Genomic DNA, 64,512 nt, shown 5'->3' with positions numbered 1-64,512 from the left:
CTCCTTGTGATTTAGGTTGACATATAGTATCCCAAGCAATCATGGGTAAGCCTTTCTTTGTTGGAGATTGTTTCCAAAAAAAATCCCTATTTATTTTATCAATAGACGAAGTGACAGAAGCAGGTAAACGAGCAGTAGTCATAGCATAAGAGGGTATAGCCTCAAGGTGACTCTTAATAAGAACAACCTTACCAGCCTTGGAGACTAAGTTGGAAGACCAACAATTCATTTTATGATCGGCCTTAGAAAGGAGATGCTGGAAATTTTCCTTATTGAAAGTTGCAGAGTTAAAAAACACACCTAAATAACGTCCAAGGAAAGATTTAGGGGTCATATTAAAATAGCTTGCCAAATTAGATTTGTTTCGATTAGTAACATATTTAGAGAAAACTATGGAGGACTTATGAAAATTAATCAGTTGACCTGAGAGGGTAGCAAATTCTGCTAACGTACTTCGCAAGGCATTACAAGATGTAGGAGTAGCTTTACAAAATAAAAGACTATCGTCTGCAAAAAGTAAGCAAGGAATAATCGGAGCTGAAGGAGCAATCTTTATACCAATGCCAAGTGATTTTTTATGGCTAAGTAAAAGTAGTTTTTTCGAAAGAACTTCCACACATATAACAAATAGAGCAGGAGAAAGGGGGTCTCCTTGCCTCAATCCACGAGAAGGCTTAATGAGGTTTGTAGTAGTATAATTGATCGCAAGAGAGTAAGAGACAATGGTAACGCATGACTTGATCCAATTAATCCAAATTGGACTAAAACCGAAGGAAGCTAGAGTGGTCCATAAGAAGTCCCACTCGATACGATCATAAGCTTTTTCCATGTCCAATTTAAGAGCTAGCCACCCTTGCTTATTTTTAGACTTAGTAAAGAGATTCAAAATCTCATGAACTAGCAATATATTATCTTGAATAGCATGTTCAGGCGCAAAAGCGTTTTGGTGAGGACCAATAATTTTCTTCAGAAAATGCTTTAGACGAGCAACCAAAATTTTCGAGATTGCTTTATACATAGTTGTACAAAGACTAATTGGTCTGTATTGACTAGCTTTGGAAGGATTGACAATTTTAGGAATTAACGTAATAATCGTATGGTTGAGCTCTTTTAACAAAATACCATTATAGAAGAAACTTTTAATGGCTTTACATATATCTTGTCCTATAATATTCCAATAATGCTGAAAAAACTTAGGGCCATAGCCATCAGAGCCAGGGGCCTTATAGGGAGACATGTCAAAAAATGCCTCTTTAATTTCTTCATCCGTAAAGGAACGAGTTAAATCAAGGTTATCATTATGTGTAATAACTGGCGCTATCCACGGGAGGGAGATGGCTCTTCCATGCGGATGTGCAGACTTAAAACGTAAGGAAATTTCTTTAAAGAAAAGATTGGTAATTTCGGATGGAGTATCAACCCATTGGTTATCATCATTTTGTAGTCGAAAAATTTGTTTTTTACTTAAACGGAATTTCATAGAATCATGAAAAAATCTAGAGCTACGATCACCTTTAGTTAGCCATAATTTTCGAGCATACTTGCCCCAAAATTTTTGGCCAAAGAGAAGGATTTAACTCATGAGGAATAGACCTTATCCCTTTGGCACTTGTTAATGTTAAGGATTTTTTTTTTTTTTTTTCCTTTTCCCCTTCCACAAGGGCAAAACAATAAAAACATTTTGATACCGTGTAATTAGACTAGTCATTGCCAATTGGTTTATTTGCGGGAAAAAAAATTATGGAGTATGTATCTTTTTATATGTGAATGTGTGACTACTGAATATATTTTTCAAATTGCATTATTTGATTGTTAATATTAAATCGTGTATATTAATAATTTTATTGAATACTTGTTTGATTGACATGTAAATACATGTCAAGATGATTTCCACTAGATATAAACAAACGTAAACATATTCGCAAATTACTTCATCCAATAAATTAAAGTCACTTATCATGAATGCCAATCAAATTTATTTATTAAAGTCACTTATTATGAATGCCAATCAATTATATATACTACTTGTATATTTTTTCACATCTAATAAAACAAACACCAAGCATGGAAAAAAACAACACACATTAGCTAGACATGACAATTATCTTAGTTATCTTGAGAATAAAAATAGTAGTAGTACCAATTTTTACAAATTTAAGACACAAAACTTCTTATATTAGGTTATTTAGATCAATTTGTCAATTTGTCATCTGAATATGTCGCGATTTAGATAGTGGTCCATCTCAAGTTACAAAATTAAACGGTAGATAATCCACCATTGTAAATTTGTAATCCCTTGAAAAGGATATGTCTCCATGAATTATTTAATTATAATATTCTACTATGTAGTATGTACCTTACTGTAATTTCTTTGATTGATTTTACAATTTGAACATAAATTCAAAAACCAAAGCACATAGAGTCATGGACTCATCTATATATATATACTAGGTCATTTTTGCTAGCATACAAATTATTTGCATTAATATTGCTTCCTAAATAAGCATTATGTCCATTATCACTAAGTCACAACTAATCTATTTTCTCTATAATAATTATATACCTTCCGCCCCATGTTAGTGGTGGGATTTTGTTGGGTACATTTGAATAAGAAAGAATTCAAAGGTACTGTGCAATTTAATTTATTTTTTTTTTATCGTTTTTCATTGGAGGTAGAAAGAAATGATACGGCATAAGTTTTATGAAGGGATGACGGGAATAAAATTTTGTCAAGACGTACACTCCTTATACATACTACATAGTAGTACAGTACACGAGTAATGAACAGACGATTTAATCTTGACAAATTACTTGTTAATTATCCTTAAAACAAACAATTTAGTCCACTCAATACGATGGGTGCATTATCATTCAAAGAAGAATACAAAACGTCCCAATAACGTGAAATAAAACGTCTCAAAAATAATTTTATTAAATTTTTAAGATTGATTTAGAATTATGTAGAATAATACAAAGTTTTAATTTGGAATGGCCTAGTTACAACTTACAAATATCGACTTGATGAACATCCAAATAGAAGTCGTTTTCTCTTGTGTTGAGGCATCATTTGGATTAGCTAAAGACCGAAGCAACTGGCCTGGTTGCATAAATTGTTGCCCCTAGCTTTTAAACGATGACAAAGCGTGCAATCTGAGTATCAATCTGACTATTGACATCGAGTTTATGTAGTTGCAAATTTAAACACAATCTATCTTTCTGACCAAAATTCATACATGACACACTTACACATTTGTCATTTCAACGTAGATTTACACTAAGATAGATGGGGAAAAAAAATGGTACTAATTTAAGTTTCATTTTGGAAGAAGAAATATGATTTCTCACATATGCAATTACCTTAAAAGTTCAAACTAAGGGTCAGTTCTCTTCAGATTATTTTCAGTTCAGTTCAATTCCGCTCCGTTCTAATAAGCTCAGTTCAGTTCTTTTCTTAATTTCCTTCTCTCATAAAATATTCAGTTTAATTCATCTCAGCTCCAATAAGTTCAGTTCAGTTAAGCTCAGTCAATCAGGATAGGCCCTAAATCAACTTTTCCTATAGCAATCTTAAACTAAATAAACTTGAGTTTGAGTGTTCTAACCTTCATTTATATGTTAAGTTTCTTGTAGGATATTTGCTAATCTATAATACGAAGTATTTTTCTTAGTATTATTCATAGTATGTCATAATTATTTTATTTGATCATATATTTCAAATTGCTCACAATATCTTCAAGCCAAGTTTTGTTACATCCAGATCTTACCTTATCAATCAAATTTTAGGTGTGATATTTTTTTACTCTGTAATTTTAAACAGTATAATACTATTCTAAGACTCAATTAATTTGACAATTGCCCATTCTTTCATCAAAATTGAAGGAACAAATGGGAAGTTGTGGTGGAACTAGAAGGTTTTAATGCTTCCTAATCGGTCAGTATGACTTCAACATACAACCTAATCAATTAAATACAATTCATTCAAGCCTCAAATTTCCTAGAATTCGATAATTCTGTTTATGAGCAGTCGTTTAGATACAATTATTACATCTCCATCTATATATGGGGCATTTAACTTGCAATGGGATACCTCACATAGCAGCTTAAGCTACTCACTCCGCGGTCTAGGTGTTATAGGAAGTTAGGAACGTTAGTAATTGCTACTGATATACTTCTTGCGTTTTAAAATAAACTACCTCTATTAATTTTAAATCGTGATAAAGGGATATTATTTGTGAAATTGTGAAACATAACAAAATTTCTTTGTTGCAACTAAAAATTAATGGAGGTAGTTGTTTAACTAAGATTAAAAAAAGTAAAAGTATGAAATCGAAATTAAAGTTTCAAAACGAGCATTATGTTGCCCTAGAGCTATATTACACAATTTAAGTGACAAATCATAGACTTATATACCTTGCATTAGATTAAAAAATGCAATTAAAAGCATATGATACTGACAGCAAAGGAAATAACTTTTTATCCAATTGAGAAGATAACATCATGCATGCGCACAACTTCATTGATATGACCTATCTGCTTATGCAACTTAATCAGCAATTCAATCACTCTATACACTAATTAGAATGCTTAATTGCTGTATAATTAGAGTGCTATGCACCTATTAGGCTATTTATACTACAAGTCAAACCTTCTCGTATATTAAGCACTAATGAATAACCATCTTCAGTATATTAAGCACTAATGAATAACCATCTTCAGCACTAATTAAACTAGTGGGGCGGTTAAAGCTTATGATTTCGTTGATATAATATGTTGTAAATATGAAAGATGATTAACCTGCTTAGATATGATCCGTCGAATAGTTCGACCAGTTAGATGAGTTTTGGATCAAGCATAACGATTAAACCATCAGACTAAGTTCAAGTTCCGTAAAAAAAATTTGCATTCCCTCCGATCCTTTTGTTCTTCCTTTTTGAAATCCTGTTGCGAGACCCAAAAAAAAGTTATACAGTAGTAGAAAGAACAAAAAGAATCAGAGAGAGTATCCGAGATCATACACACTTTTCGGTTTATATCGGGTACATTAATATTTTTAGCAGAATACTTGGAATTAAGTACAAGTTTTAGACATTTATGGGAATGAGTATATATACGTCCGCTAAATTCGGACCACACATCCGATAGCAGTATGAATGGGTGTACTTTAGGCGTTAGTAGTGCTGCAATTGGTGACAAAATGACAATACAAATTCCAATAGAAATCATCACATATATAATAAAACTGCCATTTGTATAATTTCTGTCATTGATTTAAAGACAACCATGCTCCATATATAGGACCATAGTTCATATGATAATAATAAAAAATAAATAATATGTCGTGGTGATATACTAACAATATTATTTGTATAAAATACTGTGATGATAAATTAATCTGAAAAAATGTGTTTATTATAGAGTGTGCACAATCAAAAAACTTGTGTATTGATTGGACTTATATTATCATTATTGTGGCAAATGTTGTTCAAGTAATTTATACAAGACAAAAAATGAAGAGGAAAAAATATACTACTATACAGCCCTACACCTCAAGTTTTAGGGCCCTCAGTATCCTCTTCAAGGGTCTAGAACATCACCAACAAAAAGACACCTAAAAGGTAAACAATAACGGCTTGTTTGGTAAAAGATAAAGGTTTCAACGTTAATTAATTTGGGTGTAATTGTATACGGGTTTTCATGGTCATGAAACTTCCAACCCTAAGTACAGATTAATATGTACTCCAAATTCTTTAATCTTCTTTACACAGCTCCATTACTACTTATTGTCTCTCTAGAATCAAAGACAATATTGAGTAATGTTATTACGGTAGTACAAAATACTTCGTATGTAGTTAACAGTGACTACAAAAAAATTGTAGCCATTTCGATAGATCAAATTTCAACCATTTATATTTAAATAATCTGGATTGTAGCTTGGGATGACTTTTTACTTGATAAAAATTAACTTTGACAATAAAAAAAATTAAAAACCTCTCAAGTTGGTTTCAAGTTAATAGCTGAAACCAACAAGGAAATTTATAATCTTTTGTAACTTTATTAATCAAAGTTAATTTCTGAATGAAGACATCCTAAACAACAGCCTAAATTATCATTATAAATGGCTGAGATTTAATCTATTACAATGACTACAACTATTTTGTAGCCACTAATAATCTTCCATAATAAACATTAATTAGTACCGCCTACAGCCTTTTAATGGATTGTATCTTATTAGTGTGTTTATTAGTATCTATAAAAATATATATACCACAAGTATATGTTTTTCCTATCTAACTTATACTGAAGTAGAAAGGGCAAAATGATATTAGACTTGTACTATTGAACATGGCATGGTCATAAATCTTCAACAAGTTAGCTTACCAAAGTATCAATATTATACTTCAGTAATCTAGCATGATGAAAATTAAATAGATGACCTAACCTTCCCTGGTACACGTATAATTAAAATAATCACAATGTTTTCTTCTCGACTTCACAAGAGGCCTCCAAAAACTATTAGCCACAGAATTTTAAGTGAGTTTGTGTTAATAGCACTGGGTCCATCATCAGGCTCAGCTAGTTGATAAATCAGTCCAAGCCAAGGTTCCAACCGGCAACCCCCTCACTCCCCTAGCCTGACCCAGTAATAAACCTTACCAAGCCCACTGGCCAGAGGCCAATTTCACATGAAAGCAGTATTTGTACTAAGAAAGAAGCCTAGGAAAAAATAGGCTAAACACTCATATTTGCATATATAGAGCCATGTTCAACTTCTCACAATCCGCACATCAATACATGAACACCTTTTGTATAACATCTTGCAAATACCTAAGGCCTCTATTCATGCAATTCAATGATATTCAAACATCAAACACTAAAAAAACTCGAGAACTTACTCTAAGGCCTCTGCTGTGATGCATTCAATAGCCATAGGAGCAATTTACAGTGTCTTCAAACTCAATATAGTAGAAGAGTGCTGTTCCAGGCAATAAATGATTAGAATGAAACACAAAGCAAAAAAAAAAAAAAAAAAAAGGCAATAGCACCTTCTAATAGGTCAAGGAAACCAGTAACACAGTCTCAAAAAAACCAATGGATCAAATTTCAGTACTAGTGCATCAGAAATTCATCACGAAGCCAGAAGTAACACAAAGGCTTGGCTTCAATGGGTTACAACACTACAACACTATCCTGAAACCCTCCAAAACGCAGTAACAATATAACATAGCCTATGACTTCTAATTATTCATTGACCTGTCTAGGGAAGGCTTAGCTAAAAAGGTCTGCAATCATTAATCAATGCCCGAAAGAATGGGAATATCAAGCCAAATCGACCAATGTAACCTTGGTGTGTGTAAGTGTGTATGCAGCGAGAGGGAGGGGGAGGGGGGGGGGGGGTAAAAGTGCATGATTTCAGCTATATTTTTTTAAAAAAGGGAAATATAATCCTATTCCTTCCGTCCCTTAATACAAAGCCTCTTTCTCTTTATCGTGTGAGTGATAAATGCTAGAAAGAGGCTTTGTATTAAGGGACGGAGGGAGTACTTAAAAAAAAACTTGTGGCCATTACCTCGAAACATGAGCATAGCAGGGAAGGATCAGATCGAAGTTTTGTGATCAAGTGCAGGACATAGAGCAGGGTATAATGTAGTGAGAAGTCTAGACTATCATTCAATTATAGAATGCAGCCCACGCCTTTAAATTCATCTCAAAATTCCAATTGATGTAGAAGAGGTTGCGAATGTCACAATGCAACTCATACAAGGACAGGGGCCCTCTTCAAATTAAGTAACACCCTAGACAATATATCCTGCTCAGACCTTTTACATATTACCATCATATCCATTCCCCTTTCTTCAACTTTTAGATGACCAACAATACACCAAGCAAAATTAAGAATGTGAGAAAGATGAAAAGAATCTAGAAAACTAACTGCCTATTTTGAGGAAGAATAATTTGACAAATGACCGAACATAATTTCTTGACATTCTTGTAACACAAGCCTTGGATGCTGAAACTCGACCGCAAGAAACTGATGCGGCTGATGCCAGATGAATATTATAAGCATATGAAACAACTAGGAATCAAAAATGTAAGACACATGATATTAAGCTATATACTTTGACAAAGAATTAGTTAAAACTTAAAATCACAATGCTAGACTAGAGCTAGATTTATCACTCAATACTAATCTACACTAACAACAGAAGATAAGATTGCATTACTAATTAAAATTAAAATTCATACGAAAATAAGGGGCAGCTCTGTGTTAATTTCCAACAAAAACAAATTAAAAAACAAACCAGCACAAAAATAACATTAAAAAATACAGTATATTTAACAAAAAAAACCGGAATAAATTAACTCAAAACCAAAATTAATGACCAGCAAACTATTCCCTCTGTCCCTAAATTATTTAGGGACGAAACGAGTATATAATTACGAAGCGTAGATTATCTTTCTCACCGTGCAGGTGTGTCGAAGAAGTGAGAATTGAAGTGTCGATAAATTAACCAAATTTCGGAAAACTGACAGATTATACGACTAATCCACAGTTTTAGACCTAGTTGAAGACGGCGGCGTCGCGTGGTAAAATTCCGGTATGTCTAATTGAAAAGGCCCATAATCTTTAGTTGTAGTTTACTTATACAGTAATTGGTAAGCGTAAAGCCTTACGGTTTTGTGGCCCAACAAACATACTTCCCTCGTTTATATTTAGGGTGTAATCTATTCGCCCAATTTTTACTTATTTGAACTTAACTTAGGGCCTGTTCATACTTCCTCCGTTCTTTTTTACTTGACCCGCTTTGACTTTTACACTATTCATCACCCCTTCCTTTGACCGTCGTTTGTGAATAATATGTAAGGAAAAACATATTCATGTAAGATCTTTTTGAATTCGTCTCAATAAGTACTATCATAATATGTAAATTTTATAATTTTTACTTATGGAGAATTAAATTTAATGTTCGTTAAAGTTTTGCATTGGCAAGCGTGATAAAAGAAACAGGTCAAGTAAAAAAGAACAGAGGAAGTATTTACTTAATTTCAGTTCAGTTCAGCTCCAATCAGTTCAGTTCCAATCAGTTCAGTTCAGCTCTTAATTTTCCTCTCACATAAAATATTCATTTCAGCTCAATTATGTTCAGTTCAGTTCCAATCAGTTCAGCTCCAATTAGTTCAGTTCAGTAAATATGAACAGGCCCTTAATTTACCTGAACTTATATTAACTAATTTAAATTTATTAAATTTTTTTAGTTGTAATTTGAACTTTGGGAAACTCTTATCATAATTTTTTTTTCCTTTTTTTTCTGAACTGAACTTAATTGAATTTATTTATCTAAATTGAACTAATCTGAATTTAATTTATCTGAACTTTTTAAACCTGAAATAAGTGAAAATAAGGTGAACTGAACAAACCCTTAATTGACACGTTCATTTTAGGTACATATATTAAGGAGCGGAAGGAGAATAAGAGATAATAATAAAGCAAGTAGGGTACACTAAAAAAACAATGTATTAAACTTACCCGAAAAGAAAACGTGTCAACTAAAAATAAATTTGCTAAAAAAGAATACGTGTTGACATAAAAAAAAAAAAAAAAAAAGAGGTTAGCATATCTTAAATTTCTCATCAGATAATATTCACTTGATTTTCAATTATCTTAATTTATTTTATTATATCATACAAGTGATGCAACCTATACAATTATACGGTGCTTTTGCATAGTGTAAAAGTATTTAAAACACATTATTTAAAGTGAAAAGAAGATAACTTACCTAAGTAGCAAGCTGATAGAAGTGTTTAGTAAATATCTTATTAATGCAATATTAGCTATTTTGACCAATATCAGTTGATTGACTATTACAATAAATTAATTTGAAACCGAGAGGGGAGCTCTAACCACTTGAGATCTCCCTCACTCTCTAAATATGTCAATATTGATATTGTTCGTTTTGCATACTCAAATAGTTTTAAGCATTAAGCTATTTATACAATAAGTTGAACAAATCAATTATAGCATAAGATATCTCACCCAATATATATATATATATATATATATATATATATATATATATATATATATATATATATATATATATATGTATAGAAATCAACTTATAAGATCAAATTTAGTTTTTCACCAAATAATACAGATTTTTTTTTTTTTTTTTTTTTTTTTGTTGAAACAAAATAAGACGGTATTTAAAACAGATAAGTTTTACAAAAAAAAAAAAAAAAAAAAAAAAAGGGACACAATAAGCCCAAGCCTTGAATTGAATTGAAGCCCCCAAAGATCCCAAAACTTGGTCGATCAAGCCAACCCATGTGAAAAAGCAGGCAACCCCACTACCCAGTACCCACCCACCAACCCACCCGAATACCAATTTTCAGATCCGATCCACAAAATTTTCGAGTTTCGAAATTCATATTTCCTCCCACTCTATATATTTTGGAGCCAAACAGCCCCTAAAACCCTCGCGCCCCAATTATCCTAATTACTCGTATTAAAAACCTTATTAATTCCTAAATTAACCAATTCGTATAAAACCTCCTAAATAAAATACAACTCTCGTTTGTTTCTCCTGCTTCCCATTTTATCCGCCTCAACCACTCAGATCTTTCTCCTCTCTCTCTCTTTCTTTCTTTCCCTGTTTTTCTTTCACACTTTTCTTTCTCTCTCCTCCAATTCACTTTTCCGGTATCCCAATTCATCCCCAATTTCTACAATTTCATACTTTGAATTTGATTTACTTCGTTTCGTAATCATTAATTTAATAATTTTATCTAATTTTCCCCCTAATTTCTTCATTATCCGATTTTATTGGAAAGTTTCAGAATTTAATTGCATGTTTTTGGTTAGTTATTGTGGTTTGATTTGGAGATTTTAATTAGGGTTTCTTTTTGGAATTAAACGTTTTTCCTGCAGTATTTGAGCAATTGGAAAAGTGTGGATTGTTGTTGAAGAAATTGTTGATAATATTAACGAATTTGGGATTCTCCGAGGTTTTTGGTGGGAGAAATTAGGGTTTTGGAGTTGAATCATTGTTTAATTTGAGTTAGATGAGTTTTGAGGAGAGATGATTGTTAAACAGCTCTCAAATTCGGAAATGCCAGATCTGAAACGATGTGATTATGATCATTCTGCAGTTGTAGAAGATGATTATAGCGTTTCTGTGCCTCCTAAGAAGCGAAAAATTGCTGCACATTGTTATTCTTCGAATAATGGGGTAGCTCAGTTTGAGAATGATGCACCAATGAGCTCATCTTTTACCGAGGGTTCATCACTTGGTGAAGAAACTGAGTCTGATTCAAGGTATAGCAAAGTGTACACTCGAAAAACGTCGAGGGGGCGAGTTCCGGTATTGCCTTCGAGGTTTAATGACTCTGTTGTTGGATCAAAGAAGGATAGTAAGTCTAAATTTGCTGATATTGAGTCAGGTTTGCACGAAATTTATTTGAAAAGACGAGATAATAAGAAGAATAAACTCGAAAGCTCGAATTTCGGTACATATATGGTTAAAAAAGAGTTCAAAGAGGAGAAATTAAACTTGCCAAGTTATAAGTATCATCCCTATTGCCAGGATACTGAAGAAGATGGGATGATGGATGATTTTGTGTATAGTAAACCTTCAATAAATATGTGGAATTCGTCTTCATTTGTATCGAATAATGAGTATATGCCCGTGGCTCGACCTCTTTCGAGTGAGAAGGGTGCAGGGAGAGGGTCGAGGGTGAAGTCGAAACAGAAGAAAGTGGCCTATGGACCTGAGGACTTTGCTTTGGGTGATATAGTGTGGGCAAAATCAGGGAAGAGGTATCCTGCCTGGCCTGCTATTGTAATTGATCCAATGTTGCAAGCACCGGAGGCGGTTTTGAGTTCGTGTATTCCTGGTGCTACTTGTGTCATGTACTTTGGTTATTCCAAGAATGGGAAACAAAGGGTGAGCTTCTTCTCTACCTTATAAGAGAACTGAAATATGCATTTCTGTAGTTTTTTGTATTTTGAATTATTGCATAGCTGAATGATTGCATATCTTTCTAAACTCTTGTTTGATGTTGATTGTTGGTGATGAGCAGGATTATTCATGGGTTAAAGGAGGAATGATCTTCCCATTTATCGATTATCTAGACAAGTAAGCTTTTATCGTTGACCTTGTTCATCGTTGATACTTAATGTGCCATGTTTATTGGACTGTTTGGGTTCAACTGATTGCTATCCTGAGAAGATGGCTGTTTTTTCATAAATTCATGATACAAGTTGTATGTTGTGTTATATGTTCAGTGGTAGGGCACATTGGCTTAGTGTGTAGTCACAAACCCAACTTTGTGTGCATCAATTTGCATTTGATCTGTTTAGAGGTTATTATAAATTTTAAATGACTTTGGAAGGTGGTAAATGTTTAAGTTACACAATGATTATAATGGCATTAATTTAAGGATATTGAAGACTTTTATTTGACTTGAACAGTCAATTTCCATTGCCGTATGACTCAACAAGATTCACTGTGATTTTTATGGTATCTATCCAGATTTCAGGGGCAAACTGATTTGCATAAGTGCAAGCCAAGTGATTTCAGAATGGCCATTGAGGAGGCCCTTTTAGCCGAGCAAGGGTTTACAGACGAGCAGTTAGGAATGGTAAAACCATCTCTTTATGATGTCAATCTTCAGGGCTTTCATGAGACTACTGGTTCTAACCAGTTGCAAGAATGCCTTTCTGAATACCAGGCATGTTCTTCTCAACACCCTCTTTTGCTCAATTTTGAAATAAGGTTTAGTTTTGAGGAAGAGTGAATGTTGATGTGGTTGTTTATGTAGCACTTGGTTATATTTTGCATTCCGACAAGTCTTTGCTTCCAAGTTATTCGTGAAATACTAAAACGCTCATCCTAAAGTATAAGTTCCATGAAATTTGTGCAGAGTACTTGTTAATATGTCTGTTGACAGCTAGTGTAAAATTTGTACAGGCTGCATGCATGCAAAGCTGTCAAGGATCATGCCCATTTTTATTTGTTGAATCCTATTTTGCTTATATTTTCCATATTAATACATGAAAATTTGTAAGTTGGATGTGTTCTCGTGTCTTCTAATCACCTTTTTCCTAATGAAAGAGAAGCGTTTGATGCTCATGATTTTTTTTTTGCACCCTTGCTTAACATAGCGGTTATGCTTTCCCTTTTATTTTTGTTTTTAAAAATTTTTTTACAAAATTTTTGTTCAGGATATTCATGACAAGAAGAGAGATACGCGCCCTTGCAGTGGATGTGGGTTGGTTCTTTCGTACAAATCCTTTGCCTCTCATGAAGGGCGGCCGTTGTGTAAACATTGTATCAAGGTTTAATTTTGGAACTGGGCCTTTTTGCTTCATTGAAAATGTTATATTTATTAAAGATTGTTATTTTTATGCTGTTAAATATCAAAGCCTGTAATTGATTTCATAATGAGCGAGCTAAAATACCCTTATGGTGCAGTTACTAAAGTCAAAGCAGTATTGTGGTGTGTGCAAGAAAATCTGGCACCACTCTGATGGTGGAAGCTGGGTGAGGCTCTGCAATTCTGATTAGATACATGATTCTTGCCTCACCCCCCCCCCCCCCCCCCCCCCCCCCCCCCCGATTAGATGCAATTGATATGGCACTAAGCTTTGTTTCTCGCATAGGTTTGCTGTGATGGCTGTGATGTTTGGGTGCATGCTGAGTGTGCTGAAATCTGTGGCAAAAATCTCAAGGTTGGTTCCCTCTTTGTTTTTGATGTATTGACAAGACCTGGTGCTTGTAAAGACTGTTCTTAGAGGATATATTTGTACATTTTGTTTCTATCGAAGGATTTGGAAGATGCTGAATACTACTGCCCTGATTGCAAGCCAAAGTTTGCATTTGAGCCATCATACTCCGTAGCTCTACCTGAAGTCAAGCCAAAGTATGTGTTTACTTCTGTTTGTTGTTACTGTTATTTTTACTTTCATTGTTATCATCATTATTAATTAATGTTGTTATAATAAATTTATTATAGGTTTATAGTAAATACTTTTATTATTAGTATTGTTGTTGTTTCTGGAATTTATACAACCTATTTTGAGGTCAAGCAATTTAGTAAGAGTTACTATTGTATGATACAGACAACCTGTGCCATCTGATGAGGTAACTGTTGTGTGCAATGGTATGGAAGCATCATATATCCCAAGCCTTCACTTGTAAGTCCTGAAGGTTACAAAAATTATATATTATGCTCTTTTAAATTCTTTTTTTACATTTTGCAAACAATCTGTGATTAATTTGATTACCTGTGCTCTTTTTTTAGGGTTGTGTGTAAGTGTGGTAAATGTGGGACAAGGAAGCAGTCATTAAGTGAATGGGAAAAGCACACTGGTTGTAGAGCCAAGAAATGGAAGCATAGCGTCAAAGTCAAAGGCTCAATGATCCCCTTGCATCAGTGGGTAAGGCAGTCCTTTCTGCTTTAATTTCAATATGTCAAAAGAACATTATGATTATATTGGATTTAGCTAGCATAGTCGTGTCATGCAATCAGTATCACTTGCCTCTGTGTTTTAATTTTATTATATGTCTATTCATTATTAAATTTGCGCTATCTCTAGCTTTAGACCTTGCTTTGGATTTCCTTTGATGTGTTACCAATTTACTGACCTTTGTATGTGTGTAATTTGTTTCTGCACCTTCAAGTATTATCTTGTATAATCTTCCTAGTTAGAGCAGTTGTCAAATCATACCGTTTCTATTCAGATATCGCTATGTTAGTGGGGGAGAATATGTTGAATGTATGCCGTACTTTTATTCTGTTTGAGGCAAGTTTTCAGGATTTTATCTTTCTCATTGTACATTTTTATCCTTAAAATTGTGTGTGCATGCGGTAAGGCTGTGGCCTGTGGCATTAGCATTTCTTTGCGTTTTTACTGAAGAACCATTAAAGATGCTGTATTAGCAGAGGGTTATCGTTTCTTCAAAGGGTCATCACCTGTTTAAGGTTGAACTGCAGTAACACTGGTACCTTTTCTTTCCCAGCTCACAGATTCTGGAGCAAGTGTGTGTGATAATCAGAAGCTGGATCGGTCAAAGCTTTTTGGCTTGTTGAAAGGTCAGGCTCTTACTTTGACTAGGAATTTTTTTTAACAAACATATGCATTGATATCATATTACGGCATTTTGCCTCATTGCTTCTATGGCCCTATCTGCTCTTCAATGAGGCTTATGTGCTGTTCTTTTGCCTAGAAATTTATGAACCAGTATATGCGAAATGGACAACCGAACGATGTGCTGTATGTCGCTGGGTTGAAGACTGGGACTACAATAAAATAATTATTTGCAACAGGTGGGTGTTTTATTTATATCCTACACTGGTTACATATGATCTTGCCGCTCAATTTCCTGTTTACCTATTAAAATGTAATATTTCCCACTGTTGGTCAGGTGTCAAATAGCTGTTCATCAAGAATGCTATGGAGCCAGAAATGTTCAAGATTTCACATCTTGGGTCTGCAGAGCTTGTGAACTTCCTGATGTGAAGAGGGAGTGTTGCCTTTGTCCTGTTAAAGGTATGCATTTTTTATTTATGGATAAGGCAAGGAAGAACGAAGAAGTATCTGGCTCATGAATGTTAAGATGGGGAAATCTTTTTAATTATACTTAGTTAGCGATATAGATGTGAAAACCAATATACAGGTTTTTGGAGGGATAAGGAAGGAGTTTCCTATCATGATTGGTTTAAATTATGGATCTGCATCTAGTCCTTAAATTCCTTTTTTATTCCAAAAATATTAGATGAATTAACTTGGTCAAACCAAGCCGAGATACTAGATTGTATGTTGTTTGCAGATGATATTATATTGAGATATTGATTGTCCCAGTGGACGAATTTACAGGTGGGGTTAATTAGAGCATTGGAGGCAAAACTAAGAATTTTGAGGGCTTAGTTTAAGTCAGAACAAAGCTAACTACATTCATGGGGTGCTTGTTTAGTACAAAGACAAAGTCAAACGAGGATGTAGGAACATTGGTGGTAAGGAGTTGGCTAATTATAAGTGTTTAATCACCTTGGATTGATTGTACAAAGGTAGGGTGACGTGTAATTATAAGTGTGGCTCAGGTGCTGTTGCTGGGGACAAGAACTAGGGTGATGTGTGATTTTAAGTCAAAAGGGAAAATTGTATATGGAAATTATAAGACCAGCATCGCTGTATAGAACATATTGTTGGACATTTAGGATGGATTATATTAGAAAGATGAGTGTAGCAAAGATGCATATGATGAGATGGTAGTGTGTGAACACCTTAAGAAGTAGAATAGGAATGAAGGTATTCGTTTAAAGGTTGGAGACTTAGAGTTGGGAATAAAGAAAAGGGAAACTGGTTGCATTTTTTAGGGCTTGTGAGATGTAGACTAGAAGACACACCATTGGAGATATAATCTTGGTTCATTTAGCAGACCTCATTGGCTACCTTAATAAATTCCTTTTTTTTTTTTTTTTTTTTTTTTTTCTTTTAACACTTGGGGCAATATTTTGTAGGTTTTCTTATGTGGTCCTTGTGTAGATGCACATTCTGTGGTCTAGATGGAGGATATATGTGTAACAGGGATTAATGCTTTGTTAATTCCTTCCTTTTATACCTTATAAAATTTGGAGGAAGTCACAACTTGAATTTAAGTTCTGGTCTTGAACTCTTGATAAAAGAAGTATTATAGACTGGCTAACTCATCAAAAATGGCTCAGTTAGCTATCCTAGCTACCCTTATACATACATTTATTATATAAAAAGAAATATTTTTGTTATTAGCAGTATGGATAATATTAATAATGTTTTTTGTAGTCAAGAAGATTTCTTATAAAATTTTCTCTTTCATCTTATTATATATGTGGATCCAATGTGTGTTTGTCCTGCTTTTCAATGTTGTATGTGTGTTATTAAATTATTAATTGTTGCAGAGCCTTGACACTTTAACCCCTTTTTTGGCTTTCTTTTCTATAGGAGGTGCTCTGAAGCCTACTGAAATCGACACATTATGGGTTCATGTCACATGTGCTTGGTTTCAACCTGAAGTTGCTTTCCTAGATGATGAAAATATGGAACCAGCAATGGGGATTCTGAGGCTTCCTACAAATTCATTTATGAAGGTATTATTTTCTCCTATTTTTTTCCCTTAATCTTCTATTATTTTTAATTTATTATATATTGATTTTATGTTTTATTCAAATGATAGATATGTGTATCTAAACGCTATTTATGTTTTGGCTTGAGGCTTTATTTATTTATTTTTTTTAATTTTGTTTTTTTTTGGTTAATTGTAATAGGCAATATTGTAGATTGTAGATTGGTGAATTGTATGTGTCTAACTACATGTCTTTTGGTTGTTGGCAGAAATGCGTAATATGTAAGCAGATACATGGATCTTGCATTCAGTGTTGCAAATGTGCTACCTATTATCACGCAACATGTGCAGCAAGAGCAGGATATTGCATGGAAGTAAGTTTATATCTGTTTATTTTATGTTTGGTGAGTGTACTAAAATTTGTGGACTGAATCTATTAATTGATTCGGAAAAGGGAACTGATGAATTGAATGATGTTTGAGTTTTTCTCCTACCAGTCCCTGGAGCACCAAGCACCACATTCATAAATGGAGGCTGCTGAAATTTGCAAATTTATGTTATTGACAGGATTTTTTTGCAAATCAGTGATTGCATGTTGACTTTTGTGTTTCCTTAGAGATATAGTTCTCATAGTATTAGTTGTTTTGGAAGAACATATTTCAGTTAATATTTTTAAAGTCTTAACTGACAGAATTCTTTGATTGCTTCTTGTTGAAAGTTAAAATTGTCTTAGGACCCCTTGATGTTCATTGCTCAAATTGTTTTCCTTGTGTTGAGAATTTTTCTAAGCCTTTCTGTAGGCTACATGCTTATGGGGCATATTGCTCAAATTGTTTTCCTTGTGTTGAGATTTTTTACCCTTCCTGAAGGCTCCATGCTCATGGAACATCTACTGTCATGTGACCCGAAATGGGTTTTATCCCTCCCTTTACCCTATATATATTTGGTTTCCTTAATATCTGTTCCACTCGTCCTTATTCTCTTTTTGATTTAATATAATAAGGAAATTTGTTCCTAACTGAATTTTCATTTAAATTCTCTCATCATGACATCAATTTCTTTCTTATTCCCACTAGAACACCCTACCAAGTCTTACCTGCATTTACTTAGAATTATTTTCATTTTTCTAAGACAGCAATGAAGTATAAGATACTTGTACTTTTTATATTAGGGAGCAAGGATGTGTGTTTTTGTGATGATGGTAGCTTATTTTGAGCTTGTTGACTTCTTGTGCAATGCTGAGTCTTGTATACTTTGCTCTGCTTATCATCTATTTTGGTGGCAAGCAGCTATCTGCTGTATAGCAGAGTTTCTGTGCCAAATAATTGGTTAGGCTTATATAGTTATGAACTAATTTATGAAGTTTCATTGTGTGTCTTGTACCCTAGACTGTTTTTAGTCTGTGTATAGTGGATCAGACTCAAACAGCTTACTCCTTTGCATCCCTATGAATTTGTCTTGCAGTTACACTGTATGGAGAAGAAGGGAGTACAAGTAACAAGAAAGGCATCATACTGTGCTTTTCATAGGTAACATATGTGCTTTTTCTCTCTGCCTTTTCATCAATTTAGCTAAATTAAATGATTCCTTGTATCCTATGTCACGCTGTCACCTCTAGCATGTTGGTTGTATATTTCTTTCTAGATTTCCTGGGGAATGAAGTTGGGTTTTTAGTCTTGATGAACAGTTGCCAGGTAACAAATAATATAATTTGTTTTCTGTATTTTTAAAGGGGAGGGTTGAATGGTATTTAGGTTTTTAAGTAATTGATAATGTTCAAATCACAAGCAATTGTCTTGTTTACTGTTGATATGTCATTTTTTAATAGTTGGGGTTGCTAGCTGTCGCTTACCATTGATATGCTCCTCTATTACCGCGAGTATATGTTATATCCGTTCATTCTGGCCAATCATTCTTAACCCAAATAACTAAACAGGCCAGTAATTCTGTTCTATTTTATTAAATATCTATTGTAGGATACAGTGGGCGATATGTTCGCATCATTGTTATATGGCATTTGGAGAAGTTTGAGGGTGCTTTTGCTCTCTTTGGCTAATTTGGGACTCCTTTTCAGTTTTTCTGTCTCTAGTCTCTGCTTGAATCTATTGCCTGATGGTTTACTGGGGATTCTTTTTCCGTTTTTCTGTCTCAACTTAGTGGGTGAAGTATTTTGTTTGTGGAGGGTGTTGGTAAATAGTGTTATAGCAAGCATACCGTCCTCTGCTGACTTGCAAAAAGGTTACAAGATCAAATGAGTGTCATAGAGCATAGCATTTTCTATCTTCTCAGAGTCTAGCTTGGATCTACATACATTTTAGGTACTTGGAGTCTGTTTGAAAATTTGAAATGTGAATAAAAAGGTTTCATGGTGCTATACTGATATAAAATATTTTTGGATTGTTTGAAGTTTTTATTTGCATATAGTATTAATTTTGTCCTTTCAGGGTTGCCTTCTCTCTCTTTGTTCCTATTTATATATGTACATACAAAACATTTTACTGCCAGCAGTTGTGTCTTTGTGAAATTTTATCTTGGAAACATTCTGTATGGGATCACATGTTCCCATATGCCTCCGTCATCCTTCCCTCTCAACCCCAGTTTTTGATTATCTTAAAGTGGCTTACACCTGAAAAACTTCAATGTTATTACTGTTGTTGACTTGTTGGGTGTATCTGATTTAGGAACCCTAATCCAGATGCTGTCCTAGTTGTGCAAACACCAGAAAGGCCTTATTTTTCTTCCAGAATGTTGCTTCAAGACCAGAATCAGGGGAGAAACTTCAAAGGTTCAGGGCTCATTTCTAAAAGAGTTGAACTTCCTGACCCATTGCCTTCAAACTCAGAGCAATTTGACCCCCTGTCATCTGCAAGATGCCGGATATATTCGAGGTCCAAGAATAAGGTATTCTTGTCTTGCTTGTAGTATTTCCTGGTATATTGGTTTGTTTGTCACTGGTACAAGTATATTACTTGTGACTTTTCTACAGTACTACTGCATATGTTACAGTCACTGAGGTCACCGATGTCATTATCATATTATCATATATATATATTTTTTTTCCAGAAAGCAGGTGAAGAGCCAATATTCCATCGGTTAATGGGGCCAATTCATCATGATATAACCAAGATTGACAGTATGAATTCTTTCAAGGTAATTTTATGCTCTCTGCTGGCCCATGGTTATTGACTTATTGTACATATTTTCACTTATACTTTAGTATTGTGATTTAAGGAAATTTTTGGTTTACATAACTAGCTTGATGAAAGTCTATGTTTTCTAAATATGCTCTACAGGAGGGTAACAATTCAAAACAGTTCACTTCTTTCAAGGAGCGCCTTCGTCAATTGCAGGCAAGCTTCTCTTCTCTACCTTTTATTGCTAGCGCTTATGCTTGGATGTCTTAATAATAGTTTCAATGGAACAGAGTACAGAGAATCAGCGGATTTGTTTTGGCAAATCTGGAATTCATGGATGGGGTCTTTTTGCACGTCGGAGTATTCAAGAAGGAGAAATGGTATTGTGATAATAGTTATCATATATTCTCATGTTTACTTCTTTTTTTAGTTTTAGAACCCCTCTATTACTGTATTGTCTGGAACAATTTTGGGGAATATTGATGGATATGACTGGGACATAATTGGGCAGACCTAGACCTATGTGTGGGCTTCTTTTTATTTATATATTTTATGTTAACCAAGCTGCATAAAAAGTTTTCATCCCGAAATATAGTTACCCTCCTCAATTTGGGAATGAAGATAAATTTATGTGGAATTTAGCTGGAGGTGTTAAATGGGTCAGTTTGGTTAGGTTAGTTCAGGGGTCATGTATGGGTAATGGGTTAGGAACTGAGGATTTACGTGGTTCGGGTTGGTCAGCAGCTTAGGTCATTTTCGGGTCTATTGTCAATGAGCTTGTTATGAAAATAGATCAATTCCAATTATATTTCTTTGGATTGGGTCAGATATGGTGTTGGTGTCAAGTTCAGATAAACACAAATTGGTTATAGTATTAATAGAACTGAGTTTGGAAATGACTGGAATTAGGTAGTGCTATTTATGGAAAACAGGAGATGGAGAAAGCAATTGGGGAGCTAGTAAGAGGGGGGTTATATGAACTTTGAATACTTTGGTTGTGCTAGTTCAAAGGGGCTGGGTCATGGCCATGGCTGCTAGGCTATGGCTTTCTTCACATAAAATATTCGATTTCTGACTTGGGAGTCAATTTATCTTTTTCTTGATAAATGGCCAGACTGCCCTGGGTTCAGGCTTTGATGAACCAAATAATAGGCTGGGTCCTGAGGTGCTGGATCAGAACTTTCTGGTTGGCCTACTTTTAATTTTTATTTCTTCATACTGGAGAACTGGACTGTTGAGAAGGATTTTATGTTATTTATATAAGATGAAGTTTAAAAAGTGTTGGCTGATTGAGAAACTTGTTTTTCAGGTCCTTGAGTATCGTGGTGAACAGGTGAGGCGCAGTGTTGCTGACTTAAGAGAGGCACAATATCGCCGAAGTGGAAAAGATTGTTATGTAAGTGAAAGGCGTTTATCTGTTTTTTCTGCTCTTGTGTTTGATAAATGCCTATTGGTAACGTGTACTCAAATATTAGCCGTATCACAGTGCTTTGCACATTGTTTAAATTTTAGCTGTTTGATACATGCCTATTGGTAACGTGTACTCAAATATCAGCTGTATCACATAAGCCAATAGCATAGGGGCTGTATCTGTTGTCTTGTCCTCGGCTGTATATAGCAGATGAGCCTGTAAAGCGATACCTTTTGCTTTTAGTTCATGCAAAGATTAAGTGAATAGCAAAGAGTGCTACATGCCTTTTGCAGCACAATGTTTGTGAATTACCTGTTTTTTCACCTTTCGGGACCTCTGGTTTTGGCATTTATAAAAGGCAGAAAGCTGTGTGCTATTGAAGGGCTTAAAGAGTGACATTGCCATATAAATGGTATAGTTGTTGAATTGCCTGAATGATTCTGTTGAGTTTGTTATACTCTTTAAATTACTGGTTGCTTTGGTCTACAAATGAATATTATACCTCCTACTGTAGAATACCATGCAACATTTCTGGCCAAACATCAGTTAAAAATCAATTTCAAATTCTGTGCATTAATTTTCAATGGTATGTATGTTGTAATGGTAGGAGTAGTAATTTTCTTTTGTTTTTGCAGCTGTTTAAGATCAGTGAGGATGTAGTAATTGATGCTACAAACAAGGGAAACATTGCTCGCCTAATCAACCATTCTGTAAGTTCTTGTCTTTTATTTTTTATTTTTAATATTTTGTTGTAGTTATGCAGCTTTTCATGTTGTGATTTTTGCTGATCCATATGTTTATGGAATTGGAATATAATGTTCCTATATTTGATTTAAAGCTTGCTCACACAGTTTCAGGTATTGAATGTGATAATCTTTTGAGTAACAATAACATGCATACATTATTGAACGTGGCTCTGAATTTGAAATAAATCTGAACTGTCATTTATTGTTTGTGGCTGGCTCTACTTGAAAACACAGTCAAAACAGTTGCCAAACATATGTCCCTTTTTGTACAGAGCTGTGTGATTCTTCATGATTAGTTGATTTTCCCCTTCATCCCTATATTAGAATATTTGTATAATCATGAATTACACAGTATATTTAACCTGATGAGATCTTTTTGTTTTTCACAGTGCATGCCCAACTGCTATGCTAGGATTATGAGCGTGGGTAATCAGGAAAGCCGAATTGTGCTTATTGCCAAGATTAATGTCTCTGCTGGTGATGAGCTCACGTATGCAGTTTTTCTTGCTTTCACTTGTTTTGATTGTTTATTTTTGCCTTGTTACTTTCTACGGAGTGCTGTTTTGAGAAACTATGAGTAGAGTTTTCATTTAATAGGCTTCTTTACTTTTGCAGTTATGATTACTTGTTTGATCCTGATGAACGCGATGAGTCAAAAGTCCCTTGCCTTTGCAGAGCTCCTAACTGCCGCAAATTCATGAATTAAACACCAATATTTTTGCCATTTACAAGCTTAGAAGAAATAACAGAAGTTTTACAGGCATAGATAGAGTTAAATGAACTGACACATGTGCTAACTTATGGAAGAACCGTCACTACTAAAGTTCAAACGAAGAAGTTTGCTCCATCACCCTTCCTCTTCATCTCTTGTGACAATACCATTGTAAATTTACCAACTTGGTCCAGCTATTGCTGGTGATGATTTTGTATACGAGTTCATTCTTCGAATGTAAATATAGAATTATTATTTTTTTATAAGTAATATTCTTTTGTAATTTGCCAGACTCCTATCATATCTTGTATAAATGCAGTAATTGTACCTGAATTAATTATGCCAGCCTAGTATCATATCTAGTACAGTATAGATTTCCTTACACTCTTTTCTTTTTTTTTTTTTGGTAGTCCAAAACCATTTGATCTTAACATCAATGAATTGATGAAGTGTGAAATGTGCAAGGATAGATTGCAGTTGTACAAGGATAAATGGTTTGCACCACCAAAAAAAAAATTAAAAAAATTACAATATTACAAAGCAAACATCCACTTAGTATGTCATTCTGTAACAATCAAATCAAATATTCTCTCGTGTACTGATAAGCCAAACATTGACTGCATTGTGCTCAAGCCTTAAGGAGGCATATTTCAAATGTTGGCATAGGGACTGTATGTCACGATCGAATGCTATAGGTACAAGGACTAGTAGTCACAATGGCACGACTTGTGCGTAATGGTCGAGTCAAAGTCCATCTTAGGCATGAGGATCCAATATTTTTTTCATCGACAACGTAGAGGTGAAATTAAAAACTTTTTCCACTCTTAAAAACTATACAAATTACGCAATTTCAAGTGTTTATTTATCTATTTTTTTTTCTTTGAAACCCAATTTTGAGAGTTTTTATTTATGGTAAAACATGGATCATATCCTAATATCAAAATATGCCATCAAAATTGAGCAAAACAAAGGACAAATAAATAACTACCAAAAAAAAAAAAAAAAGAAAACAGATAGCTGAAACGCTGTCGTTTCGATATGACAGCAATGGCAAATTGGCAATGAGCTAAGGGTCCCACTTCCGTTAAAACAAATTCAAAAAATACGAGACTTCTCTCACTCCCGCGTCTTTCTGTATAAATACATAGTTCCTTCTCAAACTTTTCACAATTCAATCACACTCATTTCATTTCAAATTTTTCTCTCTCATCAAATACTGCAAATCACTCTGCAATTCTGAAAAAAATGGGGAAACGATTGAAGAGAACTCTGCCTTTCTGCTCCTGCAGCTCTCCTCGTCTCTCTTCCTTTTTCTCTCTTCGCGCTTCCTTCGCCTGGTATCTCTCTTCACAATTGCATTTCTCTGTAATAATTTCTGTAAATTTTGAGCTTCTAATTTGTAAAAATTGTTCTGATTTTCATAATTTGAAGATTGAGCTCAGATTTAGGAAAAACTGTTTAGTTTTTGCGTTGAATTTGAATAACAACGAGCTGGATTTTGCGAGGGAAAAATGAGTAGAACTCTTATAATTGCGTTTACTTGTATGATTTTTGGTGAGTCTGAGCTTGTTATTGTCGATGATTGTTCAGATTTTGATAATTTGAAGAACAAGCTCAAATCTGCTAAAATCGGAGAAGTTTACGTTAAATTTGAAAATCAGTGAGCTCGATTTACCATGAAATTGTTATTTTAGACAATCGGATTATTGTTGCGTTTTTCTGTATAATTTACTCGTAATTTTGAGCTTCTAAATCTGCAAATGAAACCTCTAATTTGAATTTGATGATTTGAAGTTTGAGCTGAAATTAGCAAAATTCAGTTGAGTTTAGCGATGAAATTTGAAAAATAGCAAGCTAAATTAACGAGCGATTTTTCATCGAATCAATTGTCAATGTCATGATTTTTACAATTTAAATTGTTTTTTCAAAATTTCAATCGATAATATCGATCTACAAAATAATGTAGTTCAATTCGTAAGAATCGTACTCTGTTCTAATTGAGAAAAATTTGAAATCGCTATCATTTACTTCAAGTTTTGTTCCAGATTTTAGTGAATTGATAATACTTAATTGTATTTGAGATTTTGAATTTCGTAGTATATCTACAGAGATTCATTTTAAGTTTATTCATATATCTGTTAAGCTAGTATGGATGCTGGCATTCTGCTTCAGAAGCTTCTGTATGTGAATATGTTAAAATTGATTGAGTCAAATTATAAATTCCAGTACAATTTTGGAGATCATAATCATATGTTGAGCTATGTAATGTTTAGTTAGGCTTAGAACTAAGCTTGATTTTACAGTGTACATAAGTTTAGTTTGAGTGATGTTATAGCGATAAGTCATGAACATTTTAATTTTCGTCATGATTTAGCTCTCACAAAGAAAATGCAGTAGTTGGAATCATTTTCTGTAATGATCTTCTCTTAAATCTTGATTATGTTTGTGGAATTGAACGGTTCAACAATTGATTTATAACATTTTATTAGCATGATTTTGTGTTAATAAACGAGGACTATTTTGTTTGAAGTTTCTGTAATATTGGACCATTATTACAAGTACAAAAGAAGTTGAAATTTCTAATAGAATTTATATTTTGTGCTTCAAGGTTTGAGGATGATGTATGGATTGAGATAGCAAAGTACTTAGATGGAAGGTCTCTGGTGATGCTTGCCACTACCTGCAAATGGTTCTACAAGACTCTATCAGAAGAATGTGTGTGGAAATTTGCCTGCTTACGCGATCTAGCAGTTCCTGATCCAGGAGACGTGTCTTTTAAGTGGAAGAAACTCTATGCATCTGCTTTTGGTGAGCAACAAATTTCTTGAACATCTGTTTGTCTTACAGTACAATGTAGCATTACAACTGTGTGTGGTGTTGAAAGCCTCTTCTCACCTTGCAATTTTCTTGCAGATGGGAGTCACTCTTACTTGTTTCGCCAGCAGGAGAAACACATAGGTATTCCTCTAAATTCCCATTAGTATGGCTCAAGTACTAAACATTGCATGTTGTAAATCTATTAGGTAGATATCTGGATCATTGAACAATGTTTCTTTCATTGATTTGGTTATAGTCCATACAGAGTTGTTAATATCCTTTTAGATTGATTGAAAGTTCGACTGCTGCTTATAATGTCTCATGTTATTGGAAAATATAGATTGGATTCGGATTGGTGCATTTTTCCTCGAATCATCAGCAGCAATTCTGACAGAGAAGCTGACTAGTCCTCCTCGGAAGATCCCTCAGAAGGAGACTCTTGAACAGATGCTGCAATCTCGTGGCTTATGTGTGCTCACCAATATCAAAACTGGAATCTGGATTGCTGGTACATCAAAATCTTTTCATGTCAAGTATATAGCTTCCTAAATTAATTTTTCCAAATGTGCTAATCCTTGGCCTTACCAATGTCCCAGATCTGCAGCTCGTATGTTGCCCAGTCTGTGACCTTAATACATGTGATGGTGAGCAACCCAAAAATGCTCCCATTGAACCAAAACTATAAAAAAAAGCTTCTAGAGAAGATATTATGGTTTGTAACTGGATTAAAATTTGGCAATTTTCAGGGACAATGCAGACGCTAGATGCAAGGCATTTTGAGCTTTTCATGAATGAGAGTTACCACGATGGAAGCTGGGATTACACACAAATCGGCACACATGAAACCAAAAAACATGTAGATGGAGCTTCTGGTGCCATATTAGACATGAAACACCTCAAAGATGCTTCCAGTGCTGGTGAGAACATGGATATATAACATGTTTCAGACAACTTTTGTTGTCCTGCATTATTATACTTATATTGAGGCATTCTTCAAAGATTAAGCAAAAGACAATAAAGCACTGCAGCATACAGTATTTCTTCAATCAGCATTTGGAATTGTTAATAATGAATTGAAGCTTGGCATCTTGCAGAGATTTTCAACGCAAAGTCATGGATCGGAAAGCAGAATGACTGGCAGCCAAAGGCTAAGCTCACTCTTCATGCTGTTGCAGTCAATACAAATCTGCAACAAAATGATGGTATTAAGTCTTTACCCTGCATGCTCATTAGATCAGTTCATTGTTTCCTTTGTTCCTGTGATTCCCTTAAATGTCTTGACTTCCTAAGCTTGAATAACTGAAACTACAACTGCTTCCTTTTCTGTTCTGCAGGAATTAATGTCAAGTTCCATGTCATGAGAGCTGGAACTGATGGCCAAATCATGGCGATAAGAGTCTCTCAGCAGCTTCTGTAAACTCCCGCTTGGCCACGACTGGAGTACCATGTACAATTCTTTTTAATGCTGCTGATCAATTTCTACTTGCAGTTTTGAGGCTAATCATCACCAGCTTTACTCACCACTCATTAGTGGTGGTTTGAAAGATCGTAGTCAATTTATCAGCTTCCATTAAGTAGCTGGGCACCAGGTTATATAATTAGTAAACTAAACAATGAAAATTATACTCATTATAGTCATACTGTAGTGCAGAAAATTTTGGATAGCAATTGAGTTGGGCCAAGCCGGTAAGGCAAGGCAGGAAAAACTGATGTGCTTTAAAACTCGAGATCACTAGAATTTTTTTATGAATGCTCGCTTCTAAGATGAAGTGGCCGAGCAATTGCTCTCCTTTCACTTGCTTGCTGCATAATACTACCATATTAGTTACATTATATAGTTTAGTTCTTCCTTGAATTTAATCAAAGTTAGATACGTCTCCTAGAGATTATAGCTTTTGGCATCAGAGTATTTGCAATCTGTTTTGAGAATTCAAAGTGCATAGACCAGGAACATTTTTGTCAATATTCTACAGTTATTAGCTACTGAATTATTTAAGAAAGTCTGACCTTATATTTGTTTATAAGCTGCCTTCTAATTGTATCGCTTTCTATTTTTTCGATGTCCTTTCATACGAATAGTCTTAAAAGCTTGTTATAGTGATATAAATACATGGTCAACATGTTTTCTAATATTGAAGATCTTAAAATATAGAAGGATCAGAATATAGATTACTCATGTACAAGTATTTAAAAGGAGCTAAGACATACAAGCTTGCACATCACCGCCATCTATATATCCATTACGCCATCACTATTATTGACTTTTACCAAAAAAATTATATAAATTAATTAATAATGATTAGTTAAATACTTTGTCCTCAGCTAATTGTACTTCAATCAATATGACCCTCAAAATCCTAGAATACTTTTAAAAAACCTCTCAACATTCAACTGATGGGTTTCGTGCAGTTCTTTCCTTTGCTCGTCTTCCTCCTCCCTTTCATTTTGGCACCATCGGCCTATTCTTATTGCCCCATAACTACCTGCACTAACAATACCCTTACCCCAATCCGGTTCCCATTCCACCTCGATGAACAGAAGAACGAAAACTGCAGCTATCCCGGCTTTAACCTTCACTGCACAGACCGTGGTCACCCTGCTATAACTCTACCTCATTCAGGAGAGTTTTTAGTCCGTAATATAAGATATGATGCACAGACCATGCTGATAGACGATCCAGATAGCTGTCTCCCACGGAGACTTTTACAAGGTTTCGACCCCTCTGGAACACCTTTCCAAGCTGATTTTTATGTCGACTATACATTCCTTAGCTGCCCAATAAACTTCACAAATGCTCATTTTGCTGTAATTGACTGTCTCAGCAATTCAACAAAATCAACCATCGCGATTTCTCTGAATGATCTTACAGATGATGTGTCTAGGTCTTGTAAGGTAATTAAGACTTTGCCAGTTCCTGCTTCAATATCTGCAAAAGGTGGATTCACTTCTAATCTTAGAGAAGATGTCTGGATTTCCTGGCATGTACCTGACTGCCTAGCTTGTGAGGAACGCGGAGATGTTTGTGGGTATCAGAGCAATGGCAACCAGCAAATCGGTTGCTTCAAAAGTCTCAACAACTCAGGTAAAGACCACTCTTCCACTGATCATCCTTTTACTTAAATCGAAATCATTTCACTTTTCTTCATTTATGCACTTCCATATAAGAAAAAAGCTGCAGATAACAGGACAGCCACCATACGAACAAGTCGTAATGTTTTAGTTAGCTTCCGTGTTACGGTTAACTTAGGGGAGGAATGTAATTGGTTGCTTAGGCAAAAATTCATAATGCCTGGAAAAAATGGTACAAGCTAAGATCTAAGTTTCTTACTTTTACAAAAGGCAAATAACAGAAGTTGACTAAATTGGATGATTAGTTAAAGAAGGGAAGAAGTGGTTAAAATTAATAATTATTAATGGTTGGTGGATGCATTATAGTGTTCCATTTGGATGGATACTTGACTTGAAAGGAAAAGAAACCTTAAACATTTTCAAGTTGATAATTAGTCAACTAACAACCTCTGATTTCAGGTGATCCTGAGCAAACACACAACAGTAAAGGCCTCAAAATTTTCAGAATAATTGCCTTTTCAATCGCATTCCCAGCCATCGCTTGTGCAGCTGCAGTAGGACTATTCTTATGCATGATGGATCGGCGTGATAGAAGGATAGGCACAGGAGAAAACAGAGGAGTGACAGAACAGCCTTTAGATACCACAATGGGGCTCGATCAAGCTACAATTGAATCATATGCCAAGGTGGTACTTGGAGAAAGCCGGCGAGTTCCAGGCGTCAGTGATGGGTCGTGCCCTATATGCTTGTCAGATTTTAGCGTTAAGGATACACTGAGATGCATACCTGATTGCCAGCATTGCTTCCATGCTGATTGCATTGATGAGTGGTTGAAGATGAATGGTACTTGCCCTCTTTGCCGCACTTCGCCGGAAAAGAGATCAACCAACATAGATATATAGATTAGATTTATATTTCTTTTATTATATTTTACTTAACTGAGATACTTCAGATGATTGCAATTCCTCCCCCCACCCCCCATATTTGGAGCACTGAGCATATGATGTACAAAAAGCGTGAAAGTAGCAACTTACAGACATGTACAGTATAATTGAGTATTGAATACATTTAATGACCTTGTTTCACCAGTTCATTATCAAAAAATCACAGAATTTAAAGAACAGTGAATGATCAAACTTCAGATACAATGTCAAAACGGCAAGATGTGAGCATATGACATTCCGTTGAATGCTTAATAGAAAGTTAAAAAGTCATAATTCATACTGCAAACTGGATTATACAAGCAATGTAACAGATGGAAGTCTGAAATGATTTATATAATGAAGCTTAAACATCAGCACCTTGATTTACCAAGGGTGATCATCGTATACAGTTAGTACATCAAGATAAAATTACAGTGAGATTCTCAATGCAAGTAGAGCCTACAGATGCTTAATACGGAGTATATGATATCAAAAATTGTAAACACAAACTAATTATATTACAGAAGTAGTGGACTTGGAGAACAAAGAAGGCAGTCAGAGCTCTATTCGCTAGAAACAGCCTAATCTCATTTCTTAGCCAGCAGTTTCTTAGGAATCTTCTCCAGAGGAATGGTTTTCAGCAGAAAGAGCCTAGCAGCACGCTCTTGCAGAGTGCCTCCACATTTCAATCCCCGTGTCTGTAGCTCAGATTTCAACCTTTCCAATCCAAGAACCTGCAATGTAAATTAAACAAATATTAGTTCAAAATCAGCTGCCACCTTCTTTCAATACGGAGATTCAAAATCACCAACTATAAGCCTATAACTAACAATTCTAGACATCAATGTAGGATGCACGTATAATAAATGGGTGTTAGCAGTGATAACCTTGATGGATAGATTTTCATAAAAAAGGAGTTAACAAATATCTTAAAAAATCACAGAAATTTAATGACTAGAGTAGTGAGTAGTGACAAGTAGTGTAAAGCATCTAATATTTTTGTGAAAATAGAGCCAGGCTATCATGAGATCTACTAACAAATCAAAAAAATGAAAGAAAAAGCGATTAGAAGTAGAAATAACCTGAGACACAATGAAACGAAAACTAACCTCCATTTCGGCAGCTGAGTTATAATTTTCAAAGTTCAGAGGCGCCTCTACTGCATTTAAGCCCCCACTATTTCCCTCGTCAGGAGAAACTCCTTTGCACTCAGATGCAACATTAAGTTCAACACCATCTGGCTCTACCAAAGTGCTATTACCAGGCAGCTGGTCAGTAACAGTTGTGGATCCCAATTGAGGTTCAACAGGATCTTGTACAATCACAGTCTTAGCAGATGTAGAAACCACTTCTTCTGAAGCAGACATCATTTCTCCAGACAATGATTCCTCCGTACCACCATCATTCACCTGCTCATTGCATCCACTTGGTTTAGCAGCAAATTCGGTAGTACCTTCAGCAATCATATCCTTCTCTTCTTCAGATCCACTTTCAGAAGAGCCTCCACTGTGATTATCCCCATCTGATGGAAGAGCTGAAACGGAAGCAGAGCTAGCATCCTTGCTTGAATCAGACTGGTTTCCGTTTTCAGTGACAACTGATTTCTCATTTCCTGCATCACTATCATCACTTTTTGCATCATCATCCGAGTCATCACTATCACTTTCCCCCACTTTTCTCTTCCCCATCCTGAAGAGGTAAAAATAACGATGAGTTTAACTCAGCCGGATTCTAAATTTCACAATAACATATCAAGCAAAGGAAAAGAGGAAATAAGGCAAACAATTCACATCCAAGACATCAATTTGAGACAAAGAGCACCAAAGTCTTTTTGTCAATGAATCGACAAACTTCATTTTTCCTTATCTCAACAACAGTGAAAACTGCACTCAAAGCCACATTAAAATACTGCAGACCCAAGCTAACCTATATAGAAAACTCAAGGTATTCAACCGACAACAACGAAGTACTAGTTTCTCTATACTCCATACTAAACAAACCCATCCATCTAAAGTGATCCAAAGAAGTCACATATGAAATTCACTAATACAGTCACAAACATAACAAACATTTCTAATTGGAATTTATCATAAGTTTCACTAAACAAGCGCAATTATACACAGATAAATAAACATTTGATCATTCATTCACCCACCAAATCGCTTATAATAACATCAACTCCAATTACAGCAAACTAGCAGAAAAACTATCAAGAATTAACTATAACCAATCAAAACCCAACAATATAATCAGCAAGACATACAATATACATTAAAAATCAATCAATTAATCAATCAACCTGAAATAACAAGTTTATCAAATCAATCACACCAATTAAAACAAATTTAAAGATATATAATTCAAGAACACTGACCAAATCTTAGCTCTTTTAGCATCAGCATCTTTCAACTTCTGAAGCAATTTCCTTTTCTTATTCCCAGAACTCATCAATTCTCCCATAGATTCTCTAACAGACCTCTCAACCTCTTCAACACACCTTTTAGAATCTTCCCGATACTTCTCCACATACTTCTCAGCTCCTTGTTCTTTCTTCCCTCCTTTCCCTTTCTTCACCATCTTCTTCAAATAATCATCCGCCATTTTCTCCAACTTCCTCTCCTCTTCCTCTGCTTTCCACTCCTCCAACCTCTTCTCCGCATTCACATGCCTCAACCTCCGTCCACTCATATCTCGACACGCGTCGAAGTTGTTCGTCTTCTTCTGCCCCGCCTTCGTCGCCGCCCCTCGAAGAAGGGACCCGAAACCCCCTTTCCCACCGAGGAGAGAGAGATTGAGGTAGATTGTAGAGAGAGAAAGGGATTTGGGGGAAATTGGAGTTGAATTTGAAAGGAATCTTCCATTTAGGGTTAGGTTTTGGGAATCGGTGGGGATTTTAGTTAGGGATTGGATCTGATGCTTGATTGATTGAGGTGTTAGGGTTTGATGAATTGGGAATTGAAGAGTTAGGGTTTTGTTGTCGAAAAGTTTGACAAAAAATTGGATGAAATTGGGTTCCGCCATGATTATGATTGTTGTGGTTTCTCTATCTCGCTTCTGATCGCCCAACCGCGTTAGCAATTAAGTGTACGGAGAACAAGATAGAGAGTAGATACTAAAAAGGGATTGAAGCACTTTGTATTCGTATTACTCGTATTATGTATCCCTCGGATTAACGACGAAGTTTACAAGTACAATTTCCGTAAAAAAAAAAAAAAGGTTTTTTCTACATTATAATCCTCTAATTTTCCGTTTTCTACGATGTGTCCTCCCTTTTTGAGAAAATTACACTGTAACCTTAAAATACATTTAGTTTCTATACGGTAACCTTGCCGTTAACAAATTTCGTTAGTGGGACCTACTCACCATTTTATAATTTTTTTTATCAATTTGCGTGTTGAAAATGGTTCTGTTAAAGGTTTTGGGGGTATTTTGGCCTTAAAGGTCCAAATTGAGCTCAGATTTAGCAAAATAATAACACAAATGCCTCGTTTTGCATATTAAAAAATGTCTCGATTTGCGCGTTTACGTATTTAATATGCAAAATAAAACATTTGTGTCATTTTTTTGTGAAATCTGAGCTCAATTTGGACACTTTAGGACCAAAATGCCCCCAAAACCTTTAACGGAACCATTTCTAACACGCAAATCGATAAAAAAATATAACTAACGGAATTTGTTAACGGCAAGGTTACCGTATAGAAGCTAAATGTATTTTAAGGTTACAGTGTAGATTTCTCAAAAAGAGGGGGCACAACGTAGAAAACGGAAAATTAGAGGGTTATAATGTAGAAAAACCCAAAAAAAAAAAAAAAGGAAATTTTTTTCGGCGAAAACCTTTTAAAAAGAATTTTTGGTTTAGAAAAATCTTTTAAAATTTTCGTTAGGGAAACCCTGTTTATAAATCTTTTTATTGATGACGACCAAGTGACACTTTCCGACATTGATTTGCCGTTTTCCCACATGTGCGTGTCACGTGCTTCATATTTCACCGTTTTCTCAATGTGCATGTCACAATCCTCCTATTTTTCTAATTCCACCCCCTTTTTCTAATTTCACTCTATTTTTCGTAAGTCATAAAAAAAAGGTACTCCTAAAATTACAACTATACCCGTAGTTGTAAATAGGGGTGATAATGAGACTGGGCTATTCGTGAACTATTTGAGCTCGATTCGGTCAAAGTTCGATTCGTGGTGGCTTAGCTCGGCTTGAGATCTTAATGAGCCAAGCTGAGTTATGCAAATCTCGGCTCGAAAAGTTCGTGAACAAGCTCGATTATTTTTCCATATAAAAAAAAATCATGTATATAAATATAAATATATTATCAATAGATATTACACAATAACAAGTTAATATTTTCATTATTACAAAAATAAACTCGTTGTAAAATAAAAAAAAATTAATAATGAACAATAAAGAAGACAAATAAACTAGGGATAAGGACAAGGTTGTTCGTGAACAGTTCGAATTCGGCTTGGTCAACGCTTAATCAAAGCTCGGCTCGATAAAAGCTCACCTCACATAGATTTGAACTCGGTTCGAGTTCGAACAAATTTAAACGATCACGAGTCGAGCTGACCAAAGTTTGGGCTCGGCTCGTCCGATTAGCACTCTAATTGTAATTAGGAGTAATTGCAACACTTCCTCACCTCTCACGCATCAAACAATCTGACCATCTGAATATAAGTAGAGTTTTAAAATCTGAGTACAAAATTTTCTCCGCAAAAAATGGAAGTATAAACTCCTCTTTCAATCTGATTGCGTAGAGTTCAGAAATCAGTGATTCTTCCCCAATTCTTTGTTCTCTGACACAACTCAAGCAGTTCAACCCTGAATTCTCTCAATTTTGATCAGATGAAGGAGAAGGAACAAGGTAACAATAATAAAGGGAGGAACTTTGAGGCTGACCCCAATCTTCCTAAATGGGTTTGCCAGAATTGTCATCATTCTCTCTCCATCGTCGGCGTCGTCGATTCTTTCGGTTAGGGTTTCTTTCCTTTATGGGTTTTTGTTGATTTAATTTATGTCTGTGATTGCGGAATTATGAAATTGTTCTCAATTTTTGCTATTTCTAACTGTTTGTTTACGCAATTGGCTTAATTAGTTGTTGTAGTGAACAAGGTTCGTGATTTGTGATATAATTCGAATTGTTACCTTAGGAATTATGTGGGAAATTGTTAGATTTTAAGGGTTTTGCCCCTTTTTAAATATAGGATTAATCTGAACAATTTTGGAAGGGGAGCATGGGATGGGATTGGATTGGACTTTCAATCTGGGGTTTAGTTCAGTAGGGTGTAATTCGTTTATCGTGGCGGTATGTGATGTTTAAGACAACTTGCAGGGTTACAGGGGTCATCAATTCAGGGGGCAAGCAGTGTAATGGGTTCATCACAAATGGACCATTCATTTGTTGTATTGCCAAAGCAAAAGAATCAGTCGCCGGGAGCCCCTCCTCGTCCCCGTGGTGGTGGGGTCCAGCCTGAAACATCTCCGTCTGGAAAGATGATGGAAGAATCATTTGTGGTTTTGCCTCCAGCGCCTGCATCTGTATATCGGAGTGAATCCCAAGCAGATGGTGGTGGAACACATGCACAATCTGCTGAAGGCAGTATTAGTGGCCAGTTAAACCCAGGGACTTCTGGGTTTCACTCGACTATAACTGTTCTCAAACGTGCTTTTGAAATTGCAACTGCACAGACCCAGGTGTGTTTAACATCTTCCACAATCATGTGGATGTATGGGGTGGGGCTGGTTCAGGGGCTGGTTTATCTTAGGATTCCGTCTTGATCGCGTGGTTTTTTAAGCTTGTAGGGAAATTATCTATTTGGAAGAAGTGGGTTTTGGCCTTTTGAACAGTCATTAGAACAATTTTCTTGCTATGTTACCTATGCATGAATATTGGCTGTTATTCTTTTTTTGTGGTCTATAAATTATTCTTGCTTTGCTGTCCCCCAGGTGGAGCAACCATTGTGCTTGGAGTGCATGAGGGTGTTGTCAGATAAGCTTGATAAGGAGGTTGAAGATGTCAACAGTGATATAAAAGCTTATGAAGCATGTCTTCAGCGTTTGGAAGGTGAAGCTCGTGATGTCCTTAGCGAGGCTGACTTTCTCAAAGAAAAATTAAAGGTGGCTTACCCTGCAATATACTTTCCCGCATTAGATATATCTTTCTTTGATATGATTTAAAGTTAAAGTTGACATATGATGCTAATCATAATAGTGTCAAATTTTCTAGAAGATTTGTTTTCATTCCTAAGGGTACAACTTTTTGATTTGTTGCTGATAGTTGATTTGAAATGCTTCTACCAAACTGGCACAAATTTAATTTACTGTTTAATTCTGAGTGTTGATTTTGCAACTAAATATTTTCCCAATGCTGGTCAAGGTTGAGGAGGAAGAGAGGAAGCTTGAAGCTGCAATTGAAGAAACAGAGAAGCAGTGCTCCAAAGTAAATGCTGAACTGAAAGAATTGGAGATGAAATCTAGCCGTTTTAAAGAGTTGGAGGAGAGGTAGCCTAATCTTAGTTAGAAAGACACCATATAATTAATGTTTATCTTTGATTTCCAATGAAGAGTGTATTTGTCTTTTAGTTATGTTTCACGGAACACTTTTGTTACAGGTATTGGCATGAGTTCAATAATTTCCAGTTTCAACTAATTTCACATCAGGTATGCTGCATCTGCATCTGGCCTGCTTTCTTTTTTTTCTTTTTTTTTTTTTTGGTTGGTAAAAGTTCCATATATATTTTTTTTATCATAACTTTAAAGCATTCATTTGGAATGATTTGTTTCTGGCTTGTCTATATTGATCATATCTTTGCAATCCATTTGTTAGATTAACCAGCATTCAGACGTCGTTGTAGGAGTGCCTGAGAATTGTTGTTCCATCCTTTAACTGATTTAAGAGTATGCAGCTCTTAGCCTATGCTTCATAGTTATTAACTAAATATTTTGTTGGAAATAGGAAGAAAGAGATGCTATATTGGCAAAGATTGAAGTATCACAAGCACATCTGGATTTGTTGAAGAAAACCAATGTCTTAAATGATGCTTTCCCTATCTGGCATGATGGAGAATTTGGGACAATCAATAACTTCCGACTTGGACGACTCCCTAAAGTTCCGGTATGAAATTTCAGCTAGAAGCTACCTTTCTATCTAGAGCTCCTTTTGTTGCTGAATGTGTTGTTCCAGTGCATTAATTTTGGGGCTAAGTATTGATGCTGGATAACATTTCCTGCTTTCCTTCCTTTTCCTTTTTTCCCCTTTCTCGTGGGAGGGGGTGGGGAAGATTTTTCAGTTCCAAACTTCCAATAATGTGTCCAAGATTGTATTCAGATCAAGTTAAGAGGTACTTGCCAGTGGCCACCTCCAATACTAGTCTGAAGAGTCTACTTTGATCCCCTCGCTACTTTCATCTCAAACTTTTCCAAAATTACCAACGTGACTGTTTTCTTTTAGGTAGTATCATTATACATAAATTTGTAATATTTTCCTTCTTATTTTTCCATAGTACTATAATATTTCGAAGCATGGAAGTAGTGGGTTTCATCAACTATTGGAAGATGAAGTTCCAAATATGAAGACTTTATGACATTGCTTGAGATCCAATTCTGGTCTCACTGCTAAAAGTTGCTTTTATAATTCAATGTGATTTTTGGATATACACTATTGAAAATCTATAGTTTTAGATTAGTTGTCTTGTTGCCTCAGCTGTGTGGAACTGCAGATTTGTGCATCCTATTGTTTTTGTGTGCATAACACTTCTGTCTTAAGTACTCAATAGTCAATTAGTCATTATTTTATCTTGTCTACATGTATGTGTGAAAATAAATAATGCTTGTATGTTAAAGATATTTACATATATACCTGTTGCAGTTTAGGGATGCCGTTTGCTTGTGATGAATATTTTCTTCTATTTATATTTGATATGAGTATAATTTGTGCCTATACTAGACTCATCCTTAACATTAGTTAGCTTACCTGCATGAGTATTGACTAAGTAAAGCACATGGGCAAGTGCAGAGATTAGGGTGGTTTGATCCAGTATTTTGCAACTTTCAGGTTCATCATGTAAATATATGCTGTAAACTTTATTATTCGTACAATAAAAGTTTGCACTCATTATTTTGTTCTTTTGTAGGTTGAATGGGATGAGATAAATGCTGCTTGGGGCCAAGCTTGTCTTCTTCTCCACACAATGTGTCAATATTTTACTCCAAAATTCCAGTATCCTTTATGACTAGTTTTTTCATTAGCTGTCTATGATATTTCCTTCAGTTGTTATATTTATGTAATTTGAGACAGCAACCAGGGATGGTTTCCTTCAAAAGGGGAGATTCTGAAATTTGTTGATTTATGCTAGAAGTGTCCTAGCCATTGGAATTGTATGCTATAATAGTGCTTGTCCTTCTCTAGGTACTAATTGTATTAGCTAGCAACTTTGGTTGATGTATTTTGATATCTGTGCTTAATATAATCAGTAAAGATGAAGCTAAGTGGGTAATTTCAGTGGTAAGAGATGATCAGTAAAGATGAAACTAAGTGGGTAATGTCAGTGGTAAGATATGATAGCTGTCAGATTTGCATTTTGATTGTCGTTTTAGGAAATTCCAGCTGTGATCTGCATTGTGATTTTCTTCATTACACCTCTTTAGGCTAATTTTGTAGGATGCTTGTTCCAGCTACTCTCAGTGTGAACCCCCTTTGGCTTTTGCAGGATACGACATGTCTTAAATGACCCTTTATTGATGCATTCCCACACCCACCGCACTCATCATAAATAGGGGTATTTCAAAAATCCCAATCATAAACTAGTACAACTTTTAATAAAGTGAATGTATTTGACTGCAAATCATGTATGTGACAATTATTGTCAGATTGAGAGAATAGTAGTGACGTAGAGGTTGTTTATGAAAAGTTCTGTATGTGCTAGACAAATTGTAGTTCTCCCTCTTGTAATTTATAGCTGTCTTTGTATGGCACTTTGTTTTACAATGCATTATGGGGATATAACTTCCATATATATGGTATTATGAAGTTTTACGATGTAACAAGCATCTGCTAAAAACCAACTTATAAAGAAAAAAAAAAGTTTATGTTCATTTTCACTTGTCTTGTTAATGAATTGCTTTATATGGATTTGTTTTCGTTAGTGTTTCTGTTTAATTTGCATAATAGCAGTGTTGTTTCTTAACCTTGTGATTTACAGTTACAGAATTAAAATACTTCCCATGGGAAGTTATCCTCGGATTATGGATACAAGCAACAACACTTATGACTTGTAAGCAGCAAACTACCTCTCTACACTATTTCTTTGAGATTCAGTACTACTTGGTATATTCATTTTTCGGTACTTGTTTCTAGCTTCCATTGTTTATGTTTAGATGAAATGAGAATCAAATTTTGAAATTAATTGGTATATAAACAAAATTAAGTGATAATGACGCAGTGTGTTCTCTTGGATTTATCCTTATTAATGTAAGGGAATTCTAATTGGTTCCCGTGCTGGATGTGTCCAGTCCTAATCATAAGAGATTAATTGATAGAAAGGTTGTTTCCCAAAGACTTTCAGTAAAGTTCTAGCTGAAGAAATGATAGAGATGAAAGAGTTGGAGTGGGGGGCTAGCGGGATACACGCAATAACCTGTTCACCATATGCTAAGCACTAGGTAGATGCTGCCACTTAAACAGCTGTTCTGTAGCTGTATGCGGCCGGAGAAGCTTGGAGGAGATTTAGTTTATATATAGATCTCATAGTTTCAACTCTAATGTTTAGTTTGTTAAAGTGAAATCTTTTTTCCTTGAATAGGTTTGGTCCTGTTAACTTGTTCTGGAGCACTCGGTATGACAAAGCGATGACACTGTTCTTAACATGCTTGAGGGACTTCTCAGAATTTGCACGGATGAAGGATCTGGAGAATAACATACCTCCTGATAAGTGTTTCAAGCTCCCATATAGGTAATTCTGCTTGAAATATTTTGTTCATATCTTTTGTACATGCTTGGAATTATAATGGCCAAGTGGCCTGTACCACTTCTCAAAAAAAAAAAAAAAGTGACCTGTACCAAAAGATTAAAAAGTTAGTAATGTATTGCTTTGGCCGCGTGTGCTTAAACTGCTAACTTATCAGTGCCCATGGACTAAATCCAATGCCTCTTTTGTCACATACTATCATTCTATATGATTTGTAAAAATCTGGAAAATTTTCACGTGAAAAGAATCTAAGCTTTGTAGGATAAGGGGTGGAGTTGGTTGATTTTATAACCTCGGGAGTCCAGAATAACGAGAGGAGAAATTGTAAATTCAGACCATAAATGTAGCTTGTTGCTTGTTTCACAAGAGGCATGAGTTAGTGTTTATATAGTGTACATTTAGATTCCTCCTGGATGTCATTGTGACAACAGGAAAATTTATAGATGGGTAACTTTTATTCTTGTGGTCATTAACTGAGTTGACCTTTAAATGCTAACTATCACATCCACTGTAATTGAACATTATGGTGTGTAAATTATTTTAAGTCTTTGGATGATTTCTAGTTACAATGGGATTTAATCTGTGATTGCTCACCAATGTATAAAAAGGTTCAGGGTGCACCAAGGTCACAGGGATTTCCCTGCCTTAGAGTCCAGACTGAAATTGTATCGACTTGACCAAGATGCATGGTCCAGGTCGTGCAGTGCCTGGGCGCGCTTTTCTATAAACCAATGCTTACCTTCTGATGTGGCCCTTTTTACATATCCCTATTCTGTGGAGGAATAGTTTTTTTTTTTTTCGATTTAGATTTTTAACCTCTATGTCAACTTCACAGAATTGAGAATGACAAAGTGGAAGCCTACTCAATCACACAGAGTTTTAACAAGCCAGAGAACTGGACCAAAGCTCTCAAGTACACTCTTTGCAACTTGAAATGGGCACTCTACTGGTTTGTTGGGAACACTAGCTTTCAACCTCTCTCTGCTTCCTCCCAAGCTGATGTTCCAGCTGCAGGCACTTCATATGTAAAGCGCAGTAACAATTCCAAGTCTGATTCTCGAAACCCATCTGGGCAATGATGCATATACTTCTGATTTTCTTTTTTTTTTTTAATAGGAATTCTTGAGTCATGTGTATATTAAATTGAATCTTTCGACTAATTAGCTTCCTTTGTAATTTTGTACAGCTTTTATAATCTCACGATGTATTAAATCTTTTTTTTTTTTTTTTTTTTTTTTTTTTTTTTTTTTGTGGGGGGTGGGGGGACGAGGTTTGATCATCTTTTCTGTAACTCGCTTTGTGAATATTTATATTTGATTATATGAGAAATGTTAAAAGTATTTGGCAAATTGGCATCCTCAAGTTCTGTTTTTAACTCTGGGATCATATAAGGACTGTGTAGAGAGTTCTATTTGTCTTAGTGCTACTCTATTGACTAACTCCTAGCTGTTCTATCTGTTACATCTAAAAATGATTTCAGTTATTTGCTAATTTGTGGGTTGGCATTCAAGTTTCCTTGAGCTTGCTGCTAGTTTAATGGTTAAAATATGATGGAAAAGAAGCTGCGGCTTGATAGTATAGTCACAAAATATTGAATGCTGCATTTTTCTGCTGGAAAAACAAGATTGTGAGCAAATGCATGACCATAATTTCTGCCATTATCAAAGCAGCATAAAGAAGCTCTTATCAGTGATAAGTTTCTGTGCAGAAATTTAATTTTCTAAGCTTCAGGCACGTATATTTATAGCACAGTCCGGTAACCTTCACAAGCAGACACACAACTTTCCTGCAGTAGCACAATACATTATTTTCTTCTAGCTACATTACATACATTCAGAGATGGCAAACAAAATTACATGTTTTCTTGGTTACATTACTCTACTCAGCTTGCTATTAGCAAGACCGACTCTTTGTGTTCCTTCATGCGTGGATGTTGTGTCAGATTCTGCCCCTTGCTTACCTTTTATTTCAAAAACCACTGATTCGCCTTCAGATTTTTGTTGTGCTGGGATTAGGAATGTGGCAGGCATGGCCAAGAGCCAGTCCGACGAAGTTCAAATTTGCGACTGCTTGAAGGCGAATATGGGTGAATTTGATTATGATCCTAAACTTGTTGCTGCTCTACCTAAGCTATGTTTGGTCAACATCACTCTCCCTCCAATCAACAATACCACTGACTGCTCCAGGTAATGATTCTTTATCTTCTTTCCTACTAAAACACAAATAGTATATACTTGCCACCCCCCCCCCCCCTCCCTTCCGATGCCAACCTGCTTACGTGGTTGGAGTTGATCCATGACTCTGTAAGGGGTCTGATCGTTTAGTCCAACGGGGTCCTCTATCTTATATTCATACCTATCAAAAAAAAAAAAAAAAAAAAAACTTTGCATTATTTATATGGATTCTTGCATTTGTCAGAAGTTTCTTACTGTATCTATCTCTGCAGGGTTAGTTTTGGTCCTGGAATGAAGAATTAAGCTACAGAATTAACACACTGCAGTAAGTCAGCTAGAACTTGTTCTTAAGTTTGTTCCGAGTATACAGTTTATGCAGGATTTTAGTTTGGTATAAATTTACTATATTGAACACAGTTTGTTTTGAGTAGGTTTCAAATTTACTGATTTTTTATGCAGGATTTGCAAGTGTTGCTAAAAATAAGTGCTCGGTCTTTTAGGAGAGATCATCAATAATGTTAGTGTGAAAATATATGAGAAGAAATAAAGCATCATTATGCTACATCGATCAAATAATGGATTTGTGTCCAAATTATTATCTGTTTAGTAGTTTCTGTATTACAGGAAACAAATGATATGTTGTCTTACTTATATATTAATTTGTGTGTTCTTATGATCTTTGCTTGCAATTCATTACTCGAACAACTTTTATGCTGATTATCATCTGCCCGAGACAGTTAGTGAAAGATGAAACGGGAATAATACCAGTGAATTTGAATGATAATATGATGTAATTAAAAAAAAAAAAAAAAAAAAAGAGTTTACTTGTAAAAGGCCAGCATAACATTGAAACAAAGACTAATGAATCATCCAAGACAATGCTCTTCTGCATTTGATTGATCAATTAAAAGAGAGAATTCGGGGCAAATTTACTCTTGGCCTTGCAGAATCGCAAGCAGTTGAACACTGTCAACCTTACCTGTCTTTCCGGGCTCATACTTGCCTACATTAGTTAATACAAAAAAGGAAAGGACTAAAGAGACAGATGTGTTTAACCAAGCTAGAAAGTTGGCATATTTTGCTTGTTTAAGCCATGTCATGATCTTTTTGTGAGATCAAACCCCAACTGAGTGATCGAATAAATACATTAATCAAATCATCCGTTAACATTGCAACAAACTAAGACAGATAATTCTTAAATCAAACTATAATACTCATCTCTCGTAGAAGGCAGTGAGCTAAAACATGGGCGCGACCAGAGTGGCAGAGCCCAAACAACTAAACCTGTTCATTTCAGAACTTTCATTCTGAAGAACGATTTTTTACTGCAAGGTTGTGTATGAGAACATGTATTTGATATCAATAAACATGCTATAGAATACCAGATTAAAGTAAACAGATTGGGTAGCTCCTAAGTAATCAGCTATCACAATACAACAAAAATAATCCATTCAGTTATAAGTAGCTTCATAATTTATTCAGAAATTAAATAAAAAAGTTTAGGAGAGTAGGAGACTATTTTAGCCATGATAATCAAAATATAAATTTCTGAACTCTTATGATACATTCTCTAGTAGCTAATTTATGATGCTATAGATGTGAAGCATGAAAAAAAAAAACGTGTTATTGTTAGGAAAATAACTCACATGTGAGTTGGGACTAGTTGTCCCACATTAAAGAAATAAAGAAAAAAAAAATGACTAAATAAATTTGGTGGGTCACCCCATCTTATTAATTATTGGTACTAGGATATTAGATATGCTTTTTACATACTTCGTATGTCACAACTCCCCAAGCCCCAACGACCCCCAAGAGTGACACGCCCTAAGCCACATACTAAAACCACAATAAGGCTTGACTTGATCATTCAGAATGTACATGGCATGATGGCAACACCAATTTTTTCTTATTAGCTCTAACCAATTGCCAAATGCATGACACAAATCATTTATCAACACGCATCGAAAACCTCTTGTCTCACGGTTATATATACTTAACGTTAGTTTCATGAAAAATTGCACTTTGTAAGTTGGACTAACATCATTTTGTTACAATGACAACACCAAAGTTAAGAACTTGCTGTCTTAGTCTTGTTATTATTACCATTTTGTCCCTGCAACATCTGCCACAATACAACTCTACAAATCCTGAATTCTTTCAAAGACTGTCAACCAAATGCAGAACCATAATAACAGAACTGTCACCCTGCGCAGATTTCATAAGGGATGAATCGTCCATTCCCGAAGAGGCTTGTTGCAACGGGGTGCACAATGTGGCCGGGTTAGCCAAGGGCCGATCAGGCGTGGCGGAGATTTGTGAGTGTCTTAAGCAAGGATTAGATGATACCACATATGATCCTACTAAAGTTCACCAGTTGCCTACTCAATGTGGAGCTAATATTGATTTCCCTCCTGTTAATTTTAATGTTGATTGCACTCAATAACTTTATTGCTTTACTATATCTACGATTGTTTTAAGTTGCAAATGTACGGATTAATTCTTGTTATATGTATCATGATAATTGTATGAAGTTACTGATAAGAATTTGGATGATCATCATGCATGTTTAGTTGGAAATTTATTTTGATCAATTAGTTCAATTTGGAACTATTTTGTTTACTACACTTTTGTTTTACATTTACAGTGTGTTATATTCACCTGATTTTCCGTTATGTACATATAAAAGGTTATCCTAGTAGAATTATGAATAATAGCACCGATCTTTTTTTTAAGCTTAATTTCAATTCCGTTCAGTTCAGTTCAGCTCCAATCAATTCAGTTCAGCTCCTAATTTCTTTCTCTCGTAAAATATTCATTTCAGCTCTATTTAATTCAGTTCAGTTCAATTCCAACCATTTCAGTAAATGTGAGTAGACCCCTAGTGTAACTCAATTCAAAATTACACCCTGGTAGGCACAATGATATATACACCATGAGTATATGACTCGAACCCTAACTAGACCCGACCCAATACCCCACCTTGACATTTTGACACCAGCGCAAGGATGACACGCACAAAAAAAAAGGACGAAAAGAATAACGGAATACTTAAACAAACACTTTTCAAATGTTGCTTTTAACATTTCAGCATTTTGTTACTCCACAATTTCACATACACCTCCCATGTTTTCGACCTCTAATCATCCATACTTTCAGTTCGAAGATAAAAAAAGAGTGAAAGAAACATTGATTTCAACCAAATCCTGCTTCTATCAGTTGAGCTGATCAAATTCTGCTTCCAATTTTATGCTGTAAGTAATCTCTACTCTGTTTAATCCTTCAATTCCATCATAATTTTGTTAAATAAACACTTAATTCTGGGAAAAAAAAAAATTAATGACAGAATAATCTTCTGCTTTTGGAAATTAAGTTATTTAAATTGGTTGATAATTGATGTAAATGTCACTTGCTTCTTTAATTGTAAGAGTTTTTTTTTTTTTTTTTTTTTTTTTTGCAAAGTTTGCTGCTTTTTGAGACTGATTAATTTTGTGCTTTAGTTTCCAAGAAAATGGGAATTTAGGGTTTATGTTTTCGTACGGACAAAAATTTGTTTATTAAATTAGGAGTTTTGGTGTATAAAAATTCAGTTACATTTTTATCTTTTGCTATATGTATGTACTACGTACTATATAGGTTGCTGAAATTATTGGTGTTACAATATGAAAAAGTTGATAATTTGGTGGTTCAGCCGTTTTTTAACTGTAATTTTGCCTATTTTTGGCTGAAGGGCTGGATTTTCTTGTAGGAAATGAGTGATCTTTATTTTTTGAGAAGATGGTTTAGTGCTTAATTGTAATTTAGTAGTGAATCTATCAAACTTGTGTATTGTCCTTGTATATTAGAATTGTAAAATGTAATGTCTTGTATGTTTTCGCGAATAAGCTTTAAAAGGGTGTTGTTGGAAGTGCAATCTTAGACTCCAGAGATTGGTTTGCTGCAAGTTTTCTTTTGGAATGCATTGTGTCTGTTACATTATCTAATCACTCCTTACTCTATTTTCAGATGGCTTATCGAAGAATGTTATCTAAACAAGGCACCCTTTTGCAGAGATGTTATCACCCGTCATTGAGCCACATTGTTCATCGTGGTGATAAAAGTGATGAGAACTCCCGATCACCATATCCAAGCGCACTCAGTCAACCTGGATGTGGAATTAGTAATAGTGTTTTGTCACACATTCATAAGGGAGGCAACATTGGTGGTAATGGGGGGTGTAAGAAGGCATTTTGGATGGAATAAATTGTTCCCTGCTGTCATATTACCTGATAGTGTTGTACCGTTTTTATCTAGAAAGATTTCAAGCGCAGCTGGTGAAGGATTTGATAATGCTCAACATCATGGTGACAACATTACTAGCATTTTAACTAGTGAAAATGTTGAAGTAGTGTCCTCACAAGTTCCTGCCATTATTGAGGTAGCTGTTGCAGCTGCTGATTCTGCCTTCCCAGTTGCTGCACTGCAGTACTTGATTGATGCTGTGCAGACATTGACTGGATTGAATTGGTATAACTTCTTGTTTTGTTAATATATTTTTTTTTTGTAAGGCCGGCTATTTTATTTTCATCTCTATTATTTTTCTTAATTTGTAGACCTTAACAGCTCTTTGTGTTTGAAGTCTACTATAAGATTAAACATTTAAACCACCCTAAAAGATCAGTCTTTCGGTTTATTATATTAACAATTTGTTTGTTGATGGGGATGACAGGGGCAGTCTGTCTGTTACTTTGATTTAGTGATATAATTTCCATTTCAAGCGCTTAGTGCTTTTGAAATAACAAAGCTATGTGATAATATAGCTTAAGCTCTCGAAGTATTTGCATTCTAGTGCAATTTAACAAGGTGTTGAGATTGGAACTTCCGTATTTTCGGGTGGGCTAGAGTAGAGAGAAGACATCTTTGACTAGTGAAACAGGCTATGTAATCATGTCCAGAATATCAAGGGGGTTAAGAACCTGAAATGGGCACATTCTTTTCTTTTGAGTGGAGAATAGTTTGATTTGAGGATTTCTTTAATATTTTAATAAAAGGTTATCCTACTAATTTCATTTCCCTTAGTGTGCAACTATAAAGGATTATTTTTGCTGTGTTTTTCCTCTCACTGTGTGAGTGCGTAGGGGGGGAGGGGGGGGGGGGGGGGAAGGATGAAGTTTGAGCCTTTGGTTTGGAAGCCATACAAAATTAATACTCACTACGTTTTCTTTTGATGTACCCATTTGCTATGGACTCATGTTTCAAGGAAAGTTGAGTGGGTGTAAGGAAAGTGAATACACTAAGAAAGATAAAGGAAGGTAGGTGTAAGAAAATTTTGGATCAAGTAAAAGAGAGTGAGTGGAAAGGTATAACTAATATGGAGTATGGGGGTAAGATGTAAAACATGTTTGCCAAAATTAGAATAAAATAGAAGTGGGTTCCAAAAAAAAAAAAAAAATAATAAAAAAAAAAAAAAAGAGAGGGAGTATAAGATGGCCAGTTAATTATGATCTGAAAACTTAGGTAATAGACTGTTAAAATCTGTAATTTGGTTTGCATGTTTTGAGGCCTCACCGTATTATGAGATTATGTATTTCTATTAGATATTTTCCTTGATATGGAGTATCAAACATTGCCTTTCTTTACCTCTTAGGTGGGCAGCTATTGCTATAACAACTTTAATGATTGAAGTAGCAGTCCTGCCTTTTGCGATAAATCAGTTAAGAGCTGCTTATAAACGTAAGGTGAGTCTATGTGCTTGTAATTTCGAGTGATTGTCCCTTTTTATCCCCTCTTTTCTTATCAGTATAATAGCTACTTCTTTTGGATTATCATTGCCATTATACAATTTCAAAAGCTGTCAAGAGTTTATGCTATGTGATTATGGAGACTTTACAAACTTTATGAAATGGAAGAGCATCTCAGCCTTTTCACATAAAGCATCTGAAAGCTGCTTATATAAACTTAATGTGAATCTCTGTGCGTGGATATTTGAATGGTTTTCATATCACCACCCCCCACCCCCCCTTCTGTTTTCTTCTGTCATTAGTAAAATAGTTAACTGCTTTAGATTGACATTACCACCATAACTTTCACCATCTGTCTAAAGGTTATGCTTTGTTATTGTGTTATTAACAAATAGTACTGTATGGCGGTGCAAACTTTTCTGGGAAAATACTATATTCTTCTGTTTAGCACTTTTTTTTTATCAATTTGTATTCCAATGAATTTGATCCTTTTTTCGTAATGTTTTCTGCTTGATGCAAGGACAGCCGGACATACATAACCTACCATGTTGAACCTCATCATTTACAGTTTTACACTGTTTATTTTATGATGTTAAATAAAATGGGTTGAAAGTAAGTCACCCATTCTTAATTATCATTGTATTTCCTCTGCTACCCTTATTTGGTTTCTGGATTATAAGGAAATGTAGGGAGTAAGATGTTGTGTTCTTAGGCCAATTTGTGATCCATCTTTTACTTTTGCATGATGGTCTGATGCCGTCATGTGTGCTATCATTATCGTGATCATGTCAACCCATTAAGCTTCTCTTACTTAGTTACTTGTGTTATTGTGATTGGCTTAAACCAAAGTGATGAAATAATTTTAGTTGTGATGCTGGTATGCCAATTCAATGTATATTCATTCCTGTGCAGTTGCTACGTTTGGAGGAGCTGAAACAGAAATGGCATTTGGTATGAACTTCCCTTATATTGTACCACTAACTGATTGTCTGTTAGATTAGATATATCATCTGAAATGAGATACTGGAAGGCAGGTTACCGAAAGATTCATGCTTGTGTCTTTATATGATGCATGCAATGGAAACTCATATTGCTATCCTGATTTATGTATAGGGCAAGGATTCCAAATCTGAAATTCTAAAGGAATGGAATGCTATCCGTTATCAGTAAGTAATTTTTGTAGACTTGCTATCCATGAGATCTTTAGACTTGCTATCCATGAGATCTAAAAGATCCCCTAATTTGCACAAGCAAATCTTATTGCATTGGCTGGGTTAGCATCTGATCTACATATTTTTGGAATGATGACAGATTTGAAGTTTACCCGAAAGTAGCTCTGATTAACGGTTCTATTTCCATAAGCTTTTTCTTTGCTGTAAGATTTTATACTTTTAACTTGTATGCATCTTGCTCTTTTGATTCAAATAGCATTTATTCTAATTTTTATCTCAAATTTCTTTGATGACGTATCAGATCTCAAACATGGTTGACAAGGTTCCATCATTGAAAAATGGTGGAGCTTTCTGGTTCACTGATCTTACTACTACAGATAGCTTGTATATTTGTCCAGTTCTGACAGCACTATTATTCTTGGCCCACACGGAGGTGAGAAATTGCTATGCACTGCTGAGCACCTCTTGCTGTTGCTCCTCATATCTTCTAATATCTCCGGGTTTTTTAGTTGACGCGTATTCTTTTTATTTTTTTATTTTTTTATTTTTTATTTTTTAAAAAGAAAATCTTCAGCTGACCACACTACAAACTTGATTAAAATCAGCTAAACACATGGTCCGCCCACTTGCTTTAACATTATCTCTCCTCTCCTTCAAGTGTGTGCCTAAATTAAACGTCTCATCTAAAAAGAAACGTGGAAGTACTTGTTATTTTGGTTTTTAGGGCGGGGGGGAGGGGGGATACTAATGTTTCATTGTTAGTTTAACTCACTTTATTGTTGCTTATTACAATTTCATTAGTGCAACATGCTGAGAAGTATGAAAGGACATCCGTCAGCAGGTGGCTTTAAGAGATGCTCAAGGACCTTTGCTATTCTTGTAGTGCCCCTTTCAATGGATCTTTCTAAGGTATTTCCGATGGCCTTCATTAAATGTTGATAAGACTTGTACAAGATTTGTAGAGAAATAAGTAAAAATAGTTAATCATAGCTGTTTCATCTCATTTCATATGACTGAGATCAGTGTTTGACATGCTCCTCCACGCCACCAGGTTACCCCGCTTATTGTTGACTCATTGGCTGTACTTTGTATATGCTTTATCTAATGGTGAAGCCTAAATTTTTTTATTTCATGTAAGCTGTTTTTTTTTTTTTTTTTTTTTTTTTTTTTTTTTTTTTTTTTTGACTTATTATTAGCCAAGGGTTCTTAAAAAGAAAAAAGGAAACACAGATTAGAATAAAACATACAGGAAAGCCATCGGCTTGTTGCACGAATTGAACCCAAGCATGAAATCAAGTGTGGAGCTCTATTTGGAGTAAAAACCATCACTATAATAGCTTCTCGAATGCTTGAAAGAATTGTGCAAAGATACTGTCAAGAAATCTTTTCAGGCAGTCCCTGTCTACCAGTCCCTTCCCATTTCCAATGTGGCTAGCATTATTCTGATGTAAACCCCACGTTAAGTGATTCAGATCGGGTTCGCATATTGATTTCTCTAAATGCATACCTGTGCTCCCTTGTCTATGAATTTTTGATTTAATTCCCTAATATTGAGGATGACAATATTATTGCAGGCATTCTTCTGTTATTTGATAGCCTCCAGGCTGTTTGTGTTGTCATGTGGAGCAGGTGAGTCTTTGACCCTTTAACTTGTTAAATCTAGTATAATAATCCTATACATAATTGAATGATGGCTTTTAAGCAAGCATCTCTGCCCATAATTATCTACTATTACTTCATAGCTTTTTAGCAGTCTTTTTGCCACAAATCTCAGCCATCCACAGTCCATGAACACCCGATAAGTTGAGCCAGAGTACTAATCTATTATTCTTTCCTTCTAGATGGAATTACCACAGAAATGGCCACAATTTGGTTTTGTGTTTGAAGTCCAAACTGCCTGAAAATCTTGCTCCCAGTATTATATATGTTTATTTGAATTATCTTTCCTATCAATTAGGGAAACAAATAGAAATAAGAGTTACTGAAGTTTGTTCCTCGTATGCATTTTGTACGTGGATTCTATTCGCTGAAGGTTCACAGAAGCATCATTAGAACCTTGTTCTGGTGTCCACTTTATAGCCTTAAGAACTATAGAAACTTCTATAGAAATGTATGCATTGGTTAGAAATCTCAAAGTGGTTTAATAAAGATGATCATGGCTGGGCTAGTCCCTTTGACAAGAATTGGGCAGGGTCAGAAAACCTTGCTGTCCCTTTTCTAAAAACAATTTATTTGCCTGCTTGTTGCAGAAAATATTACATCATTAAATGAGTCACAGCTGTGAATGTCCACATTGTGATAAATTTTCTTTCCTGCAGCTATTAAGCGCTCAGAAGTGAGAAAGTTCTTGGATCTTCCAATAGCACCCGCCCCTAAATCTTCTCGTACATCCACCTCACAGTCCCAATCCGAGTCGTCCTCAGATTCAGCAATTCAACAACATGACACGAAAAAGGAACCTAAACAGCCCCATGAGCCATGAAGTTGCACATTTCTCTAATTTCTGTCCAGTGCAGGTTAGCAATTGTGAAACAATAGATAAAAGATCAGATTATCTTGAGGCACAGCTGCACAGGTCCAGTACTCCAGTCCTGTGTCCATGTTAAAAGGCCTCAGGAGCACATTTCTCTTATTTCTGTCCAGTACAGGCTAGCTGTGAGCCTGTGACTTTGCTTCCATTGCTATGTACTTCATTGCAGTTATTTAGAGTTATGATATTATGTCATTTAGAGGGAGTATGTTAGATGATAAGGTCAGACCGATGTAATAGAAGACCTCACACGTAATGTGTCATGGGAATCCATTCAAGTGAACGTATGTAATTGATACTGTATTTTGTAAGGGAAGCTAGAAATAATGCGCATGTAAACAGTGTATCTACTAAAAGGCTTCAATCTATTGTACTCCACATTATCGAGATTACTGCGTGAATTGGATCTTTGCTCTAACACGATGTCATGAAAATGAAGTATGTAAATTTGCTATATTAATGATACTCCATTACCCTTCGTTCTAATCATTTACCTGTACTTCATATGTGCATATGCTTTCTTCTTCTTCCCCATCATTTCGGCCTAGTTTTTTCCGTACTTGTTTTTGATTGGTTTGGTGTTATAGTAGCTTGCATTGTCTAGATATGTTTTAAATACTACCTCCGTTTCTTATTATGTGCAACAAAGGATTATATCTCACAAATAATACCCCTTTGTTGCACATAATAAGAAACAGAGGAAGTAATACTTGTATAGTGTACATTGTTAAATTCCATTTCTTAATCTCTTAAGATTTCAGTGGGACAACTATTAAGAACAAAGTGAGTATTTTACAAAAGCTAATCCCAATAGGCCAATACACATCACAAACTTTAAGTACTACTTTATTAAAAACTAAAAAGTACCTTTTTTATTTTTTTTTTTTTTTTTTTTTTGGGTACGATAATAACTTTGAGTTTTTAATGACTATTATGAAGTCCATAGTAAATTAGTAAAATCCTATACATTATTTTTTAAAAAATTTGCACTCTTATAAATAGTGTTTGAACAATTATATCCTCTAAAATATTAAATACTTATTTATCCTTATTAATAATTTGTCACTTTTGTTTGAGCCCTTAACATAACAATACTACTTGTATGTTATTTGTTTACGAAAGATCTTCTTAGCTACTTATGACGCGTACATTAACTACCCTAGTACAATTAGAAGAAGTAGCTCTTTCTTTTTACGAGTAGAAAAAATAGTTACAACTTACAAGTTAATCTCAACTTCTCAAGGATAAGCAAATGTTATTTTAGGGACAAAATTGTAAAAGTTTACCTTTAAACGGAGATCATAAATCCTTGTCAACTCTGAGCAAAGGAATGAATTCATCAGCTACTATTGCTCGATTCTCATTCTAACGATTTCCCTCAACAATGTCAGAAGTAATTATTGTTATGATGCTAGGGTTTTGATCGTTCCCCCATTGTTTAGCTTCATTGAGGTTATTCTTTGCTGTAACTACACTTTGTTCTTTGCTTTATTATTTCTGATTGATTTCTTTGATTTTTGTTTTGCTTAATTTATATCCGTGTTTTCAGATTGCATTTTCAACTTAGCAATTAGGTTTATGATAATGCGAATTGTTTTGCAGATGATTGTACTGAGTTAGTCAATTCAATTTCTGTTCAATTTAGTTGCTTTGTTGCTGCCTGTATGCTTTCATCAAATTAGGTTTTGTATTGTATTTTGGTAATTATATTTATGTCTTTTTGGTGGCGTAGTTAAGATGATTGGTTGTTGATTGAATTGCTTTCTTTTAAGGGGATTAATCAAAATAATGTATGCCTGTGATTGTGAATTGTAGCTCTTTTAGTGAACATTATACAAAAGCCGGGTTTTGGTGCTGTATTTGTCTAATTGTCTTGTGTTGGGTTACCTTATCTAATTCCTCCTCTCAACATTCAGAATTCAGATGGCTTGCCGACGGATGTTGACAAAACAGGGCACTCTCTTGCGGAGATGGTACCACCCGTCATTGAGCCACATTGTTCATCACGATCATGAAAGCGATGAGAATTTCCAATTGCCATGTCCAAGTCAACCTGGATATGGAATTAGCGATATTGTTGTGTCACAGATTCATAGAAGAAACAACATAGGTGGTAATGGGGGTTTTGGATCACTTTGTGGGCAGAATAAAAGTTTGCCTGCATTCCTTTTCCCAGCAGCAGCAGGGGTTGGACCATCATTGTCTAGATATATGTCAAGTGCAACTGGAGAAGGCTCTGACAAAGTTGACAATCTTGGTGACATTGCCCACATTTTTACCGATGAAACTGTGGAAGCAGTTTCTTCAGCAACTCCTGCCGTTAATGAGGTGGCTGTTGCAGCTGCTGATTCTGCCTTCCCAGTTGCTGCACTGCAACACTTGATTGATGCTGTTCATTCATTTACTGGATTGAATTGGTATACCTTCCTTTTGTTTTATTATTTTAGTTTCTGTTAAATCGGTTCCTTGACTTTTATCTGTGGTGAGATTGGAGTAAAGAGGGAAAGTTGGTGAGATGGAAAGTTCATTTTTTAGGTGGAGAGCTAGCATGGAAAGAGAGATCCTTTTGAATTATGTCAATATATGCTCATGAATATCTAAAAGTGGACAAGGAATTGAGATAGGAACTTGCCTTTCTTTGGCAGAGGGCTGGAGTGGAAGGAGGATATCTTTGACAATTGTATCGACTATCGAGATAGAATCTTTTATTCTTATTGCTGGACAATAATCTGAATAGAGGATATCTCTTGACTTTTTTTATTAGGGTATACTAGTGTTTTTCTTTCTTTTATGACTAGAACTAAAAAGGTGTTTTGTTGAGGGGTTGGGGTTATGAAATCTGAACCTTTGGTCTGGAAGCAATAGAGAATATATGAAAGGCAGAAGCAAAAAAAATATATGGCAAAGAAGGATTGGATGAGAAATCTTAAAAGGCTTAAATTCTAGTAAGTAATATGTGATCTAGATTGGTCGTTGTGAAACCTAACCATATCATCTAGTTCGCTGTATTTTAGTTCGATTTTGTCCGGGATTTCATATTTTGGCTCTCTTTGTATTCCAGGTGGGCAGCTATTGCTGTAACAACTATTTTAATTCGAGGAGCAACATTGCCTTTACTCATCAGTCAACTCAAAGCTACTTATAAACTCAATGTGAGTCTTTATGCTTGAATATTTGAGTAATCACTCCTTGTTTCTTCTCTTATCAGTAATGTAGCTATATCATATTGTTTGGAAGATTTTTATACCATTATGAAATTCAATAAGCTGTCCAGATTTAATGTTATGTAATCATTGATAATACAGCACAAGCTTCTGTAGGAAAATTTTAAATTCTTTGGATGTCATTGTTATTTGTTACTGCTGAGTGCTGACCCGCTCTACATTTTTTGTTTAAAAAAAAAAAAAAAAATTAATCTGTTTGTACAACTGTATTTCTTATCTTAGTGCGGTCTGTTTGATTGTAATAGCTTATAATATAAAAAAAAAGTGATGTTATGTAATTGACATTGCTTGCAAGTCGCCATTTCACAATTAGTTGTTATACTTCTACTGCTGTTTGTTTCCCTTCTATTTTTTTAGTTGTATGTGTGTGTGCGTGGTGGGATTAAGGCTTTGATTGATTGATTGATTGTGTGTGCGTGGTGGTGGTGGTTGGGGGGGGGGGGGGGGGGAGGGGTAGTTGTTGGCTTGTTGCAGCTGCTAAATGTAATAAAGAGGTAATGTTGTTAGGCCATGCGACTCATCTCTTACATTAACATGATGAAGGTCTAGTGCATGCAATCCTTACTGTTTTCATGTCAACTTGCTCTATTTTTGATTTGTACTTCGTATTTTATATATTCTAACCTTGTTACTAGTATTCCATTTTGATGCAATTCATTCCTGTGTAGTTGATAAGACCACGGTTGGAGGAGATAAAACAGACGGTGCAAGCTTCGGTATGAACTTCCCACCTGTTGTTCGCGTATTAGGTTAGATTTATTTTATCTTAGATTAAATTTTTGAGGCTTACCAATATTCATGTTTACGCCTTTTTTCATTTCATATTAATTATTTGATGGGTGTTAACTATTTATCCTGATTTATATTTTTCAGCGTATGGATCCTGTTGCTGTTGCTGAAGGCCAAAAGGAAATGAATGCTTTGCTAAATCAGTAAGTAATTTTCTTGGGCCACTATCCTGGACATCTCAGTATCTGAGAGATCCACTAATTTGCATAAGATAGTCTTGTTGCGTTGGCTGAAAATGCTGGACGCATGTTAGTGTCTAATTTTCTTCGTTGCTGAACGGTGACAGGTATGGAGTTAGCCCACTCACTCCATTGAAAGGACTTCTAATTCAAGGCCCTATCTTCATCAGCTTTTTCTTAGCTGTAAGATTTTATTCCTGTAAGCGTCTCAAATTTTTTGATTGTAATAGTATTACTCTAATTTTCATCTCAAAACTCTGTATTTATGTATCAGATCTCAAACATGGTTGAGAAGGTTCCATCAATGAAATCTGGTGGAGCGCTCTGGTTCACAGATCTCACTACTCCAGATAGTTTGTTTATTTTTCCAGTTCTAGCATCACTGTCATTCTTGGTCCTTGTAGAGGTGAGGAGTTTCGATGTGCTTCTGAGCACCTCTTGCCGTTGCATTCCTTATCTTTTTCTGTTTCTAATTCTCTGTCAAATTTGCTGTCTCTTTTTATCGTCCTTTCTGAGGGAGAAGAGGAGGGTGCTGTTACTAACATTTTATTGCTGTTTCACTAACCTTAGTACAACATGCAAGAAGGCTTTGAAGGTAATCCTAACTCTGATAAAATGAAGAAGGTCTCAAGGGTCTTTGCTATTCTTGCAGTGCCATTTACAATGGCTTTTCCTAAGGTATGCCACCATTTCCAGGCTTACTAAAATTGCAGAAAAAAAGGGTTTATCCTATTAGTTACTTGTCAGTTCTAATAAATGGATTTGTGATATCAGTGCTATGTTTGAACCCCTCCTCACTCTCTCTTTGGTTAGTTGACTGTACTATTTGAATAAGGATTTTACTTCTACTCTTATTGTGGAGTCAAATTTATGTGGGTGGTGGATGACTGGATGGGATATGGGCTTAAAATTATTTTATCCTTTATAGGCAAAGGGTAGGAAGAAAAAAGCGGATAGAATGTAAAGAAGAAATAAACGGGAAAAATAAAAGCCAGACTTGTTGAAAGGCTTGAACAGATTACAACTTCACAAGCACATGAACAAGAGTGGAGGAGTAATTATTCTACTGTGCCCCTTTTAGTTTCTAGTTTCTCCAATGAGGCTAGCACTACTCTCATGTAATGACCCTGTGTTGTATGCATTCATTTAGCTTATTGATGTCTACCGATTTATAAATGTGCTGCTTTTTGGATGTATGCCTGATTTGATTTCTAATGTTGAGAAAGCCTTATTTATTTATTTATTTTTATTGCAGGCACTCTTTTGCTATTGGATTACCTCCAACCTGTTTTCAATGTCATATGGATTAGGTGAATATTTGACCATTTAATTTGTTGGTTTTCTGGTCTATTATGAAGAATTAGTATGTACAGTAATGGACTAAATATGATTTTTATCAGTTTCTTTTATTTTATCGTGTTCAGTAGTATGGCAGTCCTTTTGCCATGAGTCTCCATATTCCTTAATGCATATTGAGGTGCTTTTCTGACAAATAACAAAATTATGTACCTGGGATTTTGGGATGTTGAGTCTGCATACTTTATACAATGTTAAGTATTCTTGCCATCCACTTGTATGATCATTGACAAGAGATAGCGTTTGGTTTATCATTACCGCCTAAAAGTTCATTGCAGTGTTTGTATCCAGTATCCACTTTAGCCTTAGAGCTCTATAGAGAATTCTGGAAAATTGTTTGCTTTGGTAGGAATTCTTGGAAGTAATTTTATCTTCGAAAACCTTGTTCTAATCCCTTTTCTAGAACGGCATCTGGCAAGCTAGCTGTGGCCTGCTCTGCAAGATTTCACTTTTCTCATTAAGAGTTGCAAATGTGAGTTTCACATTTTGAATTTTATCATAACTTTTCCTTCTTGCAGCTATTAGGCATCCAGAAGTGAGAAAGCTCTTGGATCTAACCGAAGCACCCTTATCTCCACCTAGTAAACCCACATCACAGTCTCAGTCAGAGCTACCATCAGTTTCAGCAACCCAACAACAATACACTCCATCGGAATCTAAGCCCTCTGAGACGTCAAAAGTTGCTGACAGAAGGACATCTTCACATGCAATTATGAAACAAAGGATCAGATATCTTGAAGAACAACTAAAGGGAAATAAGGGAAGGAAGAAAAAGAAGCAGTAGTAAGTTGTACCCTATTATGCTACCGAAGCCTCCATTGTTTTTGTTGTCAGGTTTTTCATTCTATCAGAATCTAATTGATTATCTTTGTAAGCAACGTTACAGCATTGTTGTTGAAGCCGTTGCTCTAATTCCATGTTAAGAACGTGTATGATAGGCTTAATCAATTTTGTACCTTGATTCTTACTTCTATATACTCCTGTTTTGTAGATTTTTTTGACTTGCTTTGGATCTATGCCTCAGTGGGTCTGACTAAGATATTATTTCTTGTGAGCTGAATGTTGGAAACTTGTACAATGCCCTAAAAAAGTACCTAAGTACAAGACAAGTTGTAGAAAACATTTCAATAAAAAGGTTATTTGAAAGATTTTTTGTATTACAGTATTGTGAGCTACCAGCATGTTTGTATAAGATTCCTGCTCCGCCGTTTCAAAATTATGTGATACTCGTATAATAAATAATAAGGGTAATGTTATACGCAACCGTGAGGATAAAACACTTGTAATAAAAGAAAACTGCAGAGATTATGTTTGTATGCTGTGTAATATAAGTTTTGGATGATTGAAGACTAAATAACAGACAATTTATGCTAATGTGATGTACTATTTTTTCCGGGTATTTTTTAATTGCGAGTGTTTAATTATTCACTTCTTTCATAAGAGATTGTGGGCTGATGCTTGTTATAAACTTAACTTCTACGATGGTTAGAATACGACGGGTTACAGAAAACATTTTACTAAGAATGATTTATTGGAAGTTATATTATTTTATTGGTTGTTTAAAGTAGTTGATCTAACCTACCACCCACCACCAATCACAGAGAAATAGATCATCCTTGTTTTATAGCGTGAAATATACAAATGACTCCGTTGTATGATGTAATAATTACACATATAAAACCTGAAAATTAGAACATACACCCGGTTACATGTAACTTAAGAATAGTCCAATACATATCAAACATTTTATTATTATCGTAACTTAGGAAGAATCCAAATATGTCCCATAAGCAGTAAATAGTCAAAAATAGTTGCTTTGTCACCCAAGTTTGTATTTTAACAAAAACTTGGTTGATTTTGGCCACCAAAAGCTTCTAACTTCTTGAAAGTCTTACCAAGGACATTTCTTGTGCTGTCTATATTCTATAAGAGCATTACCTTTATGGAGGGAAGAGAAAATATTGAAATCAAAACTGAAGTAATTTTCGACAAAAGAGAGAGAAAAGATCAGCAAAAGGAATGGCAGAGAAGAAGTATGTGGTGGAGGTGGAAGGGGGCAAAGAAGCGAAGCACGGGAAGCCATCAGTTGGACCAGTTTACAGGAGTGTTAATGCTAAAGATGGTTTCCCACCTCTTTTACCAGGAATGGAAACTTGCTGGGATATTTTCCGGTATGATCATTAGTATTGTTTTTCATTCTAGTATTGTCAAGTATAAGATTATTTGTATTTCACTTCACTAAATCATGTAAATAATCTGTATGCATATGGTTTGTTACTTGATACGTTGGTTTGTATTTCATGATTGCAGCATGTCAGTTGAGAAATTTCCTGAGAATCAAATGCTTGGATATCGTGAAACCGAGAATGGCAAAGTAAGGAGGCCTTACACTCTTACAGATTGTCCCTTCTTCTGTTTTGTGTGTCTTACCCTTACATGTTGACATGCTTGCTTTTTTATGTGCTTCCATGGATAACTCACAGGTAGGAAACTATAATTGGTTAACATACAAGGAGGTTTATGACATTGTCATGAAAGTTGGAGCATCTATCCGCAGCTGTGGAGTCAGAAAAGTGAGTTACTGTATATCTTGACATAATAAAACATTTCTTGTTTAAGGATGAATTTCTGCTCTTAGTGGTAAGAGTGTTTATAATTTAAGTCAGTTTCAGAGCCAACAAATGACATTCTGTAGGATATATATATGTATGATTGATAATTGAAGTGGCTTGTTTTCCTAACCTTTTTTCTTCAATTTTGCAGGGAGAAAAATGTGGTATCTACAGTACTAATTGCCCAAAGTGGATGATCAGCATGCAGGTACAGATCTGATACCACTTGCTGATGCAGCAGTTTTTTTTTTTTTAAAAAAAAAAAAAAATCTAAGAAGTATTGTTGATGTCTGTTGCTATAAATGTTTGCAGGCGTGTAATGCTCATGGATTGTATTGCGTCCCTCTTTATGATTCTTTAGGTATGAATTCAGTACTATCTAGAAAGATGTTACTAGAAAAGAGCTGTTGCTAGTTGGAGAGTGTATAAGCGTTAACATGTTTTTTTTCTAATAGGTGCTGGTGCAGTAGAATTCATTTTATGTCACGCAGAGGTGTCTATTGCTTTCGTTGAAGAAAAGAAGATGCCAGAGGTAAAGTGACTTTAACATAGAGTTGCAGAGCTACATGCAAAGTTGCAATGTTTTGAAATATTAAATTTTAATCTTACGACTTATAAGGATTTAGGCTAAGTGCATGTATGTTTAAGCTTCTTATCAATATTATCCTTTCTATCAGAATGATGTTAAAGGCAGGATTTGTTATAACTATAGCTCCTTTTGGACAGGTTATCAAGACATTGCCGAAGACAACAAAATACTTGAAAAGTAAGTTGAATTTTTTGTATCCTTATTACCGGTAAATGAAATAATTGTTTTTTTTCTTTTTACTAACATTTTCTTTCTGTAACACAGCACTTGTGAGCTTTGGCAAGGTTCAAACTGACCATAAAGAAGATGCTAAAAGATTAGGCTTGGCAGTCTACTCCTGGGATGAGTTTCTTCAACTGGTATGTCATGCTCAATTTCCTGTACTTTTTTCCCTCTTTTCTTTTTCCAATTTGGTGGGAATCTCCTCTAAATTGTACCTAGTAGCATTTCTAACACTCATCTGCATGAAAATGCACATACAGGGAAACAATCAACATTTTGATCTTCCTGAAAAAAAGAAATCCGACATTTGCACAATAATGTATACTAGTGGTACAACGAGTGAACCCAAGGGAGTATTGATTTCAAATGAAACTGTTGTCACAGTTGTATCTGGCATTAATTTTTCTTTGAAGAGCATAAATGAAGAGGTAAGTTCAGAGTCATCCTTTCCTGCATGTGAAAACCAGACACTGTATTATGCTGGTATGTGGTTTTTGTATTAGTAGTTTGACATTTATTTTCTGTTCTTGTGATTCTCTTTGGAAAATTTGACAGCTTAGTCCGGATGATGTATACCTCTCATACCTTCCCCTAGCACATATCTTTGATCGAGTGGTTGAGGAATTGTTTATCTCGATTGGTGCTTCAATAGGATATTGGCGTGGGGTAAGTGAAAACCTTGATATATTTTTGCAACAAATGAAATCTTTCTTCATACTTACTCGGTCTATTGCTTACTCAGGATGTCAAACTACTGGCTGAAGACATCAAGGATCTGAAACCAACACTTCTTTGTTCTGTTCCACGTGTGCTAGAAAGAATTTATTCAGGTAAGCATCAGAAATGTTTTTTATACTGAAGTAGCCTCTGAAGCAGCTATTGTGATCTTTTGTGCTGTTGCACTCACTGCTTTTTACACTGATGGCCCATCTACTGTATTTCTGTGTGACATCAGGTCTGATGGAAAAGATCTCATCTTCTGGGGCTCTGAAGCGTACATTATTCAATGTCGCCTACTCCTAGTAAGTTAAAGCTTACAAAATATTTCTGCTAGAGAGCATTTTCATTCAAATACAAATTTAGAACAGCTGTTTAGAGTTAATAGATGTACATTGCCATCTCGGGGGGATCTTTCTTATAGAACAATATGTCACACTTACTAAAAGCTATCATTAAGACCAGTATAGGGGAGTTCAAAGTTTAACCTACTTAATTGGAAAGTGATCTCCATTACTTATGGACAGAGGGAGTGTTACATTAGAGAAGATTATTCAGCCAGAAACAAGCTTGAGCAGGAATTACAATCTTCAACATCAAGTATCTGTTACACTTCCTTAAAGAATTCCGATTGGAGAAACAGTCATATAACCATAACCTGCATATATTTTAGTTGAGTATCTGCAATCTTTGTAAATTGGCTAATACGTATTAAAATTTCATTAATAACCAAAAATAAGGATTACAGCAAAGATACAAGAGCAAGAAAAACATATACATCCACAAAGCCTAGAATTAGATTAAAAATGTTCTTGGGATACTTCTATGTGAACATGGGTAATTGGTTGTGAAAGGATATTCCAATTGTATTTTTCTCCGTAAACTAACCTATGGTTTGAATTATGCAGCAAGTTGGGCAACTTGAACAAAGGGTATAAGCACGAAGAAGCTTCCCCCCTTTTTGATAAGATCGTTTTTAGTAAGGTAATATGAGCTGTTAGAAGAGTTTCAGATTGATGGATATTGCTTCTCCTCTTAAAAAAGGTTTATTTTTGTTCCTCTGACTATTATATTTGCTATCAATGTGGCCTCAGATCAAGGAGGGTCTTGGAGGGAAACTTCGTTTAATTCTTTCAGGAGGAGCACCTCTTGCTCCCAGTGTAGAAACTTTCCTACGCGTGGTCACATGTGCTCATGTGCTTCAAGGATACGGTATGCTGTTTGCTAGTCATTTCTCTGTATGAACAAATCAATACTAAACTCAGCCCTTCTCCAAGTAATAGACCTAGTAGTATAGAAACTGAGAATGAACTAGCATACATTTGAAGGATTTCAAGTTCTATTTGGATTATCTTGGAGTGAAAATTTGCAATGTATGTATATGTTATTTTAAAGAATTTCTTAGGGAAAATACTGTATCTTCAAGATCACATAGACATTAATCACATTATCACTGATAATAACAACTAATAATAATTGTAATAAATAAGAATGACTGGATCTCCTTTTATCACACAGGTCTTACTGAAAGCTGTGCAGCTTCATTCATTGCACAACCTCATGATATGGCAATGATTGGAACTGTGGGACCCCCTGTACCAAATGTTGATATCTGCTTAGAATCAGTTCCAGAAATGGGGTATGATGCTCTTTCCAGCACCCCGCGTGGAGAGGTATGCATTCGAGGAAATACCCTTTTCACAGGTTACTATAAACGAGAAGACCTCACTGACGAAGTCATGGTTGATGGCTGGTTTCACACAGGTTAGTCTGATCAAGTGTTTTTTTTTCTTCAGTTAGACTGATAGAATTCACTTCCTAGTTCCCAGAGGCTGGAGCTGATCAGAGGTAATGGCCAAAAAAGCCTACCCATTATCCCCGGTCCAGTTAATCTGCCCAAACTTTGACAGGCCAATTATTAGTTACTACTACTGTATTTTGATATAGATCATCAACTATCTATACAGGGGATATTGGAGAGTGGCAATCAGATGGGTGCATGAAGATAATTGATCGCAAGAAAAACATCTTCAAGCTCTCACAAGGAGAATATGTTTCTGTTGAAAACTTGGAGAATACATACAGTCTTGCCTCAGAAATCGATTCTGTATGTCTGATCTTTGCTTTACCATAAGAATAAGCAAATTTGTAGGATCATTAGAATTATATAATTTGCTTTGTTCTGAATTTGTCTGTCTGTTTCAGATATGGGTTTATGGAAACAGCTTCCAGTCTTTCCTTGTTGCTGTTATCAACCCCAACAAGAAGGCTCTGGAATGCTGGGCTGAAGAACAAGGTATTGCAGGTGACTTTAGTTCACTATGCCAGAATCCTAAAGCAAAGGCCTTCTTCATTGAGAAACTCAACCAGATTGCCAAAGAGAACAAGGTACTTTTCTCTTGGAACGCAAATTTTGATAGGTTTTGCACAACACTATTCACAAGATAATATTAAGCTACCCAAAAAGCTAATGCCAAACAGACACTAAGGCCTGAATATCCATGTGAAAGTAGACATTAGAGCTTACAGTAGTGTTCAAAGGTTAAAAATCCAAGTTACAGTAGGTTCCGAGTTCAAATGCACCACTCTGCTTTTATCAATTCCTCCTGTATTGAAATTGTCCAATTCATTTCATTTCTTACAGTTGAAAGGTTTCGAGATAATCAAAGCAGTACATCTTGACCCTGTGCCATTTGACATGGAACGCGATCTCTTGACTCCAACTTTTAAGAAGAAAAGGCCTCAATTGCTCAAGTACTATAAAGTTGGTACATCTTAATAAATATGGATCTTGTGTTTTCAAGGCATAACATTAAATTGGTCCCTGATGGAATTGTTCTTACAGGATGTTGTTGACACATTATACCAAGAACGGAACGTGAAATGAGTAATGAAAATCATATCAAAGCATCAACTCTGCTGCAAATTGGACATCTATTACATTTTAATGCTGTCAGTGACACAGATTGTAGATTGACATGGATATACATGAAAAGATTTGATTTTCTTCAAAAAAAAATGAAAAGATTTGATTTGTACATGTAGACTATTCTTCACTTTGCACTTGAAATATTTGATATAAAAATACAGAAGGAATTTCAGTAAACTCTTTTTGATTGTCTATATGATTTTACTACACTAATATTACATACATTGTGATGATCTATAAATAATACTATAAATCTACAAATTGAAGCAAAATTTACTTGAAATGAGAAAAGAGGCTAAGAGGCTTTCTTCAGAAGTGAAATCTGGCTCAGTTGGCTGTTGCAGGTTAAGGTATGTCCTCAGCAAACTTCTGGCATTTTGTGGACTGTTACATCCCAGCAGATTACGCAGTGCATTG

The 64,512-nt window shown here is 35.2% G+C and overlaps 7 protein-coding genes and 2 pseudogenes across 8 annotated transcripts; 8 read left to right on the top strand and 1 right to left on the bottom strand.

Annotated features, from left to right (window-relative positions):
• The first annotated feature begins 10,497 nt into the window (after positions 1–10,497).
• LOC145613212 (histone-lysine N-methyltransferase ATX3-like) lies at positions 10,498–23,475 on the top strand. 2 transcript variants are annotated; one of them, XM_081668273.1, is made up of 23 exons: positions 10,498–11,942; positions 12,079–12,134; positions 12,531–12,729; positions 13,223–13,336; positions 13,473–13,541; positions 13,661–13,729; positions 13,826–13,920; positions 14,120–14,194; positions 14,302–14,437; positions 15,021–15,093; positions 15,228–15,327; positions 15,426–15,550; positions 16,982–17,127; positions 17,372–17,476; positions 18,567–18,631; positions 19,784–20,003; positions 20,166–20,252; positions 20,396–20,452; positions 20,527–20,616; positions 21,546–21,632; positions 22,283–22,357; positions 22,783–22,883; positions 23,009–23,475. In XM_081668273.1, the coding sequence occupies exons 1-23, from the start codon at positions 11,079–11,081 to the stop codon at positions 23,097–23,099; spliced, it is 3,099 nt and encodes a 1,032-aa protein (XP_081524399.1). In that variant the 5' UTR covers positions 10,498–11,078; the 3' UTR covers positions 23,100–23,475. The 2 variants fall into 2 exon arrangements, 1 of the variants encoding a protein (XP_081524399.1); XR_014106892.1 differs by lacking the exons at positions 22,783–22,883; positions 23,009–23,475 and having other exon boundaries at positions 20,534–20,616.
• Positions 23,476–24,350: 875 nt separating this feature from the next.
• LOC145615592 (putative F-box protein At3g61730) lies at positions 24,351–27,339 on the top strand. Its single transcript, XM_081670665.1, has 8 exons — positions 24,351–24,442; positions 25,714–25,913; positions 26,019–26,063; positions 26,263–26,430; positions 26,519–26,566; positions 26,669–26,839; positions 27,017–27,124; positions 27,257–27,339. The coding sequence occupies exons 1-8, from the start codon at positions 24,351–24,353 to the stop codon at positions 27,337–27,339; spliced, it is 915 nt and encodes a 304-aa protein (XP_081526791.1).
• Positions 27,340–28,316: 977 nt separating this feature from the next.
• Positions 28,317–29,893, top strand: LOC145613015 (putative RING-H2 finger protein ATL21A pseudogene; annotated as a pseudogene).
• Positions 29,894–30,240: 347 nt separating this feature from the next.
• LOC145614796 (uncharacterized) lies at positions 30,241–33,038 on the bottom strand. Its single transcript, XM_081669862.1, has 3 exons — positions 32,289–33,038; positions 31,024–31,603; positions 30,241–30,648 (listed from the first exon to the last, which is right to left on the bottom strand). Exons 1-3 carry the CDS (start codon positions 32,933–32,935, stop codon positions 30,502–30,504), a joined length of 1,374 nt encoding a protein of 457 aa, XP_081525988.1. The 5' UTR covers positions 32,936–33,038; the 3' UTR covers positions 30,241–30,501.
• Positions 33,039–34,618: 1,580 nt separating this feature from the next.
• LOC145614121 (beclin-1-like protein) lies at positions 34,619–41,294 on the top strand. Its single transcript, XM_081669121.1, has 10 exons — positions 34,619–34,892; positions 35,253–35,614; positions 35,867–36,037; positions 36,297–36,421; positions 36,532–36,580; positions 36,876–37,034; positions 38,053–38,138; positions 39,121–39,192; positions 39,721–39,870; positions 40,721–41,294. Exons 1-10 carry the CDS (start codon positions 34,766–34,768, stop codon positions 40,962–40,964), a joined length of 1,545 nt encoding a protein of 514 aa, XP_081525247.1. The 5' UTR covers positions 34,619–34,765; the 3' UTR covers positions 40,965–41,294.
• A 430-nt stretch (positions 41,295–41,724) lies between these two features.
• On the top strand, positions 41,725–42,362 carry LOC145613014 (non-specific lipid-transfer protein A pseudogene; annotated as a pseudogene).
• A 2,804-nt stretch (positions 42,363–45,166) lies between these two features.
• LOC145615008 (mitochondrial inner membrane protein OXA1-like) lies at positions 45,167–51,884 on the top strand. The gene is made up of 10 exons (XM_081670091.1): positions 45,167–45,310; positions 46,062–46,562; positions 47,683–47,773; positions 48,689–48,727; positions 48,890–48,942; positions 49,088–49,151; positions 49,250–49,381; positions 49,750–49,857; positions 50,523–50,577; positions 51,267–51,884. The coding sequence occupies exons 2-10, from the start codon at positions 46,159–46,161 to the stop codon at positions 51,428–51,430; spliced, it is 1,110 nt and encodes a 369-aa protein (XP_081526217.1). The 5' UTR covers positions 45,167–45,310; positions 46,062–46,158; the 3' UTR covers positions 51,431–51,884.
• An 850-nt stretch (positions 51,885–52,734) lies between these two features.
• On the top strand, positions 52,735–58,027 carry LOC145615007 (mitochondrial inner membrane protein OXA1-like). The gene is made up of 10 exons (XM_081670090.1): positions 52,735–52,930; positions 53,395–53,895; positions 54,540–54,630; positions 55,371–55,418; positions 55,576–55,634; positions 55,778–55,853; positions 55,945–56,076; positions 56,241–56,348; positions 56,926–56,980; positions 57,545–58,027. Exons 2-10 carry the CDS (start codon positions 53,402–53,404, stop codon positions 57,808–57,810), a joined length of 1,329 nt encoding a protein of 442 aa, XP_081526216.1. The 5' UTR covers positions 52,735–52,930; positions 53,395–53,401; the 3' UTR covers positions 57,811–58,027.
• Positions 58,028–58,661: 634 nt separating this feature from the next.
• Positions 58,662–64,254, top strand: LOC145613360 (long chain acyl-CoA synthetase 4-like). Its single transcript, XM_081668454.1, has 19 exons — positions 58,662–59,197; positions 59,337–59,400; positions 59,510–59,599; positions 59,790–59,846; positions 59,951–59,999; positions 60,094–60,170; positions 60,365–60,404; positions 60,492–60,586; positions 60,710–60,877; positions 61,005–61,115; positions 61,192–61,279; positions 61,405–61,471; positions 62,075–62,150; positions 62,261–62,378; positions 62,685–62,930; positions 63,134–63,273; positions 63,372–63,554; positions 63,811–63,930; positions 64,012–64,254. Exons 1-19 carry the CDS (start codon positions 59,046–59,048, stop codon positions 64,051–64,053), a joined length of 1,983 nt encoding a protein of 660 aa, XP_081524580.1. The 5' UTR covers positions 58,662–59,045; the 3' UTR covers positions 64,054–64,254.
• The last annotated feature ends 258 nt before the right edge of the window (positions 64,255–64,512 follow it).

The sequence above is a fragment of the Chenopodium album genome, chromosome 25, assembly GCF_948465745.1.
Source record: "Chenopodium album chromosome 25, dcCheAlbu1.1, whole genome shotgun sequence".
Lineage (NCBI taxonomy): Eukaryota > Viridiplantae > Streptophyta > Magnoliopsida > Caryophyllales > Amaranthaceae > Chenopodium > Chenopodium album.
Note: the sequence above shows the minus strand (reverse complement) of the source record. Positions and strands in the feature narration are given on the sequence as shown.

Excerpts from the sequence above, each read along its gene's own strand:
- LOC145613212 (XM_081668273.1), top strand. The coding sequence starts at position 11,079 with ATGATTGTTAAACAGCTCTCAAATTCGGAAATGCCAGATCTGAAACGA. Across the intron at positions 11,943-12,078 it reads CCAAGAATGGGAAACAAAGG|GATTATTCATGGGTTAAAGG; the intron begins GTGAGCTTCTTC and ends GGTGATGAGCAG. Across the intron at positions 20,617-21,545 it reads GTATTCAAGAAGGAGAAATG|GTCCTTGAGTATCGTGGTGA; the intron begins GTATTGTGATAA and ends CTTGTTTTTCAG.
- LOC145615592 (XM_081670665.1), top strand. The coding sequence starts at position 24,351 with ATGGGGAAACGATTGAAGAGAACTCTGCCTTTCTGCTCCTGCAGCTCT. Across the intron at positions 25,914-26,018 it reads ACTCTATGCATCTGCTTTTG|ATGGGAGTCACTCTTACTTG; the intron begins GTGAGCAACAAA and ends ATTTTCTTGCAG. Across the intron at positions 26,431-26,518 it reads AACTGGAATCTGGATTGCTG|ATCTGCAGCTCGTATGTTGC; the intron begins GTACATCAAAAT and ends CCAATGTCCCAG.
- LOC145614796 (XM_081669862.1), bottom strand. The coding sequence starts at position 32,935 with ATGGCGGAACCCAATTTCATCCAATTTTTTGTCAAACTTTTCGACAAC. Across the intron at positions 31,604-32,288 it reads GCTAAAAGAGCTAAGATTTG|GATGGGGAAGAGAAAAGTGG; the intron begins GTCAGTGTTCTT and ends TTACCTCTTCAG. Across the intron at positions 30,649-31,023 it reads ACTCAGCTGCCGAAATGGAG|GTTCTTGGATTGGAAAGGTT; the intron begins GTTAGTTTTCGT and ends TTTACATTGCAG.
- LOC145614121 (XM_081669121.1), top strand. The coding sequence starts at position 34,766 with ATGAAGGAGAAGGAACAAGGTAACAATAATAAAGGGAGGAACTTTGAG. Across the intron at positions 35,615-35,866 it reads TTGCAACTGCACAGACCCAG|GTGGAGCAACCATTGTGCTT; the intron begins GTGTGTTTAACA and ends GCTGTCCCCCAG. Across the intron at positions 36,422-36,531 it reads TTTAAAGAGTTGGAGGAGAG|GTATTGGCATGAGTTCAATA; the intron begins GTAGCCTAATCT and ends CTTTTGTTACAG.
- LOC145615008 (XM_081670091.1), top strand. The coding sequence starts at position 46,159 with ATGAGAACTCCCGATCACCATATCCAAGCGCACTCAGTCAACCTGGAT. Across the intron at positions 46,563-47,682 it reads ACATTGACTGGATTGAATTG|GTGGGCAGCTATTGCTATAA; the intron begins GTATAACTTCTT and ends TTTACCTCTTAG. Across the intron at positions 48,943-49,087 it reads TGGAATGCTATCCGTTATCA|ATTTGAAGTTTACCCGAAAG; the intron begins GTAAGTAATTTT and ends GAATGATGACAG.
- LOC145615007 (XM_081670090.1), top strand. The coding sequence starts at position 53,402 with ATGGCTTGCCGACGGATGTTGACAAAACAGGGCACTCTCTTGCGGAGA. Across the intron at positions 54,631-55,370 it reads AAGCTACTTATAAACTCAAT|TTGATAAGACCACGGTTGGA; the intron begins GTGAGTCTTTAT and ends ATTCCTGTGTAG. Across the intron at positions 56,349-56,925 it reads TTACAATGGCTTTTCCTAAG|GCACTCTTTTGCTATTGGAT; the intron begins GTATGCCACCAT and ends TTTTTATTGCAG.
- LOC145613360 (XM_081668454.1), top strand. The coding sequence starts at position 59,046 with ATGGCAGAGAAGAAGTATGTGGTGGAGGTGGAAGGGGGCAAAGAAGCG. Across the intron at positions 59,401-59,509 it reads GTGAAACCGAGAATGGCAAA|GTAGGAAACTATAATTGGTT; the intron begins GTAAGGAGGCCT and ends GATAACTCACAG. Across the intron at positions 61,116-61,191 it reads CAATAGGATATTGGCGTGGG|GATGTCAAACTACTGGCTGA; the intron begins GTAAGTGAAAAC and ends TTGCTTACTCAG.